Raw genomic sequence first — 72,089 nt, forward strand, 5'->3', positions numbered from 1 at the left:
AATTCAGATTCGATTCATACTGCGCATAATAAAAGCTCATGGCCAGAGGTGTAATGTGGCAAAGCACCAAGATGCACTTCTCAGCCGTTGTCGAGAAAATCGACAGTTAAAAGAAACCGTCGCGGTGAAATACTCTCAACGATTTATGACTTCCGACAGCGTCGTGGCGCAGCGGTAAGCGCTCGGGTTTGTAATCCGGAGGTCGCCGGAACAAATCTCGCATCAGCCAAAGTTTTTCTTTTTTTAGTGTTTGTTTTTTGAAATTCAAATATATATATATATATATATAAAATTCCCGGCAATCAGTTGCAACAATTATGCATATAATAAGTTGTTGAAAGTCGTTTGTCGTGGAAAAACTGGCGACTTCGAACATGATTATGTTTTCCGCAAACAAAGTTGTATTTCACAAATGTTATTAATTGTCTTCATAATGTTTACACGTGTAGTTAACGGAAGACGTAGAAACGATATTCCGAAACGAATACGTATAGTGTAAGTCAAGCGTTCGAATTAGGGTAGAGACCCCACTATATATATATATTTGAATTACAAAAAACAAATACTAAAAAAAAAAAAAAAAAAGGTCGCATGGCGCGAGATTCGATCCGGCGACCTTCAGATTACGAAGCCGAGCGCTTACCGCTGCGTCACGATGCTGTAGGAAATCAGACATCGTAGAGAGTATTTCACCGCAACGGTTTCTTTTAACTGTCGATTTTCTTGACAACGGCTGAGAAGTGCATCTTAGTGCTTTGCCACATTACACCTCTGGCCACGAGGTTTTATTATGCGCAGTATGAATCGAATCTGAATTTCACAATTGGCGGCCTCCCCTTGTAAGAGCAATCCGCACACACCCATGCCCGAGGGAGGATACTGCTTGAGCTTATGTATTTTTCCAGGTATACAGCAAACGCCGAAATGATTCATCACAAAGGCTTCCACAGAAGGGGTATTAATTGATTGGTGAACATTTTCAACAAGATTAAAGACAAGATTTCCACAATACGTGTTTATATATGACTTGTTTCGTTCATGTAGTGCAGACTGAATCACATCAGCGGTGAACATAACACTACCAAATGTCTCTTCATGGAAATGGGTTTACTGTGTACTGTCCAAACTTCACTTTGTAGGAATTTGACGACGTCGATTCTTTAATCATCCAACATATCTTGAGTTTCTCTTTCCTCCTGCAACACTGACGGAAAATGTAACGAACTGCCGTGCAGTTGATGCCATTCTCAAACTATAAGTCCACTTTCTTGTTATATTACGAGTTCTTAATTAGTATAACAGGCTCGTACTTACACACTGAAGTTATTCCAGTGAGAACAAGTTTCATATCACCAGCATTCAGCTGTATGCTGTTTTTATACAGGGCATTTCCGTAAGAGAGTGCAAAAATTTAACAGAATATAGAGGATACTCCACTGACCAATTTGAAGTAGGAATTTGGGGTCCCGTTGTGGACGAGTGGTTCAAGGCGCTTCAGCCCGGAACCGCGCTGCTGCTACGGTCACACATTCGAATCCTGCCTCGGGCATGGATGTGAGTGATGTCCTTAGGTTAGTTAGGTTTAAGTAGTTCCAAATCTGGGAGACTGGTGATATCAGATGTTAAGCCTCATAGTGCTTAGAGGCATTTGAGCCATCTGAACTTGGGGTCCAAAAAGCCAGCTTAAGGAGATAATAGGAATAAAATCACATTACTGTGTACTTTTTTATTTGCATTATTTACTGTAGTGCAAATATTATCACTGACACACTGAACATACCATTTGCACTGAATTTTACAAAATTTGCTTAAACTGGTGGCCATCAGCCTCAAAAAGAAAAAAAAAGCAAGCATGCCATCGGCAAACAAGATTCTGACGCACCTTGACAAATATCCCTGGTGCGTTTCGAGTCACATCACAGACACCTACAATTCTATCCGCTTGGGTCTCATACACAAGTGACTTTAGATATCACCATAGCAAATAATCAAGGGGATTCAGGGCAGGTGACCTCGCAGGCCATAGAATAGGAACCCCCTTTACAATCCAGCGACCAGGAAACAAAGCACTGAGATGACTGCGGGCATCCACATTGTAATGAGGCGGTACATCGTCATATTGTGTCCACATCCTTTCACCAACAGGCAAGGGTACGTTCTCCAACAACTCAGGTAGAACTCTTTGCACTAACCTCAAGTACAGTTCGCCTTTTGGACGACCAGCTGGAAGATATGGCCCAATGAGATTTTTGGCTACAATGCTGGCCCAGATATTCACAGCAAAACGTACTTGATGGCGTGAGTCTACCCACACACGGCTGTTTCTGCTGTTCAAAATACCATCACGATCAAATGAGGCCTCGTCTGTAATCAGCGCGATTTGGAGGAAGTCTGTCGATCAATCCATTGTTGCCGGCCGCGGTGGCCGAGTGGTTCTAGGCGCTACAGTCCGGAACCGCGCGACTGCTATGGTCGCAGGTTCGGATTTTGCCTCGGGCATGGATGTGTGTGATGCCCTTAGGTTAGTTAGGTCCTTAGGTTAGTTCTAAGTTCTAGGGGACTGATGACCTCAGATGTTAAGTCCCATGGTGCTCAGAGCCATTTGAACCAATCCATTGTTGGAGCAACCATTGTCACTATGCGACCCTTGGTGTAAAGTCAGTCACAAATATTGCATGCACTCGTCGTGTATGATACAGGTGTAATTATTGTTCGTGGACTGCTCGCCATACGCAGCGCTCATTTCATGGTCAATACGATGAGTACCTGAAGTGGCTTCCGCTGCAACACGTTCCTGCACCTCCTCTTCAAAATCGAGGGTGCGAATGATATTCATGTTGTCAGGTCCCTTGTTTCTTCTTTACAAAGAACCAGTTTCCCACATTCGTCGATCGGGAGAATTAAACACTTGTCGTGACGGATGATGCCCGTTTAGGAAATCGTTCGGAGCATTGCAAAGTACTTTCCCATACACAAGGTGCATGTCATTGAGTTCTGCGAAATTGTACCGGTACTGCTTCATCGTATTGTACTACACTTCTCTGAATAGCACTATTAATGATTGGGTCTGTCATTGATTCATAGGACGTTCTGTGGTGGGACAATGTAAAAACGATACAACTGGACCTCCTTATGGACAAGTAAAGAAAACAAAACTTGCATCATGACTTCCTAGTAATAAGGCACGTCCTCCTTGTTTCCTTACAGGAAATAAAGAATGTACGTGTAAATAAACAGCACAGTACTTGTAAACTTATACTCATATTAGTTGTAAATAAGCTTGAAAACAGTAAAGCTAGACAAAGTGCTAGACAAGTTTACTTCCATCTCTCGTTAAGCTGGCTTCTCTGGCCCGGTTTCCCTACCACAGATTGCTCAGTGGAGCATTCTCCATGTCCTGTTACATTTCTGTACGCTCTTACGGAAACTCCCTGTATGGCAGTACATCTTTATCTTGAATAGCTACTGGCTGAACCTACTGAATGTGCTCATAGGTGCATACACTGGAACCTGCAGAGGAGTAGTGGTTGTGGAAATGGGTTAAGAAGTTTATACTTACAAGAAGCTTCTTCAAACCAGCCATCGTAGGACTGGTGACTGTGGGAGGTGATTAAGAAGTTGATACATGCATGGAGGTTGTTCAAGCCAGCCAGCAGAAGAGCGGTGATATGTGGGAGTAATAAGTAAGTCGAAACTTTCCAGAAGTTTGTTCAAAACAAAATGCATGTCTGACTATTCTTCTCGGCTCTTGCACGAAAAAAACTGGAAGTGGAATTCTTCTTAAGGCTTAGTGTTGTGCTTTGGTGGTTCGTTTTCTCAGCTCACCTACATGTACATGATTACTCTGCAGTTCACAATTAAGTGCCTGGCAGAGGGTTTATCGAACCACCTTTAAGCTATTTCTCTACTGTTCCACTCTCGAACAGCACACGGGAAAGAAGAACACTTAAATCTCTCATTGTGAGCTCTGATTTCTATTAAATTATTATAACGATTATTTCTCCCTACGCAAGGAGGCACCAACAAAATATTTTGACGTTCTGAGGAGAAAGTTGCTGATTGAAATGCCATAAGAAGGTCCTGTCATAGACAAAAACGACTTTATTTTAATGACTGCCACACCAATTCGTGTACCATATCATATCCGTAGCAATCTCTCCTCCATTTCGTATTAATACAAAACTAGCTGTCTTTTTTTGAACTTTTTTGATGCCCTCAATCAGTCCTATCAGTCCGAGCCGATGAGGACACTACACTGCACAGCAGTACTCCAGAAGAGGGGGACAAGCGTAGCGTAAGCAGTCTCTTTAGCAGACATGTTACATTTTATAAGTTTTCTGCCAATAAATCGCAATCTTTGGTTTGCTTTCCCAACAACATTATCTATACGATCGTTTCGATTCAAGTTATACGTAATTGTAATCCCTAGGTATTTAGTTGAGTTTACAGCCCTTACATTTGTGTGATCTACCATGTAACATATTTAGCGGATTCTTTTTAGTGCTCATGTGGATGACTTCACATTTTTCATGGTTCAGAGACACTTACCATTTTTTGCACCCTGCAGATACATTGTCGCCGGCCGGAGTGGCCTAGCGGTTCTAGGCGCTACAGTCTGGAACCGCGCGACCGCTGCGGTCGCAGGTTCGAATCCTGCCTCGGGCATGGATGTGTGTGATGTCCTTAGGTTAGTTAGGTTTAAGTAATTCTAAGTTCTAGGGGGCTGATGACCTCAGACGTTAAGTCCCATAGTGCTTAGAGCCATTTTTTGAGAAGGCATGAAGTACAATTTCGGACGTAGTTTTAAGCCTGTCACAAACATCAAACATGTATTTCCGCCAACATAACGAGTATACATTGAAGTCTACACCAAATGTAGTTGTGTGATCGGGGTATCTACACTATGTGATCCAAAGTATCCGGACACCCCCAAAAAACATACATTTTTAATGTTAGGTGGATTTTGCTGCCACCTACTGCCAGGTACTCCTTAACAGCTACCTCAGTAGTCACCAGACGGACTTCGAACGTGGTCAGATGATTGGCTGTCACTTGTGTCATACGTCCGTACGCGATATTTCCACACTTCTAAACATCCTTAGGTCTACTGTTTCCGATTTGATAGTGAAATGGAAACGTGAAAGGACACGTACAGCACAAAAGCGTACAGGCCGACCTCGTCTGTTGACTGACAGAGACCGCCGATAGTTGGAGAGGGTCTAAATGTGTAATAGGCAGACATCTAACCAGACCATCACACAGGAATTCCCAACTGCATCATGATTCATTGCAAGTGCTATGACACTTAGGCGGGATTGGATTTCATGGTCGAGCGGCTGCTGATAAGCCACACATCACGTCAGTAAATCCCAAATGACGCCTCGCTTTGTGTAAGGAGTGTAAACATTGGACGATTGAACAGTGGAAAAACGTTGTGTGGAGGACGAATCATGATACACAATGTGGCGGTCAGATGGCAAGGTGTGGGTATGGCCAATGCCCGGTGAACGTCATCCGCCAGCGTGTGTAATGCCATCAGTAAACTTCGGAAACGGTGGTGTTATGGTGTGGTCGTCTTTTTCATGGAGGGAGCTTGCACCCCTTGTTGTTTTGCGTGGCACTTTCACAGCACAGGCCTACATTTATGTTTTAAGCACCTTCTTGCTTCCCACTGTTGAAGAGCAATTCGGGGATGGCGATTGCATCTTTCAACACGATCGAGAATCAATTAATAATGCATGGCCAGTGGCGGAGTGGTTACACGATAATAACATCCCTGTAATCGACTGGTCTGCACAGAGTCCTGACCTGAATCCTATAGACCACCTTTGGAATGTTTTGGAGCGCCGACTTCGTACCAGTCCTCACATAGCGACATCGATACCTCTCCTCAGTGCGGCACTCTTTGAAGAATGGGCTACTATTCTAAAAGAAACCTTCCAGCTCCTGACTGAAGGTATGGGTGCGAGAGTGGTAGCTGTCATCAAGGCTAAGGGTGGGCCAACACCATATTGAATTCCAGCATTACCGATGGAAGGCGCCACGAACTTGTAAGTTATTTTCAGCCATGTGTCCGAATACTTTTGATCACATAGTGTATTTGAAACGACACTCAAATCTTCTTTGAACAGTTCAGTAACTGTATTTTCTGAGGCATGCAGTCGGTAAAAAGAATCAATTATTGATTTATTCCGGCTGTCAATTATAAACTGTAGGTGTACTAACTCACAGAAACTATGTACTTCATTTTCGCTCCAAGGTAAAATACTTCTGACAGCAGTAAAGATTCCGTAGTCAACTGTCTTTAATCTATCCTTTCTGAGAACGGTTAGGTTCTTTGTAAAAAAAATTCAACTGAACTTATTTCTGGCTTTAGCCAGCTTTCTTTACCTATAACGATTTGAGATTCATTTCTCATGTGGCCATGTGACAAAAAATGTAGGAGTGTGGTTCTTTTCAGCTCAGGCAAGTATGCTCTGCTCATGGCAAAGCTTTTTTTTTTTTTGATCATTGGTCTTCAAACTTGTTTGATGCGGCCCATCACCAATTCCTCTCCTATGCCAACCTCTTCATCTCAGAGTACCAGCTGCAGCCTATATCCTCAATTATTTGCAGGTTGTATTTCAATCTCCGTCTTCCTCTACACTTTTCACCCTATACGGCTCGCTCTAGTACGATGGAAGTTATTCCCTGACGTCTTAACAGATGTCCTACCATCCTGTCCCTTCTTCTTGTCGTGGTTTTCTGTATATTTCTTTCCTCTCTTATCCTGCGCAGAACCTCCTCATTCCTTACCTTATCGTCCACCTAATTTTCAACATTCGACTGTAGCACCGTATCCCAGATATTTCGAATCTCATCTGCTCCTATTTTCCCAAATCCACATTGCACTGCATACAATTGTGTGCTCCAAACGTACATTCTCATAAATTTCTTCCTCAGGTTAAGGTCTATGTTTGATACTAGTAGACTCATCTTACCCATGAATGACCTATTTGCCAGTGTTAGCCTGCTTTTGATGTTCTCCTTGCTCTATCTGTCAGGGGCTATTTTAATGTCTAGGTAGCAGATTTTCGTATCTTCATCAACTTTGTAACTGCCGCTTTACCTCCGAGGATGTCTCCCGCAGTCGCAGACGAAACGTCACGAGAGAGTTTTATACTTCGACTACGGCCTATCAGCCCGGAAGTTTTAAGTGAAGACATAAATCTTAATGTTAATTTTTAGTCATGTTCTCTCTTCTGTTAATTCTCTTTAGTTTCGTATTTCTCGATTTACTCTCATTCCATATTCTGTACTCAGTACAGACGTACTGCTGCAGTGTAATTGTCTGCAAATACGCAACAAAAGTAGACATAAAACGCTGATTTCACCAATTTGTCTGACCTATTTCTGAAAACTTGAAAATTTTAAGCAGTGCATGTGGCTCTTCCAACATAGAAGTAGGTACAGAATATTGATTCAAATACCTACCATTTTCGACATCTCGAATTTTTTCACATGAAGAAACTCCTGTAATTTTTTTTAAATTTAGCACAAGAGATCTATTTCTGGCATCTTGAATTCCTTAACTAGTGCAAGCTGGCGATATCCACCAGAAATATGAGAATCTTGCCTGAATGAGGGACAGAGGAGATTGTGCAGAGGGGAGGAGTTGGGTGAGAGATGGGTGGTGAGGGAGATGGGTGGATGGGGCGGGGATGGAGCTTGAAGAGTGACTTCTAAGAGATGAATTTGCGTGATGACTTCGAGTGTAAGGGATAGGAGCAAATCCTTTGACTGCACCAGGACTGCGTGGGAGGGGTGACGAAATCCTTTGTCTGTACCAGAAGCCCTCTTCGTCCGCTACTTCGTTCCTATTGAAACAGAAACTGCAGTACGAACTTCCACTGAGGAACATATTCAAACATTTCGGCCTTCCCTTTGTCATCGTTTCAGTACCGTTATGATCGATTTGTTTGATTCGTTTCCTGGACTGACGCAAGGCCAAAGTTTATTAGGTTATATCATCACACCTACACGGGAAGTTTCACCATTGTAAATTTTGGAGTCCTTCCTCACCCAAGTCGATGATGAAGCTTTGTTTTTGTTGGAGCTTTTTCACACGGCTACCGCACCTCTATAGATCTCTTCCGATCTCATAACTTCGATTGACAAATGTTGACATCTTAGGAGATTTTTCATAAATTTTTGAATGAGTAAAACAAGCTTAGTTGGGTTTCGTATTCTAGTATTTATGGGGATGTTCACTGTTACTGGTCGGCTGTCGGTCCTGGCGACGCAAAGCTGGTGTGCTGTGCCCCCTAATAATGTAGATGGTCAAGACTTCCGTGCACACGTCTTCCGGCAACGGAAAGCGCCGCTGCCTGCTAGGCGACTATCGTTTACTTTTTTTTGTTGTGGACTTCAGTCTGGAGACTGGTATGATGCAACTTCAAGGCTAGTCCATCCTGTGAAAACTCTTCGTCTCTCTTTATGAGTTCTTTTAATATACGTTGATTCTCATGTCTCTTACAAACATTGTAAAATTGCATTTTATTGATCGGTGATTTCTCGCTATTGCCTTTTCTATATGTGCATTCCATTATTATGTTACCTTATTTCCATTGGAAAAATTAGGGCTTGCAATAACTAATGGCTATCGTATATGATATCGTCCTTTTATTTCAAGTTATCGGGCGCTGCGTTTGATGAATACTTATGATCAATTATTTATTTGTTATTTGTAGAAAAAAACTGTGTATATCAGTTCTATGAATAAGTAACTGTCTTGTAGCTTTGTCGCCAGATTTCTCATACATTAACTTGCTGCCCATCTGAGTGCACTTTTGTTTTCTTTTGTTGCGTTTACTACAACGCATGTGACTCTGAGTTGCGAGGCTCTTTGTGCTGCAATAGTTTTACAATGCTCTTGCGCTTATCCTTATTTTGCTTTAATGGCAACGGCCTTGCCGCAATGGTACCACCGGTTCCCGTCAGATCACCGAAGTTAAGCGCTGTCGCGCTGGGCTAACACTTGGATGGGTGACCTTCCGGTCTGCCGAGCGCTGTTGGCAAGCGGGGTGCACTCAGCCCTTGTGAGGCAAACAGAGGAGCTACTTGATTGAGAAGTAGCGGCTCCGGTCTCAGAAACTCACGTAAGGCCGGGAGAGCGGTGCGCTGACCACATGCCCCTCCATAACCGCATCCAGTGACGCCTGTCGGCTGAGGGTGACACTGCGGCCAGTCGGTACCTTTGGGCCTTCATGGCCTGTACGTGGGGAGATCAGTTTTTTAGTTTTATTTTGCTTTTATAGCGTTTAGTTTCGCTTAGTTTTATTATTTTTAGATGTGGATGTGGCTGTAGATTACAGCAGAAATCGATAACTTTAAAAATAAAACAAATTATTTTCGTCAGGTACAATTAAAGAAGAAGGAAGGATCAGTTTTCATTGACGGCCTTCTCAAAACTGTGTCGCACGTTCTGTTATTACATTCAACAACTGAGGTCGTGTTGTATCCAGAAGATTTAAGACGTTACCATCACGAAACATTTCTCTGAATAATCGAGTAAGCTAATTTTCACGAAAGACAGAACAATCTGCCTCGAATCCTTGATCCTAAAACTTGTTTTAATCGCTTTTATCTCCCAGTCCTCGTTAAAAACTAGCACCTGTGTTCCAGAATGAAATTTTCACTCTGCAGCGGAGTGTGCGCTGATATGAAACTTCCTGGCAGATTCAAACTGTGTGCCGGACTAAGTTCGAGTCTCAGTTCGGCACACAGTTTTAATCTGCCAGGAAGTTTCATATTAGCACCTGTGTTAATCACTTGTATCTCCCAGTCCTTACATGTACAGTAGGCTGAAATCTATTACTATGGAGTTGAGAAATGCTGAGTAACTCAGTCATGGCTTCCCATTGGCCGTGTAGCAGTCTCTTTGCCATCGTATCGTGTTTGTCTCTTTTACCGTTGGCAGACAGTGAGGAACAACGTCCAGTGTCCTCACAGTGTTTTAAATTTACTCTCTTGAAATGATTATTCAGATGGCCCTGCCCTTGCTTTTATCGTCTTGCTGCAATCACCTGTATTTTTCGGGTATGTCTTGCAGTTTTGTTTATTATGGAGTAAAATTAGTTTTAGTCGTTAGAATGTCACCACATTGTCAGCTAATAAAATCCTCAAATCACAATGAAAGACTAGTACATATCCTAAACTCATCACTGTAAACTATATAGGCCTATCGAAGACAATTTTTTGTATTGGCTGTCAGTATAAAATAGCAGACAGTGAACGTCCACCTGAAACGGCTGTATCGCGCAGTTGCTGAGTTTTATTACGGAAATTCCCACAAGTAGAGGAGCAATTAGCAGCTACCAGCGTTTTCAAAGTAATGAGCGGGGAAGCCCACCGACCGCTCTGTACTCTGTAAGAACATCTTACTCCATTCAGCCACGTGACTTGCCGCTGAGTGAAGCTGACTTCAGCCGAAATACATTTTCGAAATGTAAGAAACGAATTTTTTTTGTTGAGCTTGCTCTAGACGCTTCGAAAGTACCTTCTCATTGTCCCAGGCTTTGTGATCTTTCAGCCATTCGTCTGCCTTCTCTAACGAGGATACGCTGGTTCCCCTAGGACTCAATGGCATGACAATGACACTCAAAACCGCCCTTCGGCCACGGGAACGCACAACATAATTTTGGGTCAATTACTTTATTGTGGTTGTGAAAGTCTGTCATTGGAATACCTACCTGGCACATACTTCTTGGAATTAGGCGAGACCATCAAGAATGAAGGTTTTCTCCAAGGCTACCTCTTTCTGTGCCGGCACTGTCTATTGGAGTTACAATGTTTACGCGTCACAAAGAAGATACAGACTGCTTTAGAAGTATTGTGATTTAGTTTTTTTTTTAATGTAGAGACTCAAAAGAAAAAAACTTAATTCATATTATAGCAGTTAAAAAGACGCCAAAGAACTACGATTACATTAGTGACCGTAAGGAGGACGAAGGAAAGAAGCGCCGGCCACTGTGACCGAGCGGTTCTAGGCGCTTGAGTTCGGAACCGCGCTGCTGCTACGGTCGCAGGTTCGAATCCTGCCTCGGGTTTGGATGTGTGTGATGTCCTTAGGTTGGTTGGGTTTAATCAGTTCTAAGTCTAGGGGACTGATGACCTCAGATATTAAGTCCCGTAGTGCTTAGAGCCATTTGAACTATTTGAAGGAAGGAAAATTAACTTTTAATGTCCCGTCAGTGACGAGGTCATTAGAAGCGGGACCCAAACTCGTATAGGATAGGATGAAATGACGAGCTAAATTAGTCGTATGTTTCTTTTTTAAGAGTATCATCCGAGAATTCGCTGAAAAACGTCGATAGTTCGAGGGAAATTTGTGTCCCATTCGTCTCTTAAGGAGTGCAGTCTTGTATTAAGAGTATTAGTTATCAGAGATTTGAGCTACCAGGTCATCAATCATTCTCTTTTGTTAACTTGTTTGAAGTACGTACTGAAATGAAGGCTTCCCTAAGTAAACTACAAAGAACCGCTGCATTCATGAAACAAGTGAATAAAAGAAAGAATAAACTCAAACTTAATACGGAGAAAATTTTTTGGATAAGTAACGCAAGAAATTGTAAACAACGTTATCGCTACTGCATGTGTCTCGTTATGTACTCACAAAGACTGCTGTAATAGGTTTAAAATTTTATTATCCATACAGCAATTATTCTTCGTTGTCGCTTTCTAGAAGTCATTTTAGTACTCCATGAATATGAATAAATTTAATTGTTCTGTCAGTTTTCTTTGCTAGTTAAATTTTGACGAACTTCAATAAACTGACTTTTTGTGCTTGAGTCTTCAGGCGAATGCTCTCTGTTTGTTGTGACTGAGATTGTGCAGGGTAGGGACACTGGTCTAGTGTTCCAGAGGGCGATGGTCTGCCTATCCATACCTACGTTTCTTGTAGTCACACAACATCACTTAAAGTTAATGTAGGGATCGTTCCTCAGCGGTTTGGTGCCATAGGAACTTACCGCCTCATTAATAAGATTTTCAATTCAATTTGATTACATATTGAGCGTAGTAAGAGCCATGATAGAGGTTCGTCTCTAATTACAACCTTGTAGCAACTGGATGTCACCAGAAGGGAAAGAAAGATTTATGGAGCTATGTTTTAGTATTGTCACTATTGTAGTTAAGTTTTACAATGAAAATTATCACTGAAAAAATGAAAGCTTTTAAAGCACTGAAATGATCTTTGATTAGCCGGCCGGTGTGGCCGTGCGGTTGAAGGCGCTTCAGTCTGGAACCGCGTGACCGCTACGGTCGCAGGTTCGAATCCTGCCTCGGGCATGGATGTGTGTGATGTCCTTAGGTTAGTTAGCTTTAATTAGTTCTAAGTTCTAGGCGACTGATGACCTCAGAAGTTAAGTCGCATAGTGCTCAGAGCCATTTTGATCTTTGATTAGTGAAATGCTATCTATTCTCTCTTCCGTTACACTGAATCACGAAATTCAATTTTTGCACTGACATGTTACACTGGATGATGTGTCAGTTTTTCATCAATGGCTGTTTCCACGTTTTGTACTGCGTATGTTAAGTAATGTATTATTATTGGTCCTCGATTGCTTGTTTAACAACACTGAGTTTTTGGTGTCATTAAATTGTCAGTAAAAGCAAGAATTTACTAAACATTACAAATTCCCTAGAAAACAACAAGTAACAACTGCCAACTTAAAAAGCTAAGCGAATACGTGTAAGATACTCTTAGAAAGATGTTCAAGTAATGGTCTATTTTAGAACACACATGATTTGTGACTTGTGAAAAAGTGAAACCTTCTGCGCTCCTGCACCTTCTCATTTCCTTTTGCACAAGTGAACGTATTGAAAACTCAACCAAGTGCTATCTGGCGACTTTCATAAGGTAGTTATGTTCATTTTATGAAGCAGGAATTGGAATGATTGACGAAGGAATTAGGGTAGACTCAAGAAGTAAACGACACGGATTTTCATAAAAATTGTATTTAATAAATATAAATAGTATTCAAATAAATAAATAGGCAGGTACAAAAGAGCGTAGTACAAAATACATATATCGTGGGACTAGCATGTCTAGCCTAAGGCTCACTGGGAATGTGTACACGTCCGCTCATACGTACACAGGACGCGAATCAGTCAGGCAGTGGTTGCGCTCTCCGGGAACCGAACCCCGGTCACGCACGGAGTAATACTGACACCACCGTGGCACGCACTGGTCTGGCTCAGTCTGCTGCACACCGCGAGAAATCCCCTGAGTTCGAAGTGGAACACCTCTCCATTCCAAGCGCTCGGCGCAGCACGCCGATTGCAAAGGGAGCACACGTCTTCCTCGTACACTGTGCGCCAGACCAGTTTCACTGTACATTTCAGAGCGAAACAAAAGGCACTTTCGTTGAAGCTCGAAGCACTGAAGCCCTTCGAAGGATATTTCAGTCTTTGTTTTTTTTTATTTTTACAAAATTTTTCTTCAGTTGTGGTACTTACTATGTACACACACTATGAGAAACCTGGAGATCGTCTCCAGTGACAAAACACAGCCTTCATAACAAAAAAAAAAAGGTATCGGTGAGAGTTAGAAAACTCACGAATAAGGCACGTGAAAATGCGCCATTTAATGAAGAAACAAAAAATGCAACTTCTCATTTCATCCTCGATGAGATACTTCGTTATATGTCTGCACCGACCCGGGTGCTTATGAGAAATTAACAATACTCCAGTATCTGTACAGTCATCGACAGTGTAGACACAGCAGCTGGTGGTGAACGCACGTGGATAGCGTCGGCCGTGATGACCCGACTCCTGCGGCCCACCGCGCAGCCGCCTGTTACTCACTGGGAATCACAACCGGTAACGGGTTCCGCAGACTGGGAAGGCACTCTAGTGGAGCGGACTCGGCTGCAGGCTCGAGCTGTCTGGAGGGCGTTGGCCGCGCCCTGCGGGGGCGGCATTACGGTGGCTGGCTGTGGCTGTGGCTCTGGCTGTAACTGTGGGTGTGGGTGTAGGCGGACTGCGGCGAGACGCCCGCACTGTGCACGGGCACCGGCACCACGAACACCTCCAGCTTGTCCTTCTCGTCGGTGACGCCGTAGCACAGCGAGTCGTAGGGCGGCGGCGCGAACATGCTGTAGGGCGGGGGCGGCGGCCCTTCAGCCACGGCGGGCAGCCTCGGGGGCTCGTCCAGGCCCGCCCCCGCACCCCCGGCGGCGCCCGCGGCCTGGCTGCCCGCCGGTTTGTGGCAGCAGCACTCGCTGCAGCTCACCGCCAGGAAGAACGCCACCAGACCGCCGAACGATCCGATGTACCACACCAGCGACCACGGGTCTAGCTGCTTCGGCTTGTCGTTACCGTCTGCAAGAAGAGAGAAGTTCTATCTAAGTACACAAGTTTACTCACAGTAGGTCTACTGCCTAAGGGGAATGCTTGAAACTGAGGAATTATACAGGATGCAACGGTTATAAGTGCAGATATTTCTACTCCTGACTGGTGACGGTGTACTGGACAACATTACATCGATATTTACGTGATTTCCAGACTAAGAACAATAGCCATCATGAGTCATATGTTTGTGGGTTGGTTAGCACCTCGAAGCATATATGACAACAGGAATACATTAATGCTTATTTTCCACTGGGTAGCAGGTCAAGTGATCAGGCGTTGAGGTGTGAGCACATGGATGCGAAACGGGTGATCTACACTGACAGGCGTTGTCAACTTACAAGGGGAAAGCTTCAGACACGGCCAATCGATTCGGCTCAAATTTGACAGGTCGCTTGTATAGAACCTAAAACGAAGGAACGTAAGATATTTTGGGTCAACAACACCGCGTTTTTAGAAAATCATCCATAAAGGTAATGACGAGGAATCGAGGATAATTGTAAATAGAGCATTTTTCACCATCAGGTGTGGGACCCGAAAACTTATACTTTTCCAGAAATCGAGGTAAGAAACTTTTACTACTGTCCCTTCTGTACCCACATGGTAAACGATTTTCGCCGCCTGCACCGACAGCCCAACGGCCAAGGTAACTGCATGAGAATCGGAGAACCCGGGTTCGAATCTCGAAGAAACTGTATTTATTCACAAAACGTATTTCATTCGGCGCTGTAACGACGGAAAAACCACTACATGTATCCGCGAGGTTCGCGGCAGCCTGATGACGGAAAACAACTCTTTCCGATTGACTTATATAAGGTTCATGCTGGACACCTTCACTCTTCCAGGTTCACAACTACAATATGACGAATAGGCAACCGGGACAACATAACTCTCCCCGCGTGCATTCTGTCCCGTGCCTCGCTGTAAACAAGCGTCGCGCGGTTGGCTATCTGCGGTCCCTCGTGAGGAATTCGCAGCATTCTTACTAGGAGTTGTTTTCATGTGACAAGGCTTGAAAGTTTCATACTTTACTAACTGACGGCGTTCGGAAAATTAGTTTGCCTACCTTCTTATTATCATTTCTTATTGATTTACTTACCTTATTAAACCTCCTATCCCTATCAATTGAGATATGGAAAAATACAAGCGAAAGGAATGGCATCCGCTAGCTTTCTTTGAGATTCGAACCCGGGTTTTCCGATTCCCAGCCACTTACCTCGTCCGTTGCGCTATCGGTGCTGTCTGCGAAAAGCGTTTACCATGTAGGTACAGAAGAGGCAGTTGTAAAAGTTTCTTTCCTCGAGTTGTGGAAAAGTTTGCGTTTGCGGACCCCATACCTGATGATGAAAAATGCTCTATTTACAATTATCTATCGATCGTTCCAATTTTGAGTCGATTACTCGTCATAACCTTTAGGGGTAATTTTCTAAAAATTGCGGGGTGTTGACCCAAAATATGTTAGATTCCTTCGTTTTAGGTTGTATACAAGCGACCTGCCAAATCCGAGCCGAATCGGTTGGCCGTGCTTGAGGCCTTCCCCTTGTTAGTAGTGCAATACGACACTGCAGGGAATATCAGGCCGAAAAGTTCGTGACGTTTCTGAAGACTTAACGTGGAAGGAGAAGGTACCACGTATAAAAAAAATCTTCACTTACTCGTATTTCACCCTGTATATAAAACAACGATTAAAAATTTTCTGTTTGAGGTCATTGCTGCTACGCATATGCAATGTAGCATGACTCCGATGCAGATATGTAAGTACTGAAACGCAGGCACGGGATTAGTGTGACTTTCGTGCCTTTCTGACGTGCATGCAATAAATATGGAAACGTGAATTATGTCGACGTTATTACCAAATGCGTTCAAACAGAACCATGGAGCTGTTATTCTTTTCTAGCCTGCTGCAGTGGACATCCATCGGAGAATAAAACTGTGCATGAGCAGAAAATCTGTCGAAAATCATCGTTGTGGAAAGGTGCGCTGCTCCTTCATGAAACACACGCACCTATATTGCAGACGACGTAACGCTGAAGTTATGACAACTTGCGTGGGAGACACGCCAGCACCCACCCTACAGATCTGATTTCTGCCCAACACGCCTTTGGTCCCTTAGAAAGAGGCAATCATGTGCAGCAGGCACTTACGAACTACTTCAAACAGCAGGTCACGGTGCTTTACCATAGGGGTATCTTCAGCCTGGTGTATCGGTGGGACGATTGCCCTATTGCTTAAGGCGATTTTGTCTGATTGGCATGGCATACCGATTCTGACTGGACCCCCTTAGAACAGAAACTTTCTGATCTCCGAGATTATATATATATATATATATATATATATATATAGAGAGAGAGAGAGAGAGAGAGAGAGAAAGAAACACATTAACTTAGTTATCTTCTAATGTAGTTAGTTATTCCGTACCTGAGGACGGCGACTTCGGCGTTGTTGACGTCTTCGTTTCATCCTCTCTCTCCCCCCAGAATATCCTTTCTATTGGGGCGAACTCTTCGTCCTCTGCAACACAAGAAGAGGCACCATAAGAAGCGTATACAAAACTTTCTGCGTTTGACTTTAAAAGCTAGTGCAGGACAAAGAACAAGGAAAATTTTCAGGAGCACAGGTGTTTTCAAGAAATTAGATTGCGGAAGCTACTTTGTGCATTACATACACGATACCAGGGCTTGGCTCTTAAAAATAGTGATCGAAACCTCCGTAACGTATTATTAAGGAATACACCCAATAACAATGTCAAAAACTTATCGTAATAATATGCGAGTAACATGAGTCCTTTTATAGATTCCGTCATTTTTTATCTCTGAGTAATGGATAATGTCTCAATAAACCGTAAAAGCTGCTTTTCGGTATAAGATTTCCGGAGTTCTTTTCAGATAACTGGAATTAGTGTTGAAGATTCAATCAAGCCTTTTGTATCTTCCTACAGCCAAAACGCAGCTACACATATGTTGCTGTATTGCAGTTTAACAATGTTAAACATATTAATCTCAGCACACTGTCTCTTGGCCCAACTCCCGTTTCAGTCTAGTTCTCTCAGCAGACTAAAAGGGAAACACAGTATATGGTTCTTCCGCACAAGACAAACATCTGAAACGTATTCCTCAACGCATTTAAAATTGCGCATTCATTGGAGGTATATGTGGTGCCACTTTGCGTATTATTTTTTTATTTATGTGAAGTTTCTTCCTCACATTTCTAGAACCATGTGAGGCAAAGAACACTGAGTGCGTCAATACATACCGAAACATATTCACAGTAAGAGAGAACATGATTTTTTAAAATATGAACGTGTACCAGTCTTAAGGAGATACTTAAATTTCATCTTCTCTCAACTGTCGCCATGCATACAGTCGCGTAACAGAGTAATTAAATCTAATGAAAAAATGTAAATAGAAGGTTAACACATCCATGTAACTTAAATAACATAGATGTTTACTTCAATTTTTTAATTATAGCTGTTACTTACATTATATCATATTAAATGTTGAGTTCTAAAAAATTTAAGTGTTACTTGTCAAGTTATTTTTCTGAAGGACGAAAATGAGCAGGAGAGGAGAGAAATAGGACAAAAAAGGTGCAAGAGGAAGAAAGAAAAACTGACAGAGGAAGTGGAAGGAAGAATGAGGCAATGCAGGTCTATACGTCTAAAATGTTAATGGAACTACTAGTAACGGTACGCTTCAAACCTAAGTTGAGGAATTAGTATGTTTCTTTGGAAAGTATTGTTTTAAGGAAAAGAGTTATAGAGCCAATTGTTAGGAAGGTAAATCGTCGGTTAGTCAACAATAAAACTTGTTAATATAGGATTATATCGTCAAAAACGCACAAATAATTTTAGTTTTGTTAGGCACAAATACAAAGTTCTTTTACGCTTTACACTATTCTTGTTGATATACCTCTGTGCCTGGTCATCTCCGCACGCTCTGGTGCTAAATCTGTATCCTCCTCCCCGTCATCGAGTGTCGATGTTGAAAAAGGCAACAAATTTGCGGAAGTATCTTCACCGAATATGTATCCCATTTTTGAAATGTATCTCTTGAGATACTGTAGAATGGGATCAGCGTCCTTCTCGGCTTCAGATTCCCCTACAGAGAATGAAATACCATCAGAAACTAATTTACGTGCGATTTAGACAGACTGCTTCAAGAGGAAAAAGAACAATTAAGAAATAAGAACTTGCGGCTAAAACGGAACGTGCGTGCGCAGTTTTGAATGTTAGTAACATGCCTTAGCACAGCGAAGCAATAAGCTATGCAGCGTGTTAGTAAAAGCAGTCGTCACCCTCAAACGTTAATTTGGACGCGACAATTTTTTTTCTATGCGTGGCCCTCGTAGAAATGTTGTCAGCTTATTTTCCCTCCGTGCTATCTGTGAAGAAACCAGTCCAGCGAATTTGCGGGAAGATGCAAGCGGACCATTTTAAAGTTGACGTAATATCTGATTAGTGATATTTCTCACTACATTCAAACATAGGGCTCTGTAGACAGATCAGACTACAGCAGCTATCGGAAAGTCTTCGGAGTTTCTCGGTCATGAGCTATTAAGATTATGTTTACAGACAGTCAATCTGTTGAAAATAATGTATCAGCACCGCACTACAGTCCCTGTCAGATACGAATTAACACCTATGTTCACTTCTGCCAGCAGTTTATTCGATAAACAGAAATTATACAAGAACACGAGCAAATCACCAGAACAGAACGCACGAGTGTAGAAGGCTGATATCACAGCCTAGCGCGGCGCTAAATATTTGTAGAAAACTGGGATATCTTACATACTTGTAATATGACAGCTTAGTACTTGTTCAGCGTATGCGAGAAATGATGTTGGAATGATATCGCAGACAGTGTTCAACATTAATTGTTGTAGCATTAAAGAGCAAGGTCGCAATGGCTACGCTGCTAACGAACTTAACGACAGAAACAGAGCGAAATTTTTATACAGGCCGTAAACGGTAAACTGTTTACAACGTACCACCGTGGTATGGAGAAAGTCAAGACTAGCAAATTTATAGGCTACTGGGCCGCCTGTGATCTTCCTTCTCGGGAATATACCTCAAAATTTTGTAAGTTTATCTTGAAATACTGTAAAACTGCGGCCTCTGGCTAAAATACGCCCCAGAATGAAATGAAACAAAATATTATATTCATCTTTGATATCTGAGACTAACAGTTTAAGCGTAGAGATCGAAATGATATCAAAATCTCGCGCGACACGCATACGCTGGACCTTGGGTGGTTTTTGTAGGCCCATTTAAGGTACTTTTCATACATGTTTGACGACAAGTGGCCTGTATGAAATTGTTAACCTCGAGTTCCTGGCAGTACTTTCGTACGATGTGAACAATTATCGTTTACACCTTGCACAGAACGAACAACACTTTTCTAGCGCGCCAAGGGAAGGATACACGGCTCAACGCAGGCTGCCGGTACGACTGGTCTCGCAATATGTCCGTGACACAGACTCGTCGTAGGAATCACGGGTTTATGAAACCCGACAGTGGTTGTCGGTGGGCCCTTGTGGCCCTCTGAGAACCGGGTTACTGGCGACAGCGCGGGCCAGGAAGGTCCTGTGGCGAGGGACAGTATTCTGCGTGTGGGAAGCGGGACAGCTCCCACAATCTTCGTAGAAATAAACACTGGGACTGTCTCTTGCATTCCTTGCTTGCATTCGTGTTCGTTCTGCATCTTCGCCCAGAAAATAAGTTGTAAATGCGAATCGAGCACATTCATATAGCTAACTCACCAGTTGCAGATCAAGAAAATGGCAAGCTTCTATTTAATGATAGGGAAACGGAAAACTGTTGTCTGTCTACTGCAGAGAATGCTTCAGAAACAGATGTATACCTTAAACTGAAAGAACGGCTCAAGTGTGAGATCCGTATCACAGCTATTTAATAAGAGGGATCTTGGAGCGTATACAAAGACGAGTAGAGTCAACAGTCAGTAGTCAGTCTGACTAGTGTCACTAAACGCTAAAAATGGAACCTGCGCAGCTCTCCTGATCGCACAATTTGAAATAATATGTGTTACGTCCATGATCCACCAACGTTCTGCTGTCAGACGGCAACATGCAAGTCGAACTGTTCGTGTCAGTTACCTATTCCTTAAAAACCATCTGCTTGCACGCTGTTTTAGGCTGACACGAACGTGGAACTTAGAATACAATTTTGACAAGTAACTGCTATGAGCCGGCGTAGCTTACACTCCAACGTAGAGGTTTATTTTCGAACAATTTGGTTTACCTGCCTCCGCGTTATGAGTTGCAGTGCTACTCACTGAGCGACACGGAAGCAGATAGTAAGTTTTGCAAACCACAACTTAAGTTAGCATTATTTCAGTTCGTGCCTGAATAAATTAGGCGGTTAACAGCATCGCCTTCGGGAGGACGAAGGTTCAATCCCGCGTCCGGCCATCCTCATTTAGGTTTTCCGTGATTTCCCTAAATCACTCCAGGCAAATGCCGGGATGGTTCCTTTGAAAGGGCACGGCCAACTTCCTTCCCAATCCTTTCCTAATCCGATGAGACCGATGACCACGCTGTCTGGTCTCCTTCCCCAAACCAACCAACCAACCAACAGCATCGCCTGCGAAATGTAGAGCTAGTTCAGTTCTTCGTTGAACGCGCAATATACGGTGAACTGGCTGCATCGGGTCGTATAGAAACAGTATTGCCGAAGTTTCGGGAAAGTTGTCGAAAGTAATAAAAAATAACTAGCGTACTAGATAATTGACGGAAACTTACAGGGAAGAAGAGGTGAGAAAAGTCGTAAGTACTACCATAATAACTTCAAGATGAAGCGGTTTTGGCTCCTCGTTTTTCCTTCTTTTTATACGTCAGCCATGCAAACTGACAGGACAGTTAAACGATAATGAATAAATGTTGTTTGCTTCCTGTTGCACAATTTTAGGTGCAAAGTGAAGTCTAACTAAATATGGAAATAATAATAATGCTATTCCTTAATAATAAGAACGATGACAGAAAAAAAAAGGCATCAAATCAGTGCACAGAAAAAATAAAGGCAGACTAGGCCCCCGAAAAATTTTTGACTCGGGAAAATGTAGGAAAGTAGAGGGCGTTAATGGTAGGAAAGTAGATAGAAAGGTTTATGACATGTAAATGTGGAAAAACAGTTTCACAAGAAAATAATTCCGGCCAGACAGTCACCCAGTGGGTTATGCAGTTTTCTCAGTAAATTTAAGGCTATAAAGGGATTGGTTCGTTCCATATTCACACACTCTCTTGATAAGAAGCATCAGCTAACACTCTTCAAACCGAGGACTGTCTTGTGTTCACTCTAGTCCGGCACACAGGCTTCGCCACGAATGACCACGCCCAGTGCGCGACGCCCAACACCACGGCGACGCCTCTAAGGCAGCAAAGATTCACGTGCGCTCTCGAAAACAGCCTGGCACACGTCCGTCGCTGTCGAAACGCCCCACTTAAGCCGCATCATCTCGCGACTATTATCACCCCATTATTTGCACGCAAACAACTCTAATTTTAGTGTCATTCGAGTGTCGCATCTGAGCTCTTAAGGCGCAAACAATGGCGCATGGCTTAGGTTAATCCGCACCTCATTCTGCCGTCCCAAGAGAACAGTATTTCTTTCCAGGCAGCGGTGGCTGCAAGAACGGCACGGCATAGTTTCAGGCCACCAGTTGGTCAGCTTTTGCATAACTAAAACCCAGAAATACTAGAGACGAGCTGCCAGAGTGAAGTAAGCAGGCTGCGAGGTGGCGGGAATCCAAATGAACCAGCCGGTGCTCCAACAAGCGCCAACAGAGATGGGGATGCTGCGTCCTTTACAACCAAATTTTAACGGATTGAGTTGCGACTGGGTAACAGAAAACTAAAGGCATCAGACAACTAGAATGTCACCGAACCAAACTGTTGTCTACTAGAAACAATTCTATCAAATACGAAAGGACTGAAAGACGTCTTAAAACGAACAAGTGAACTTCAGTTTCTACGTAAGCAGTTGGGACGCATCGAAAGTGTAACTAACAACAAGAAGATCAAGACTTTTCCAGGCCGACAATTGCGGAAGCGCAACGGGCACCTGTAGGTCGAAGAACGAATTGCAAACATCAGCAAGAACATGATTAAAATGTTACAGATTTATTGACGAAATATTTGAAAGCATTTGAGATTGTCTTTGTGGGTGCAAGATTTAGACTTTTTTCTTGCTTCAGGTGCCACGGACAAAGATTTATTTAGAACTATACCACTCTCGACTCGGTTTTTATAAAATCACTGTTATTGACACGGCGATCAGTTGACTATTTAAGAGTATATGAGTGAGTATTTGGAAAAGGCTAACGACGTAATTTAGCTGTTCGTGGTGCAAATAACAGTGATTTGTTAAGAACCGAGATGGGAAATGGAATTGTCCTGTAAGAAGCTATCTAAAGCCTGTCTATTCAAATAGATCAATGCAGCGCAACAGTTGATTGCTAGGGTTAACGTATTATCGAGGTATCAGTACCTTTTCCTTGGGCATTTCAAAGGCAGTTGCTCAGGAAAAAGTCATCGAAACGTTCTCTCCCCGATCGTCGTTAGTACTGATATAGTATTCGTTTTCCTATTTGTCCTTCAGCAGACTACGTAAACTGTGTGTCCGAGCAAGTGATTACAGAGTCAGTAACTAACGTCCTTCTTCGAAAGCCTTATCGTTGAACAGGTGAAGTCTGACGTCAGTATAACAAGTGACTGATGTAACAGCCAGAAGGCAGATCTCAACAGTAGTGCAGTTTAGAAGACGAAGCACGTGGTCCGTGCGTTACAAAATCGTCCTAAGTGAGGAAGTTTTACCACGGGTATCATGCCTTGCAGGAAAAGCGCGATTTACTGACTAATCCGATATAAAATCTTCCCGCAATGTCCGCTGAGAACTTCCTAGCAATAAAAACTGCTGCTGTAGACGTGCGGAAGCGACTGTGTCACTTAGGGAGAAAGTTGTATTCCAAATAATGTCTAAGTTCATGACACTGCCAAACGAGGTTCCTTCAAAAAGAACGAGAGAGCTGCTAGGGAGGCAACAATCAAAAACTGTACGGATCCCTCCTAGCCAACACAATTTTTCACCCTGCTGGCTAGATTTAATGATCAGAGTTTATGGCTGATGTGCTTGTAGGGGAGCAGGGTGTACAACGCCTGGTGGACGTGTTGGCACGCAGTGGACGCAAGCGAGAAAGAAGGAATCAGAGGCATCTGTTTACCAGGCGCAGAGCGATGTTAATTTGGGAACCACGGAAGGGGCCGACGTGCTGTCTCAAAATATTCTTCTTGCCCAGCAGCGCAGATTTCATTCCTCTTTACTATCAGAAGTCACATTTCTGCTGCTGATTTTAAACTACGTTAAATAAACGCTAACACAAAGCTCTATCTGAGCAATGGAAGATTAAATATACAAAGTTTTTTGCAATGTGTCCATTTTACTGCATTTTACTTAAAGGTGAGATCGTCAATAACGTAACATCTTCATTAACACTGAGGACTGGATGCAGGCCCATATTTTCACATTCCTATAATGTTAAATAATCACTTTTATGTCTTTTTGCAACACCACACACTGCTTGACACACCACTAGCATACAAATTACAGGCAATTATGCGGCTCCAAGGCCGAATAGAAGAGGAAACTTGAGAAATATTTGTTTACGGTTGCAAAGGATGTTACGCCTAAAGATGCCAGACTGACTGCACTAACTAGGAGATGCAGGTTTTCAGTCTGTCGATTTCTCGTATTATGCTAGCTATGAGGCGTTTGCATAGAGTGAAATAAACCGTTCACAAAGACAAGCTGTCAAATACTATTTTACTTTATATAACATTTAGCGTTAGTTTAACGTAAAAAAATTGAACCCGCAGTGACACACGGATCATTAACACAGCCTTGTGAAGGGTACATTAGATGCATAAAAGAACCACAAGAGGAGGGGAGGGCTAGGGAGAGAGGAGAGAGGCGTTGCTCATGGGTACTCCACCGCTTATCTAAAGGCCACTGTAGTTCATAGTTACGACTGAATCACCGATAAGAGTCTGGTGAGTAAACCAAGTTAACTACAGCTCCAGAAAAAAAAAACTGTTTGTGAACTGCTCTTACGTTCGAGCAGAAATACACAGCGTATTGAAATTGCGTCAACTTTCTCTGGATTATCCAAAACCAATAGGACTATATTCAGTGTGTGTGTGATGTTCATGAGTGCAGTTTTGCAAACGTATTATTGGTATATTCTACAACGTGCTCGTATAGCGTAATGCCCTGCGTGCTCGCTTGCTAGGCAGGGAGGTAACACGGACCGGACGATTTATAGGTGTACAGATGGCGCACACGACATCCCTCGCTTCCTTAGGTTACCTTGACGGCTGGCGTCAGGGAGGGCATCCAACCACGATGTTAATAAAATGAAATCTTTCAAATCCTGAAGAAAGTGGACCCCCTATTAGACGGTTAACCAGGAAAACGCTACGAAAGACAAAGGAAGAATTGGTACACTCTAGAATCGTGTAGGAGTATCTCTTCTTTTTCCAGAAATTACCACTATCCTTTCCCTGTCTGCTTTTACACAGAAGACGTACTGTCGTCCTCTGGGCGTGTACTACCGACCAGGAAGCGGTTAGACCGCATAGCCTGATAACAGTGAGTAAGGGGAATGGGTTAAAATACGGCCGAGCAAATAAGCGTTATCTGCCCAACGGACAGGTACATCTCTGTTCAAACAAGCTCGCTCGCTTTCCTAAATACGGCCAGCTTGTGCGACAAACAGGTCTTTGCGGCTGGAGTTAAGAAAGACGGAACGGGATAAATAATTACTGCGTAGAAGGTCCTACATTCGCTGCGCGCAATACCTCTGACTCCTGGAACTTTTAGGTCATTTCAGTTGTCCGTCGTTAGACAGGAAAAGAAGCTTTGGATGGATCTCAAAACTTGCAGGGTAACATTCGCTGCCTGGTTCAGTTAGGCCGAAATTCTGACATTGGTAGGACATTTATAGGACGAAATAGTTAAAGTATAATTACAATTGTCACCACCAGATATATGCCTTGAATTAATGACGTAACCTTCTACTAAGTCGTAATGATTACAATGCATTCACATTTTATTTCAATTCTTACGTGGTTCGCTCTTCACCTGGAATATTTCTCTTGTTATATGCTGTCGCAGTCGCAGTCTCTCTCTCTCTCTCTCTCTCTCTCTCTCTCTCTCTCTCTCTCTCTCTCTCTCTCTCTCACACACACACACACACACACACACACACACACACACACACACACACACACACACACACACACACACACTTTCGCGTATACTGACAAGAATTTCTCCTGTGTTGCTCGATATGCGGAGATGACCTAACTGATTGTATCAATATTGAGCTAGCAGGAGACTGTAGTTGACACGGGGCGAAACTGTCAAGATTCAATCGGCCACAAATTGAGCCGGCCTTGCTGTAGCTATGCGTCCCCGAGGCCAGGCAGAGCTCACGTGGACGGAGCTGTTGCTAAGGCGACCAGTCTCTGCTGTCGCACAGTAAGAACTGGAATTCTTGCTCGCGCAGTATCCTCGAAGTCTCGGCAAGGTGGGTATAGCTGATGGCCGAAAAACAGATGTTTCCATAGTAAGAATTGAAGGTCATCGAAATTACTGAGGTATACAATTTTTTTAATAGTTCTACGAGCAAGAGTGCTTCCTGACGGGATAGTTATTAGTGTTAATCATATACTTACAAAACGATTAATTTCAGTACGCCTGGAGTTAGCTATCCCGACCTGTATTCTTAGAATTATCAAACAAAATGGGCATAAGTAGCATTACGTAGTTCTTAAATCATTTTTTGTCATATAAAACTATAAAACACATAAAATGCTAGGAAATATTTGCTCATCCACGAAGTACGACGTTATACTTGATTATTCCTGAGAATAAAATAACTCGTCCGTTTACGAATCTGTACAAAGCGATTGCGTATCACTGTGATTATGTAATGATAAAGAAACCGTTCGAAACAAATTTACTTACTAAATACGAACACCAAGGTTGAGAATTCACAGTTCCAAAACTTAGAAATCTGTCCACGATAAACTGAGCTGGAAACTGGCATTTGGAGATTAGTATGCCGTAAATGTTAAAGGCAACACACGACTCCTTAAAAACAGCATAACACAATAAGTGGTGCGACTCTACTGAACGTGGTAAGATGGAATGTTGCCTTATGCGTATTCGTGGCTGTGGAAAAAACTTTACGCTGCATTTTTAATTAGAAACATCCAGACAGATAATTCTTACATTTGTGTTAATTATTATATGACTCCTTTCGGAAATATTCTATGCACAATGTCGTCTACATGACGACATGTAAGCATCAATAAATAAGCGTTCCTTCATTTGGAAATTGCTTTTGTATAAAAGAATCAGCGAGTAGGTGGCTTGTTTCTCCACAAAAACAGCCATGAATCTACCACTAAAAACACAATTTTCAGTTGATGTAAAAAAGTCTGCTTCCGTAGCTGAGTGTTCATCAAGACTGACAGTCTAGTGGAAGACTCGGGTTCGACTCCCGGTACTGCCAGGTATTTTTCCTTGGTGGAACGGGGACCAGTAATGCCAGTTGTGGAACTGATTGACCGAGTGGCGGCGGCATCGGATTTCCTAACCCGAAAACAGGCGGGAGAGAGGTGAGCTGATGTCCACCCCTCCATATTGCGTCCAAATGACGCGAATGGCAAAGGATGACACGGCGATCAGTCTGTCCCGATTCTGCCGATTTTGGCCTAGAGGGCAATGTTTTAATATGAAAAGATGTTTTCGTTTTATGCATCCTTGCACTGAGGTGACAAAAGTCGTGGGACAGCGATATGTACATATGCAGATGGTGGTAGCATAGCGTACACAAGATACAAAAAGGACAGTGCATTGGCGAAGCTATCATCTGTACTCAGGTGATTCACGTGAAAGGCTGTCAGACGTAATTATGGCCGAACGACGGGAATCAACATATTTTCAACGTGGTATGGTAGCTGGAGCTGGACGCATAGGACATTGCATTTCAGAAAACGTTAGGAAATATGTGAAGAGAGTGCTGAGAATACCAAATTTCGGCATTACCTCTCACCACTAACAACGCCGACGGCCTACGCTTAACGACCGAGAACAGCGGCGTTCGCGTGGAGTTGTCAGTGTTAACAGACAAGCAAGAGTGCGTGAAGTAACTACAGAAATGAATGTGGGACGTACGGCGAACGTACCCGTTAGGAGGATGCGCCGACATTTACCGTTAATGAGCTATGGCAGCAGACGAACGACGAGGTTGTCGTTGCTAACAGCAGCACACCGCCTTCAGCGCCACTCCCGGGCTCGTGACCGTACGGGTTGAAACCTAGACGACTGGAAAACCGTGACCTGGTCAGATGAGTCCTGATTTCAGTTGGAAAGAGCTGATGATAGGTTTCGAGTGTGGCGCAGAGCCCACAAAGCCATAGGCCCAAGTTGTCAACAATTCACTGCGGAAGCTGGTGGTGGTTCCATAAAGTTGTGGTCTATGTTTACATAGGCTGGGTTTTCTGGATGCTCTGCGACTTGAAGACCGTTTACAACCGTTCATGGACGTCATCTTACCAAACAACAGTGAGAGCACTAATGCGCTGCTTCCTGGACTCGGGTAGGCGCGCCGTCTCCGAACCGAATCCGCCCGGCGGACTAACTACGAGGGTCGGTATGCCGGCCAGCCTGTACTCTGTTTTTAGGCGGTTTTCCACGTCCCACTAGGTGCATACTGGGCTGGTCCCGACGTACCGCCTCAGTTCCATGACGCTCAGACATTTGAAAACGTTCGCTCTACACTAGACGCAGACAGCTGGGGTACTCTACTTACATCCCAAAGGGTTCGGGGTGGCAGCAGGAAGGGCATCCGTCCACCCTCTGCAACTAACACTGCCAAATCCGCAATAACACTGCCTACCTCGCGTCAGCCGAACAAGGCCCACAGAAAGAAAGAATGAAACTTTTATGGATGACTATCCACCATGTCACTGGGCCACAATTGTTAGCGATTGGACAGTTCGACCGAAATATTTGGCCATCCTCATCGCCCGAGATGAATCCCATCGAACATTTACGGGACATAATCGAGAGATCAGTTCGTGCACAAAACCTGGACTGACGACAGTTACGCAATTGTGAATGGTTATAGAGGCAGCGTGGCTCAATATTTCTTCAGGGGACTTCCAACAACTTGTTGAGTCCGTGTTACGTCTAGTTGCTGAACTACGTCGTGCAAATGAAAGGTCCCACACGACATTAGGAGGTATCCCACGACTCTGTGTATAGTCCGATACCTACTTACTGTGTATACAGTTCTGACTTGTCTGCTCTCGGAATTAATACGCTTATCCCGCTCCCTGACAGATTCCATCGCTGGTGTACGATCGCTCCTCTGAAAGCCGCACTGGAGTGTGAGCTACCCCGCGCCAGCGCGGCCTAGCGCGTGAGTTAATACGGACCACGGAACCCTAACACGGCGAGCCCCGTTCGCAAGCTGCCTACAGGCCTTGAGCGCCTAACGGAAACCCGTCGGCCGTGGCGGCTTGGCGGGCACCGCGTGCTCCATAAAACACGGCGCGCCGCACCGCTCGGTGCAGCACAGATCTGGAGCACTTCCGGCTGCCGCGGGCTCTCGCAGCTGCACCGGCCTTCCTGTTCTGTCCTGCCTCACCACTCTGCTGTCCACTGTAACAGCTCGACAACTGCTCTCGGACCGTATATTGTAAACGGACATCTTGAATCAAGAAAAGCGGTGCAACACCAAATCGATTTCCGACCGCACTTAGGTATCCTTTGTCTCCTACTGCAACGCAACCATCAGTAACTTGTCAGTCAACTGTGAGAACATCAACAACAAATAGTTACGTAATCTCTCTCATGCCAAAGCCGTACCTTCCACCGGCACTGCCTTAAACGATGTGGCTATCTAGACCGCTACAAGAAGATAGCCGGCCGGTGCGGCCGTGCGGCTCTAGGCGCTTCAGTCTGGAACCCCGTGACCGCTACGGTCGCAGGTTCGAATCCTGTCTCAGGCATGGATGTGTGTTATGTCCTTAGATTAGTTAGGTTTAAGTAGTTCTAAGTTCTAGGGCACTGATGACCACAGATGTTAAGTCCCATAGTGCTCGGAGCCATCTGAAACATTTGAACAAGAAGATAGAAATTGTAGTAAAAAGCCGTTCGTTCTAATTTAGCCATTCCTCGTGACACTCTTTCTCCTGATAGTGCTATACCCTCGAGATACGTAGGAGGAATTCTGTACACTTTGAAAAGAAAAAAAAAATAGTGGTTGAGTTAAGGCTCTTAAGGCGTGCATTGTTAACTCTGTCGGCAAGAACTTCACCTGCAAAAGTTGAATGTCCGAGTTCAAGATTTGGTCAGGTAATTTTAGGATTAGTACTGCTCTTTATGATACTTATAAAGGTAACGGCAGATAACGCAAGGTACATTCCTCCCAACTACGTTTCGCCACCCTTGTTGGATCGCCAGTAGGCTTTGATTGTTCCCCACTGTTTACGTCATGACAAAATCCAGATGTAGAATTCACAAATACGTTGTTGTTGTTGTCGTCGTCTTCAGTCCTGAGACTGGTTTGATGCAGCTCTCCATGCTACTCTCTCCTCTGCAAGCTTCATCATCTCCCAGTACGTACTGCAGCCTACATCCTTCTGAATCTGCTTAGTGTATTCATCTTTTGGTCTCCCTCTACGAGTTTTACCCTCCACACTGCCCTCCAACACTAAATTGGTGATCCCTTGATGCCACAAAACATGTCCTACTAATCGATCCCTTCTTCTAGTCAAGTTGTGCCACAACTCCTATTCTCCCCAATTCTGTTCAATACCTCCTCATTAGTTATGTGATCTACCCATCTAATCTTCAGCATTCTTCTGTAGCACCACATTTCGAAATCTTCTATTCTCTTCATGTCCAAACTATTTATCGTCCATGTTTCACTTCCATACATGCCTACATTCCATACAAATACTTTCAGAAACGACTTTCTGACACAAATCTATACTCGATGTTGACAAATTTCTGTTCTTCAGAAACGCTTTCCTTGCCATTGCCAGCCTACATTTTATATCCTCTACTTCGACCATCATCAGTTATTTTACTCCCCAAATAGCAAAACTCCTTTACTAATTTAAGTGTCTCATTTCCCAATCTAATTCCCTCAGTATGGTTACAGAATATTACCTGCAAAGCGCTATATGCTTTGTGAGTATTCCAAACAGGTTTCCATGGATATTTTCGTCACGTACTATTACGACGTCCGTTTGCAGGTGCTGTAACCATGCCTGTTCAAGTCACGAATAGATATCTTTCGTCTGAGTAATCGGTATGAAGATCAGTATGAAGATTATAGTTCAGCAAACTGTCAGGGACGTGGTAGTTAAAATGCGTCTCGGACTGGGTAACGATCAGACATACAATGGACTTCAGCCTAGCCAAAAACAGTTCGACATTCGCTTTAAGTGATTTTGGAAAAACGCTGAAAGTTGAAATATTGTAGGCAGGGCATTATTATTATTATTATTATTATTATTATTATTATTATTAGAGTTCTATTTCTTCCAAATAATAGAAGTACAGTGGCTTAATTATTGCGCCATCCTCTCTAGGTAAAAATATGAGTAACAGTGAAGAACAATATGTGGTAGTATTTATGGGAAAATCTCGTATCTAACTCTTGAACCGTTTATGAAATTGTGGGACATGCATTATATGATGTTTAATTTAGTACATTATCTTCGGTGGAGATATTACAAGAAGATACCTAACTAAGCTGAAAGAATGGAAGAAATATGTTTCACTTAGTAGAAAGCTAGGGACGAACTGTACTCCTGCAACAGTATCTTTTGCGTGTTTTCCCGGCAACTTAGTAGTACGTGAATATACATGTGACCGGCGTAAGAGTCGTGGGCGTACCACAGCACGGGGTGAAAGTGAAACAGTGACGGCGGACCTTTGTGTATGTAATGCGTCCGCCTACGTATCCTGGCCGAGGCGGCCTTGGGTCGGCTGCCTGTGCACGCCCATTGCGGAGTCGAGCGGCGTGCGCCCTGCCAGAACACACCCACCCTCAGCTGGCGGGCCGCCAGTCAGTCGCTGCGCGCCGGATGACAAAAGGACCACACACGACACGCCCGCCGATGCCATCCGAGGGCGTCGCTGCTCTTCGCGGGGCGCCGGACGCATCCAGAAAGGAAGGTCTGCGCATGCGCACACTGCCGGCACTTGTCCGTGCCGTGTTCGGAGAAGGTAATCGTAGTTCGAGACCTGGAAGAGCACTCGAATCGAGTCCAAAGTGAAGCTTACAGGAACTAATTCGGTGTGGAATATTGCAGAGCACTACTCCTTAACGAAACTGATTCGTGATGCGTCCACAAAAATCGATCTTTACGAGTCTTCCCCTTCGCTGCCCGCTTGTATCTTCCAACCGAACTTGATAACCAGTTTTGGTGTCACTGCGACAGTAAAATCACGTAGTTTCACGATATCAATTAGCATATAGCGATGTCCGTGAAACACACACACACACACACACACACACACACACACCTCGAGGACTGCACTTGTAGGACACTGTTTCTTATTAGCGTACTACTGTACCAAGGAACTGTAACAAACTGATAGTCTCCTACGAGAACAGCATTCAGATCCATGTCACTTGGAACGTGATTTCAGCATGTTCATGATTCATCACCACATCTCATCACGAAAGACATGCGAATTACAGCGCAAGCTTTATATAAAACAAAAATACTGTTATAAGTAATGGAAGTGAGCGAAAACTTTGTGCCTTGTAGAATGATGAAGCTGCTGTAAATATTTCACATTTGAATATATGACACCTGTCATCTGGCTTATATGTTATTTCGAGCTGAAAATGCATGACTTAAAAAATATAATACCGTGAAAAGATCCGGCTATTAAAATTCTTAAACCCTGGTTAGAAACTGATGCTGTGTGGTGAATAGCAAGCTGGTCACAGATATTTCAAACTGAAATATCGGACCACGCCTCAACTCAAAACTTTGACTTAGCAGTGTCTTCTAGACATTCTCTCTTTCTACCTGAAATTTGCCTACTAAGCTAACGAGGATACCATTTTAATGGGATGTCCAGATACATTAATGAGTAGTCACTATGGACGGTCCTCTAGTAGGAGCCGTAAGTCAAGTTGTCAAATGGCATGTTTTGACGCAAATATCGACAAAGAAATGTTTATGGGTACTGATAAAGAATACTCAGTTGAAACTGGTAATGTCGTTAATCAATTTATATGAGTGTTCACTGATGGAAGTAATGTGCTAACGGATGTTCTGTTAATCACGTGGCACGTTTGAACAAAGGATTATTTGGATAAAAGTTATCGGTAAACTTGCCACTTCAAATTCAGACAACATCCGAAGCTCTCGATGTCCACGTCTATCATCGTGAGCAGACATATCACTTGACGACTATGACATATAGTCATAGAAAGCAACGGATTTTATTGGACTCTGAGGCAGCAAGTTTACCGAGAACTTTTTAGCCAAGGAATCCGTCGCGAAACAAGTGGCAGATCAAGGAATATTAGGGCTTAACGTCCCATCGACGAGCTCTTTGTGAACGGAACACAAGTTAGTAATGGGAAAGAGTGGAGAAGAAAATCGGATGTGTCTCCTTCCAGAGGAACTATTCCAGCATTTTGATTACGCGATTTACAGAAATCACGGGACAGTTAAATCTCTCTGGCCGGATGGAGATTTCAACATTGTTCCTCCCGAATACTATTCAGTTGTGTTACCACTGTGCCATCACGCTTGTTAGGACTGTAATAGGAGTATCTTAATTTAACGAAATAGGAAGCTACACTATTCGTATTAGAGAACATAATTACATCGGAAGACACTTCCACAGCTTCAATCGGAGTGCGGTCCCTGGGTAGACATTGTTTTTCTCTTATTTCGAAAAACGTACTCTCAGAGCTCTGCAGTGAGTAGTACTAACACCTCATCCTCTTCCTGGCCTCAATATCTCACACATTATAGAGGGATGTTGACTCGCTTTTTCACGCTAGCAAATGAGAAGATGGAATCCAAATAGCGACGGCTGTGGTCCTGGCGTCACCTGACAGGTTGTAGTGTTAACATTATAAAACAATGTGTGCAGAGTGTTTGTACTGCGTGCAGCGACTGGGGGTGTGAAATGAAAGAACACTACAGCACTAACCCATCTGCATCGTGCCAACCTTATTTTTATTTTTAGATGTTTCCCTAAAATACTTCAGGCAACTGCTGGGATCGTTCCTACCACAAGGCCACGGCCGACTACCTATCCCATCCTTATCAGACTACAGCTCTACGTAATTGATTGTCATGTTAATTAGTTTATTTTTGTTATTCATAAATTTTATTGCCAAGACATGACAAAAATCCTTGAAAGATGGCGCTTCACTTGACTACGGCCAAGTGGCAGTTGTGCCTCCGCAAATCGTCGGCCACCTAGCAGCAGGCGGGTGACAAGTGAAGCGAGAGAGCGGCAGCGGCCGGTAACCGGAGCCCGCAGGTGGCGGGGGCAGCCAGCGCGCCAGAGATCAAACTCCGCAAATAGGCGGCAGCAGCTGATCGGAGCACCGCCTGCGTCACGGACAACCTTGCCCGGCGCACGGTCGCAGCTCGCGACCGCCGGGGGGCTCGCCCACCGAGCGAATTTTCCACGGAATGCCCTTCCGATACGTTTCTCCAAAGTGGCTTGACTCATTTACGGGGTCGAGAAAACGATCAGTATACGGTCGCTTTCGATTCCGGGAAGTCGATAAGTCTCCAGCTTGCAAATGCAGTGGATTATCGTTAATATATTTTGCCGTGCAGTCGGAACACTTGCGATCTGTTTGCTACCCCAGACAGTGAGATCCGAACGAATCTGAATATAAAGCTCACTTTTTTTAAATAGTTAAAAATCAAAAACATTTCGAGTAGTCAGGGGCCCATAGCTTGTAGACATTCACGGAAAACCATAATTTTTTTTATTTATATTTAACTTTGTGGCAGCTACTGCTGAGGCTACTTCAAAACATTTTAAGGAGGCACTGATTCACAGATTTCAAGTATTTCTGAAAAACTCTTATTTGGCACATCAGCTGTACGTCATTTAGTTAAAATTAGTTAAAACAGTCAGTTCCTGTCAAATAAGAGGCTGTCCTTAGGAGCGTCTCTTCCTTTAATACTTTGACCTGTTTTAAGAGAGAGAGAGAGAGAGAGAGAGAGAGAGAGAGAGAGAGAGAGAGAGAATGCTATTTTACTAAACCATGACTGTTCAGAAATTCCGAAACATGCCTAGACAAGCGAGAGATTTCATCGCGTCAAACGAACTAGAGAAGAAATTTCGTGTTGTAACTAGAAATCTGATGCCTGTAAGTAACAATTTAAACTCGTAGGAATAATAAAAATTTCCACAGCAGCTGTCTGTGGTACATGTTTTTAGGTCAGCCAAAGATCAGCCTTTAAGACAAATTATTTGTCTCATTACCTATACGGAATCTAGCCATTCAGAAATCACTGATAGCAATAATTAGTTATTGAGGTCGTATCCAACATGTTTCGTGTTCCGTTAGTTCTGAGGTCAAAATATTTGTAATTAATTTGCATCCCAAGTCTACAGGAGGACTGAAGCTAGTGGGTGACTGACACCATTTCTCAGACACTGATTGGGTGTGATATTACTAAAAACCGCGATTAGGTGTTACCGTCCCAAGTCGCTGCAAAAGGATTCAGTTATCAAAGTTAAACAATGGCAACAAGCCACTGAAAACCACATTACGTGGAATAAATATACTGAAATCTATTTTAATTGTTATATTTTGTCAGGTATCCTTTTTCCTTTGCAGTTCATGTTCACGGTATCGTAACAAGAATGGGTATTTTGCGTGCAAGTGTGATATTAAGTAAGTAAAAAAAAACCTTCTGTAAGTACGACATATCTCACTGCTCACACTAGACGCTTTGTTTGATTCTACGTATTTTGCAACATCCCCACATTATGCATTTGTGTAAGACACTATTACTCAATTTCCCTAGGAAACTTAGTTCATTTGTTTGCGATCTTTGTATCTTACTCCGACTAACGGACAGGAAAAACAAATTTCATTGTACTTCAAGTTGTACTTTAAGTTTTAACAATGACAAAGACGTGCAGTCGTTCAGCTATTGGTTGGTTCTGGGATTGACACACTGTTGCAATAACGTATGTACAAACAACTATTGCTGAAACTCTGAACTATCAAAAAACTATTAACAGTAATTGCAATGAAATCCATTACTCACAGTTGTGCTCTTGTTGCTGCGGCAGATCGAAACAATTTTGCATAAAAAGGACACTTAACTGTTTACTAGCGTATGCAAAATTTGTGATAGACAGAAAAAGAGACCTAACTTCTCTCGCCAACACCGAGCTTGGCAGCGCCAGCCATTCGGCTATTCCGGTCACATAAGAGAGCCCTGTTCACTTTTAACGTCAGTGAGTTAGGACAGCAGACGATCCGATGTTGACGGAGCGAAGTCTAGAATAAACAGTGCGTGAATTCAATCACCTGACTCTCCATTGGGCTTCTGCGGCACGCGATATGAGGTAGCCGAACATCAGATTGAATTAACTGCTGTAATTCCAATATGGTTGCTACAGCTGACATGTTTCATGTAAAACTAGCATGACTAGAATGCATCGATTTAATTTTTGTTTCGGAAAATACTTGTCGTTGAACTAGATGCTGAAGTTTCGATGGCGTTCACTGGAATCATGCACGTGAGTGGCTAGTTTCCCGAAAGAGTAGTTTTATAGGAAACGCTAATACGGCTTAACTACTCTTGTGTTTCTAACAGACCGTCCTGTGGCAACAAAAAATATCATTGGTTTGTCATTCTTTTCTCGATTTCAATGTTTACCAGACATTTATTTCATTGACTGAATTCTCTATCGGTTCGTGGAACAATAAGGCAATAATGACAAAAAGAAGAAAGAATTCCTTAAGGTTTTGCAGTTATATTGGTTTATTCAGGTCTTACGGGATCTAATGATTGCATAACCCGGCGAAAACCAGTTTGTGAATAAATTAGCAGTCTAGTCAAGGAAGAGATTCCTCCTTTTTTGTTAGGATGGCATTTGTCTCGACACTGGAATGGTACGGATGAAATTGGAAGAGTCATACATTAGACTGACAACAAAGCACTCCATATTCTGCTACATTCATTCGTAGACATACTATAATGAAACGGGTTAATGATGAGAAATGAAAACTGTGTCGAACCTGAATTCGAACCGGCGTCTGGGTCACCGCGTAACAAAACTTCAGTTTTTCACTGTTTACTCTTCATATCTGACGCGTGTGAATCCCTTCATTATAGCATCACCTTTGCCTCTAAACACATTGTTAGATACAATGTCGAGTCTCTTAGAAGAATCACACTGACGCGAAACCTTAGAAATCCTTCAGGTCACCCACTAGTATTATCAGTTCCATCACCATTCAGAACGAAATAAAACAGAAAACTTTGGTGACCACCGCACTAATCGCGATAGAGGAGCACAAAATCTGTGGCACTTTTGCAGTTTACTCGTCACTACGTTATTTCCCGGGGAAACCTCTAAACACCTCGTCTGAAAAGCTTAGAGCATAGCGGCGAACGTGCCCTGAACACCGGCTGCGAGAGACAGCTCGGGGACGCAGCGGTAAACAAGAACTCACCGTCGGGCTGAACGGGTGTGGCGAGGGCTGCGGAGAACATTAGCGGCGTGACGACCACCAGCAGGAAGAACACCAGCTGCCACCAGTTCCAGGGGCGGCCCTCTCGCGGCGTCGACGTCATGGTTCCGTGGCGCGTCGCGGTACCGCCGTATACTTGCGAAGTGCTGTCGTATTCTGTACTCTGCAGAAGACCGCCGGCTCGCACTCGACTCTCACCGCACACACTGTCCGTCTCTGTGACTCAGCAAGCGCTGTCTGGCGCGCCGACCGCAGCGCCGGCGGATATATACAGCGCCGCGTGACGTCACGGGGCAGAGGCAGGCCGCGTCCGCGCCGCCGCGCCGCGCCGTGCCGGCAGCGTCGCTTATCTGCCGGTACCCAGAAGGAGTGCTTAGCGGTAAAGGCGGCCGCTTGCATCACATCTCGAGAACGTCTGCACAGCAGTGGACTTCGTCTCGTCTTTCAGACGTCCCCACGCGCAAAACATCTGGCTGCGTCGTATCGAGGTGTCTCGATTTTTACGCTGATTCTTACGGTCTCTTCTCCATTAGGATCCCCACCCCCAAGACACTTGACTACTCCGTAAAACTTAGCGTCCCGATCTTTATGTTGTCGTACGATGTGTCTGTGCCAATGTTGTTAGGATCCAGTGATCCTTAGGACGTGCATGAATTTTCTTTGCCGTGGCAGCTATTCGATTGGGTAAAATGTGTAGGTGGAGGACGCAATTTTCGGAAGAAATGAGCGTAGAGTTTAATTATGGTGGTAAGTCGAAGAAATCAGTAGGCTGTTTTGATTCGTATGTCGTCCAGATTCAAAAAATGGCTCTGAGCACTATGGGACTTAACTTCTGAGGTCATCAGTCCCCTAAAACTTAGAACTACGTAAACCTAACTAACCTAAGGACATCACACACGCCCATGCCCGAGGCAGGATTCGAACCTGCGATCGTAGCGGTCACGCGGTTCCAGACTGTAGCGCCTAGAACCGCTCGGCCACCCCGGCCGGCCGTCCACATTCATTCAAGCGTCTTAATATTAAGGGTGAATTCATATTTTTTAAATAAAAACGGAAATCTAACGATTAACGAGGTGTTAACTTATACTTATAGGATTAATTGTAGAACAGAGCCAAGCACAGGAAATGTTGTTTGAGGAAGCCGGAGCTATTGAAAAAGTGCGACTGAGTGTTAGTAATAGGTTAGGTGCAATTAGCTGTCAGGGTTTGATTCCACAGGTGTAACTTGGCGGGGAGAATACTTATAAATTTACAACCTGTCACAAGCCTGAGAAATCTGTTAGTTGATAAAGCAACCGATTGGAAAAGTATTGAAAAAGAATGTGGAGAATACAATCCTTTGTATGTTGGTGTATTGGTTAGTGGCAGCGAACCGAAAGCAAATGGTAATGTTCAAGCTGACGTTAAATATTTGGCATTTATGGCGAAGTATATTGTAAATTTAACATTTTGGAGGAATAAAGGCGGGAAGACGAAGAAATCAGTAGGCAGTTTTGATTCGTATCTCGTCCAGATTCATTCAAAAAGAACCCCCTGTTCAGGCCACAAGTGGCCCACCGGGACCATCCGACCGCCGTGTCATCCTCAGTTGAGAATGCGGATAGGAGGGGCATGTGGTCAGCACATCGCTCTCCCGGTCGTTATGATGGTTTTCTTTGACCGGAGCCGCTACTGTTCGGTCGAGTAGCTCCTCAATTGGCACCACGAGGCTGAGTGCACCCCGAAAAATAGCAACAGTGCATGGCGGCTGGATGGTCACCCATCCAAGTGCCGGCCACGCCCGACAGCGCTTAACTTCGATGATCTCACGGGAACCGATGTATCCACTGCGGCAAGGCCGTTGCCAGATTCATTTGCGCGTCATAATATTAAGGGTGAATTAATATTTTTAAAGAGTAAATATGAAAATCTAACGATTAAAGAGGTGGTAACGTTTATAGGATTAATTGTAGAACAGAGCCAGGCACAGGAAAAGTTTTTTGAGGAAGCCGGAGCTATTGAGAAAGTGCGACCGTGTGTTAGTAATAGGTTGGGTGCAATCAGCTGTCAGGGTTTGATTCCACAGGTGTAACTTGGCGGGGACAATACATATAAATTTACAACCTGTCATAAGCCCGAGAAATCTGCGTCAGTTGATAAAGCAACCGACAGGAAAAGTATTGAAAAAGAATATGATGAATACAATCTTTTATATGTTGGTGCGTTGGTTAGTGGTAGAGGACCGAAAGCAAAAGGTAATGTTCTAGCTGAGGTTAAATATTTGTCATTTATGGCGAAGTATATTGTAAATTTAACATTTTGGAAGAATAAAGGTAAGACAACATTTTAAATAAAGTGTATTGTTATTACAGCAAATTCCTGCGTTAGATTGCCTTTATGAAAACTGGGACCATATCCGTTAGTATCCTGACGACCTAGGGCCGAGATTTTTGGTTTCTGACAGCAATGCATGGATTTATGAACAAGCATTAACGTTTTATGGTGTAGAATCAACGATTCAGCAGCTGTTGTTGTATTGAAGGGGCCGGCCGGAGTGGCCGTGCGGTTCTAGGCGCTACAGTCTGGAGCCGAGCGACCGCTACGGTCGCAGGTTCGAATCCTGCCTCGGGCATGGATGTGTGTGATGTCCTTAGGTTTGTTAGGTTTAATTCGTTCTAAGTTCTAGGCGACTGATGACCTCAGAGGTTTAGTCGCATAGTGCTCAGAGCCATTTGAACCATTTTTTGTATTGAAGGAGTTATAGTTTTACAAGCCTAATGTTGATGATACTGTTAGACGTATCAGCGAGCAAACAGAAAATAAGTATTTATGTTGAACACTGTCCGCAGTTCGCATAAGTACTACGATTTTAGACAAATGAGGTGTAGATGTCTTTCGTGCAATTAATAAAGTTGTTCATAATCGCAGCTTCGAGAACATTTCATTTATTTTAAAACGGCTGTAGGCGCTGCAGCGCCTGTTCCTTCGAACATGCATGTATGTCCGAAGGAACAGTGCATCCTAATTCTGAACAAAACAGGCACTTCAGTATCGGATTTATTCGCCGACACCGGGCATGCGACTTTCAGTTAAACTGTCTCCCGTGTAAGGGAGCGCATACAACGAATGTAAGAGTGCAAGTTGAAGACACGTTGTTGACGACATATGAAAATTTGGGTCTGGTCGTGGAGTGTGCTCGGATAGCCTAATGGAATTGCGACCGCTCTCGATCAGCTGGAAATCTGGGTTCGAGTCCCGGACCGTCACAAACGTTCACTGTCGTAGTTCCATTACATAGCTGATGGTTGTCCATATTCACAACTGCGAATACATTTCGTGTATCTTACGATGTCTTCCCCCATGGCATCACAGTGCGAAAGACAGCATGAACAGGTCCTCAGCTCTGAGCGATGCGACGTAATGGTGAAGCACGTGCACTCGTGTTCTGAATAACCGGAATTGAAGCCGCTGTGAGTCCCCTCAGTTTCTGATTTATGTGTTCTGAGTAAATACTTCCCATCGAGAAGCTGCGTGGATTTCTCAACAAGGAGATGGTTGTTATCTTGGCCTGGTGGAGTAACTAGATTACGACAGCTGAGGGACTAGTTTTTTGATAGGAGAAAAAATGAAGAAGGGTAAAAGAAACAGGGGAAACGGAGGGAGATCTGCTGCTAGTTACAAAGCTGGGCTACAAAGAAACTGACATATCTCGACGAAAATTACATTTGTTTATTTTCATTTTAACGCCGAGTGGCGTCATAGGCACATGATATTTCTCAGGGAATGCGTTTTTTACATTACAGTGACAATCCTCTTTCGAACTGTAAACTAGGAAATGTGAAACAGCCAGTTGGGAATAACAAAAATAGATAATCTCATAGATGAGGCAAATTTTTTTCAAGCAGTTACCGTGTTACGTTTCAGAAGATATCTTGCTGTAAACATGAAAGTTTTGAAATGTACTCTGGGATATAATCTGTTAGACAGGAAGAAATGTATTATTGGTTAAGAACTTAATTTGAAAAGCCTTCTGAATAAAATAATAAATAAGAAAGCGATGTAAAGAACGAGAGATTAGGTTAACAATTCCAACAGATGACTTAACAGGGATTATCGCAGCTTTGTTTTAATTATGGTTCAAAACGAAAAATAGAGAAGAAAAAATCGAAGAAGAAACGTTGACGAAAACAGCTGTTGCTGTATCTAAATCCTCTAAAATAAGAAAAAGGAAATACTCTTAATAGACATCTTGTCGAAAACACTTATCTTAATATCTAAACCAGTATCCAGTTGCGAAACAACCGACGTTAAAGTCTAGCGTACGTCGCCGACGAGGCCGTTAGAGAAGGCGTTTGCATTAGAAGAGGATGGGAAGGGAACCCCTGATGTTTTCCAAAGAATCACCAAAAACTTTCACCTTTAGTAATTTAGAGAACCCACGAAAAACGAAAATCCAGAAGGCAGGGCGGGGCTCAAACCCTGTTCCTCCAGAACCTGATTCAAATACCTCAAACATCTCATTCGCTACAGGCGATAAAAGTTGGGAGGGCTATGAAGGGACATGGAAGAAAACACTTCGGGATTAAACAAAAAAGATTTAGGAAATCCTAGGCCGACAGACTGTATGTCCTGCTGTGAGGAGAGCACTATTTCGTGGAAACCGTTCTCTATCCAGCGAAAATGAGAAATGAGAAACTACGAGTAAGTACGGTGGAATTTCGTTCATGCATCTGTTATTGAAACGGATCTCTGGTTAACCCTGATCGTTTTCTTTTTGTTTTCAATAACCGTTTTCAGCAACAGCGGCAACAAATCAGCAAAGCATCGTACACGAATCTTGGCGTGAAGCCAGTTAATAATTTGGCATTGAGTAGCCCAGTATTTTATTGCCCCCATCTGTAGCAAGTGTAGAATTGTACAAAAAGAAAGCAGGTGGAAGTGACAATGGACAAACAGATGAGTGCACTGCTTACGATGGATAAAGAAGGGATGCCAAAAAAACATTGGCGCTGAATTCGGTGCTGGAACTTCAACGGTGACAGGTTGGAAGAATAAACGAAAATGAATTGAAGACTTTCGATTCGAAATGCTGATTTCTGATGAAATTATCACGGTTCGTTTGCAGACAATGTACTAGTGATGATGGATTAGCCGACGAAGTTGGCACTTATTCGGAAGAAACATACAGAGGCGATAAGGAAATTCCACTAAGTAATGAGTTATTTAGAACGCCAGGCGGGAAAAACTTCGTCGAACTAATGCTGACGAAGCGGCTATGTAATCGTGCTGCACGTAAACGACATACGAATCTGGCTCAAATGAAACTTTCAATTAGCGATTATTTGAATGCATGAAACTCGCTGTTTTTTCAGTATCTAGTAAAAATTAATGTGAAAATAATGTGTAATAAGTGAATTTACTAAAAAAAAAATTACCGTGTGCGTTTACAATGTTTAACCTATGCCATTCCAATTTTTTGCTGAATTTCTGGATTATTCGGATTTCCGATAACCCTGTAGTTTTTTCTAGCTTAGAATAGTTTGCTCTTAGGTAGACAAATACGACGAACTAAGACAAAGAAAGTATTCCTGCGATTCGTGCTTCTCAAGCAGCCTGAAATGAACTGCACGGTTTTTTATTGTTGCTGTTCTTTCCGTCTGAATTAATAAACCACAGAATCTACTTCCTGAAGCAGCTCTGACTTACCATGACGATTCAGACCCCAGGCGCATTCGAATAATCAAAACGAGGGACCCAAAAATACGCTATCTGTAACGACCAATAAGTTAATGGGGTTTTAAGTGCGAAGATTACTAACTTCTTTGTGTCCTATATTCTCTTTTTAAGGTCGCAACGTAAATGGAACTAAATTGTTACAACGCTAATTACGTAGCGAAGTTGCTTCCTTAATTGGATGATACTGCAGGCCGATAAAGTCAGTTGCATCGGTGATTCATGCTGATATTATCGAGAAAGTCAGATCAGCGATACAGTAGCCTGCTTGCGTAGCCAGAGGCGCAGTAATGGTTCTGCTATTCACAGCGTCTTGTCAGCTTCCATTGTCCATAACTGCGCGCGGCGTGGAGCCAGGACAGTAGAAGCACTGATTGGGTTGGCCGCAGAGAAAAGTGACACATGCGAAATATGCTTGCTTTGCAAACAGAGGTCTTTGGTTCCTTTTCAGTCTCGTTTTTTGTAATGCGTTCTGCTCGCCATGAAGTAAACTGCGCTAGGTTGGTTTAAACTTGATTTATTTGATAAGCATTAAATACGGAGTAAATGGATTTTTCCGTCGCTCTGTAGTTTATATGGAATGTTCACACACTGAGACTTTTCTAATAGTAGTGCATTGACGAGTCAGCTACAGACTTACTACCCCTTCATTGGACTAAAATGATTAGCATCCATTAAGATGAAGTAGGTAGCCTAGATGTAATATAATTTGTCATGACGGTACTAGGTAATATCATGCTGTGGGCTCTTTGTGAATGTCTATAAGTGTTATTTGTCGAACTGAGTTATAATGAAATTTTTCTTCCTGATTACTGGATAACTACTAGTACTTACTGCTTACTTGCTAACAGTTCACTTAGCACATAAAAAAAAAAAAAAAAAAAAAAAAATGGTTCGAATTGTACTAAGCACTATGGGACTTCTCTAGACTTAAACCTAATTAACCTAAGGACATCACACACATCCATGCCCGAGGCAGGATTCGAACCTGCGACCTAGCAGCAGTGCGGTTCCGGACTGCAGCGCCTAGAATCGCTCGGCCACAGCGGCTGGCCATAAATGCAAAAGATACAACCAGTCACTTTCTAAAAATGATCGTTTATTTATTTGTTTTCGAACCTTTTCAGTCTCGTCTTAATGTGGGGAACATGGAAGTTACTTGTTTACTTCCGTAGCGTGATGCTGGGTAATGGCTCTGTGACATGAAGATAGATAGAAATAAGATTTTGACCATGGCCGCGCTGAGGAACTGTGCGTGGTTGAGTTTCAATGGACTAAAAGTGACAGCCAGTCAGTTGCAAAATACTGGTTTATTAATGGCTGACCATGGTTTCGACAGTTATTCAGCAAGAATTGTACGTGGAACCACATTATCTGTATCCAGTGTGGAAGTCGCAGACTCTGTATAGTACATGTGCGTGTCCTCCCCTTAGTCACCATTTAAAACACATGACTTAAAACAGTAGCTCTCTGCTGCAGAGATCCGTCTTGAAACACTTATAAATAAAGTTTTAAGAGTAAGTTCTTCAGTAGCGAGCTATTACTTCCAAATTGAGTCATTCCACATCAATTCAACAGACTGTCTCATAGTCTCATAGTCTCAGATTTGGCTTAAATTTCGCACACAAATGCAATTGTGTGTGGAGCGCTCATGTACCAAGTATTACGTTACTCTGGGAGTTAGCTCCAGAATTATAGCTTGCCAACGAACGTGGTGCAACCCAGAAAATGCAACGCGCATTTGGCAATCAATCAACCTTCAGAGCCAACTTTAGGTCTTAATAACTTAAAACGGCTCTGAGCACTATGTGACTTAACTTCTGAGGTCATCAGTCGCCTAGAACTTAGAACTACTTAAACCTAACTAACCTAAGGACATCACACACATCCATGCCTGAGGCAAGATGTGAACCTGCGACCGTAGCAGTGGCGCGGTTCCGGACCAAAGGGCCTAGAACCGCTCGGTCACCGCGGCCTCTTAATAACTTCAAGAACTATTCCTCACAGCCAGTGAAATTTTTACCACCTAGTAACTAGTAACATCCATTTAGCGAACACACTCAATATATCAAAAAACCAACAATATGTTTCTAACGGAAAATAAAAAATGCCAAAATATGATTAAAAATGTGACGTGTTAAAAGAAATATGTTGTAGGTGCTCACCATGCCAAATATAATTCACTCAGGAAGGGGATAATACTTTTTATAGTAAGCCTGATGTGGGCTAAACACACACACAACGCATTATGTTCACATCTATCAATCATGCTGAGTTACGCGCACAGGAAAACATAAAAAATTGAAAAATTACCGGGAAAACGACGATTTTGAAGGTGTGGTAGCACTAAAGGGAAACGTGATATCGAAGTAGAATTTCATACACAGCGTGAGTAGTAGACCATAACGTAATGAGTCTCAAAATTTCAATTTGTTACTCCACAGCATTCGTGTACAATGAAAGTTGACCTAGTTCAATTTGGATACATTTGTTTTAACATGATTCAGCAATTAATATTGATGATGACGACAGCTGTGGTTACCCTTATGTGATGAGATTCAATTCATGTTTTACCTAAAGCTGCAGCGAGTGCTGGGAACCATTTGGCAACTGAAGATCGAATAATGGAAGTGTTCAGGAACAGGGTCATTGTAAGGCAGGAAGAACGAAGGAACCAAGCGAGCAGCACAGGTTATTCATGCTTTCAAGATTCTAGTCAAACTAGTCAGTGCTGTTGTAAAGCCATTATGGAGGCAGAAGAGCGTTCTGGTGGTGCTTTTGTTCAATAGGTTGCAGTATAGGCAGAGCACAAGAATGTGAATGTCATAACACATGGAACTAAATGTGGCATTCCTTTTGTACACGATCTGGCTGAATCAGACCAAGATCTTTTACTATGGAGATCTGGAAGCGAGAAGTACACTTCCAGGGAGCGTGAGTGTTGTTTTAAACTGTTTCGAATCTTTAAGAAGATAGTGAGGTGTAACCTTCGAGAAGTTGATATAAAACCAGTATCGTGGTTGGGGTCTGGTTGTTTGGGGGAAGAGACCAAACTGCGAGGTCATCGGTCTCATCGGATTAGGGAAGGACGGGGAATTTCCTTATCGCCTCTGTATGTGTCTTCCGAATAAGTGCCAACTTCCCTTTCAAAGGACCCTTCCCGGCATTTGCCTGGAGCGATTTAGGGAAATCACAGAAAACCTAAATCGGGATGGTCGGACGCGGGATTGAACCGTCGTCCTCCCGAATGCGAGTCCAGTGAGCTAACCACTGCGTCACCTCGCTCGATAAGTGGATCAATGCACAGGACTTAACATGAAACTAGGACAAAAGTTATGTTTCAGATACGTCACTCAACTAATAAGTGTAGAATATTCCGATAGTGTACACGATAGCGACAGAGAGTAGATGCCACCTTCAAGCACAGCGACTGAGCTTTTAAATACTTCAGTGACTGCTCTTTGTTCGTCTCCCGTGAAGATACAGAGAGTTGGGAAAAGAGCCAAACCCAGTTATGGTAGGAGAAAACTACAAGAAGCTGAAATGGATATGAAAAACAAAATGGGAGAGACACTAACGATGGAAAAGGATGAAGTGTCTGGTCCAAAGGAACAGAATTCATGCTGGAAATGTGTACGGTTTGAAACAAAAAAGTTGTTTCCACATGCCAGAAAAAAGTACCTATTCTTACCCTCGCACCTCCCAGTTGGTTTAATGCGCGTACTGCAAAGGAATTAAATGTTTCTGCGTGTATGGTAAAGCAAGCCAGGAAAATTAAAGTGACCGAAGGAGTGCTCCTAGAACTTTTACTGGCTCAATACAAACAACTGAGTACAGAAATTAAGGTGATAGTGTGCCAGTTTTACGAAAATGACACTGCAGCACGACAATGCTTGGGAAGAAGGACTACGTAACGGTAGAAATGGGTAATATACGTGTGCAGATGGAAAGAGACTCTTCCTATGTAACATTTCTGAAGCCATATGTAGAATTCAAAAAATATTCTAATTCCAAAGTGGATTTATCATCTTTGTTCAATCTTTGGCCAAAACGGATTGTGCCTATAAGTGCAAGGTGCACATACACTCTGTGTGTGCGCTCATTCAAATGCTAAGCTGATGTATGCTTCTATAAGGATTCTGGTCTGGATTACAAAGATGCAAGGAAACTGCTAGTGTGTGACATTCGGAGAGTCTCCGAGTATGGCAAAACTTGAGGAACACATGAATAATAAACGGTGTGGTGAGCTCCTTATGGATAACGATGAACTTATTTCTTTTAAACAATGGACACACACGAATCGCACAACTGTTGAAACAAAGCGAAGTACAATGTTGAACTGTGTCCTGGAAAAAAAAACTGACTGCAGAGAGAATTGCAGCAGCAACGAAATATTCATATCTCCAGTTTTGTAAGCATCATTTGAAACAAGATGAAATTATAGCAACACTGAACTTCTCTTAAAATTATTGCCAGCTGCTATTCAAGGATATCATTGGAATAACAGTCAAGCAATCCCCAACCATTTGCAGTTTACTATAGAGATGAATCAGACGGTGTGTCTGTCATGAACTTCTATGTTTTTATGACTGCTCAATTCGTGATACCATTGCAGGTCATGCCCACATCTGTACTGTCATGGCATATGTTAAAAACAAGCTATCTCACATACATTCTGCAAAATACTTCACTGATGGGGAAGCTGCCAGTACAAAAATTGTAGAAATCTCAAAAATTTATGCGTGCGTTATCATGATTTTCAGATCATACAGATTGGCTTTTTTTCGTAAAAAGTCATGGTAAAAATGTACGTGATGGTATTGTTACTGCAATTAAGCACATGGCATCACCAGCTAGTCTGCAGCACACTAAAAAACAGCTCTTCATTTATTTGCCTGGGTGCGTAAAAATATCTCCGGTATATAATTATTTTATGCTTCGAAAGACGAGGTTAAATTTGTCGAAGAGTTAGACTGGAAAACGTTAAAACTATTGTAATGTGCATACGAGCAGAGAGTCCGGTTGTAATCTTTGGTTCACGCACAGCATGTGTCTTCACAGTGTGTCTGAACCTGGATTCAGTTGCAAAAGTGGAAACATAGAACCAGACTGCTATGTTGTTGCTATTTATGATGACGAATGATACCGTACTTAAGATGTTTCACTGATTGCTGCGAAACAGATGGTAATGTATTGGTGAACTTCGTGGTACCAGCAAGACAAGCAAGATTGTTTCACTGGCCATGTTTTAAAGAAATGTATTGCATTCCTTCTGAACATATTCCTATGACAATTACAGTTCCTACTGCTGTATCAGGAAGACAGTACAATTTGCCACTCGATGTACAGAGCACAGTAGCTACAACATGGGAAAACTTCAGCTCTAAGGACAAGCGACTGATTTATGCCAGTGAAAGTGCATAAGATATCAAAGGCAGGTTGCGTTAATCTACGTATACGCTGTTGCTTAGTGATTAAAAATTGGGTGGGGGGTTGGGGGCGGGAGAATAAGAAGGGGCAGAAAAGTTAAAGATACGTCTTTTCGAAATTGTGTTCTGCGGCAATGGTCAGGTCACCAGATACATCTCTGTCAACCTCCGTTGATACAAATTCATTGCAACAAAACGTTGAAATTTTGAAAAATATTACATTATGGTCTACTTATGCAATGTATAAAATTTGGCTTGGATATCACTTGTCCCTTTTGTGTACCACACTTTCAAAATCGACGTTTTCCTCGTGATCTTTCAATCTTTTATATTTTCCTGTGTATGTAATTCAGTGTGTGTGGAAGATGTTGTCATCGCGTGTTGTGTGTGAATGTTTATCCCACATCAGACTTCTACAAAAAATATTGACTCCTTCCTGAGTGAATTATATTTGGCATGGCGGGCACCTACAATATGTATCTTTTAAAATGTTACTTTTTTAATCACATTTTGACATATTTTATTTTTAATGTTTTGATACATTGAGTGTGTTCCCCAAGTGGATGTTACTAGACGATAAGAATTTCAATGGAGCGTGAAGAATAGTTCGTATGTTATCAAGTACTGAGGTTGACTCTGAAGATTGATTGCCAAATACACGTTGCATTTTCCGGATCAAATCACCCTCGTTCGCAAGCTGTAATTCAGAAACTAGTGCTGAGGGTAACCTAATACTTGGTATACCAACGTTCCACACGAGGTAGCATTGTCGTGCTAAATTTCAGCCAAATCTGAGGCTATGAGCTGGGACCCCTTGTTGAATTGACATGGAATCATTCACCTGTGACTCAACGTACTACACTTTCTGAAGAGGACAGTTTTATAGCTCTAGAAACCATGGTTAAGGTTCAATAAACTCGTATTTTGTAACTGGTTGGCTATTATTTCCTGTCCATTCGAGCTCATAGATAAAAATACTTTAATGTATCGCCATGAGTAATGTTTATACGACGAAGTACGTCGAAAAATTAATTGTCATTCTTACTGTGACAGTGCGGATGGCTTTGTTGTTGATATCCACCTGGCAGCTTCTACTGTGAACGTCAAATGACCACAGATCGTTCACTGTTCACTATGAATACCGATTATCACTATAAATATGCCGGCGTCCAGTGTGTGCTGTACAGATGGCAGGTCTCACAAACATCTCCACTTCTAGATATGATATGCTTCGCTGAGATGTATTTTTAGTGCATATAATACATTCGACATCTGGGAAAATATTTTGATCGAATTTAGTGTTAACATGAATGACGAAAAATAGTTATGATAGTAACACAGGCTATATGAACATTGAAGTTACTAAACAAAACTTCAGAGTGGACCGTTGTCTTATTTCTGTTCTTGTGTTACGGCGGCGGACTGGAATTCCTGGTTTTTGGTAATCACTGATTCACTTTTTCGTAGCTAATATGATAACACATCAGTATTAAGTGATTTTTCATTTCTTAAGAAAATAAAGCTTAGTTATTTAGCTACATAGTATAGTAATTATTGTCTGGAAGGTTGGTAGTTGTTGATGTAGATACAACTACAGATAAGATACAATGTAAGGTGTAGAATTGTGGTCTTAGAGATAGGGCTGATTAGCTGTTTCGAGTTAGTAAGAATTCGAAATTCTGTAGGAAAAAAATGTGGGAATACATTAAAGTCTCTTTACTTATCTTATTGTCATAGAGTGAGTGCCCAGCATCACGTCAAGGGAATAGACGTGTAACTTGCGTGTGTTCCATCTGAAAACGAGACCGAAAAGTTTCGAAAAATAGGGAGTTAAACGAATATTACAAAAAAGGGACTGGCTGTGGTTTCCTGGATTTAATTTCAACAGACAGTCATGGGATCTACAACATCCGCAAAGGATAAGCTTATTAAGTTTACTTACAGTCATCTGAATCCACAATAACAGGACGGGAAAGACAACTGGATACTATAATGACACAGCAGGTACACAGTAGGTAGCTACAAAATAATTAGAGAAACAATTACAGAGGATGGTCATCCAATAGCACCACAAACTCAATAAACGCTTATCGCAACTTACACGATACATGGATGAAGCATACCTTGACACGGTCTAGATTTAGTTGCATTTTAGTGCTGAGGAAGAGGGTGCTCAATGCGTGGACGAACGTTTTCTGCGGTTAGAATTTCGACTACAGCACGCTGTTTCTCACGCACCGACATAGTTACGTTACACACCGCCATGCTAAACGCTACATCCCCGGATCCCTCTAGTGGCAGAGGGTTGCAACTTGCACCAATGAAATGGGAAAGTCGATCGAGTAATATGTATGTCGTGTAACACCTCAATCGGTATTGAGAATAGAATAAAAAACTTCAGAAGCTTTACTTTTCAGCACTAGCTCGTATATGTTTCTACACAGGTGCCCAATACTTAAGCCCAGAGGTTCTGGTCGAAATCCTTTAACAACAGATGACGTTTTGATTTTTCTTTTCATACAAGGATTGTCTTTATTAAAATGAGAGTTTCACCACTTTATTTTACATACATTCGTGTATGAAGAACTTTTTTTATCTCATAAAAAATTAAAAATGACGGTTACAGTCCATGTGAAAGCAAGCGCCTCGCGGTGCGTCCTGGCTTGCGCGACTCGTTGTACAGACTCGTGGCTAGTTCTGAAATCTATAAAAATAGAAAATTCTTAAATTAAAATGAATTTGGGGTGGCTATCACGATGGTGTTTTGAAAAATAGCCTAGATAACTCCGCAAAGTTTTTGCTTTTCGTCCGTATCACGGTTCTTAAAAATTCATGGTTTTCAGAATAAGTCAATGACCTTCGTTGGATATACTGTACTAGCAGATTTACCTGCTGCCATTTCAACAGATCTTCCGTACCACTTTCCAAATGCGCGCGTTGAAGATCTCGTAATTTTAAGTATTGGCACTGAGTCATCTTTTAAGAAAATCTTCGTATATTGATCGAATCGTTTCTTGAACTAATTCATGGTGTGCATACAAGTGCCTATACAGGGTGAGTCACCTAACATTACCGCTGGATGTATTTCGTAAACCACATCAAATACTGACGAATCGATTCCACAGTCCGAACGTGAGGAGAGGGGCTAGTGTAATTGGTTAATACAAACCATAAAAAAATGCACGGAAGTATGTTTTTTAACACAAACCTACGTTTTTTTAAATGGAACCCCGTTAGTTTTGTTAGCACATCTGAACATATAAACAAATACGTAATCAGTGCCGTTTGTTACATTGTAAAATGTTAATTACATCCGGGGATATTGTAACCTAAAGTTGACGCATGAGTACCACTCCTCCGCTGTTCGATCGTGTGTATCGGAGAGCACCGAATTACGTAGGGATCCAAAGGGAACGGTGATGGACCTTACGTACAGAAGAGACTGGAACAGCACATTACGTCCACATGCTAACACCTTTTTATTGGTCTTTTTCACTGACGCACATGTACATTACCATGAGGGGTGAGGTACACGTACACACGTGGTTTCCGTTTTCAATGTGGTGGCCATCATTTGCTGCACACAATTGTTCTCTCTGGCGTAATGAATGTCGTACACGCCGCAGTACATCTGGTGTAATGTCTCCGCAGGCTGCCACAATACGTTGTTTCATATCCTCTGGGGTTGTAGGCACATCACGGTACACATTCTCCTTTGACGTACCCCACAGAAAGAAGTCCAGAGGTGTAAGATCAGGAGAACGGTCTGGCCAATTTCTGCGTCCTCCACATCCTACGAAACGCCCGTCGAACATCCTGTCAACGGTCAGCCTAGTGTTAATTGCGGAATGTGCAGGTGCACCATCATGCTGATAGCACATACGTCGTCGCGTTTCCAGTGGGACATTTTCGAGCAACGTTGGCAGATCATTCTGTAGAAACGCGATGTATGTTGCAGCTGTTTGGGCCCCTGCAATGAAGTGAGGACCAATGAGGTGGTCGCCAATGATTCCGCACCATACATTTACAGTCCACGGTCGCTGTCGCTCTACCTGTCTGAGCCAGCGAGGATTGTCCACGGACCAGTAATGCATGTTCCGTAGATTCACTGCCCCGTGGTCTGTGAAACCCGCTTCATCGGTAAACAGATAGAACTGCAACGCATTCTCTGTTAATGCCCATTGACAGAATTGCACTCGATGATTAAAGTCATCACCATGTAATTGCTGATGTAGCGACACATGAAACCGGTGAAAGCGGTGACGATGCAGTATGCGCATGACACTACTTTGACTCAGTCCACCGGCTCTCGCAATGTCCCGTGTACTCATGTGTGGGTTCATGGCAACAGCAGCTAACACACCAACTGCACCCGCTTCTCCTGTGACGGGCCTGTTACGGACCCGTTTGCGTGCTACGACCATACCTGTTGCATACAGTTGGCGGTAGATGTTTTGCAATGTGCGGCACGTTGGATGCTCTCTGTCCGGGTACCGTTCTGCATACACCCTGCAGGCTTCAGCTGCATTTCGTCGACACTCGCCATAGATGAGTATCATCTCCGCCTTTTCAGAGTTCGAATACACCATGGTCACAGTTCCTACAACACTACACTATATCAGACGTCTGGTAACACGGTGTACTACAGTTGGTCTGCGTGCGGAGACGAATGCAGAATAACAATAGCAGCAAGCGCTACATGCGGACACTGCGACAGCTAGACCAAACCACAACAGTGCACTGCAGCCACACTCGTAAACACAGTCGTCATCGTAAACATGTCCCTGCAGATGCTGCTCGTCGACCGTGGCTCGTGTTTGTTACAACACGCAACTGAACGTCGGAGGTTTCAAGTGTCAACTTTAGGTTACAACATCTCCAGATGTAATTAACATTTTACAATGCAACAAACGGCACTGATTACGTATTTGTTTATATGTTCAGATGTGCTAACAAAACTAACGTAGTTCCATTTAAAAAACGTAGGTTTGTGTTAAAAAACATAATTCCGTGAATTTTTGTATGGTTTGTATTAAACAATTACACTAGCCCCTCTCCTCACGTTCGGTCTGTGGAATCGGTTTGTCAGTATTTGATGTGGTTTACGAAATATATCCAGCGGTAACGTTAGGTGACCCGCCCTGTATTTTGGTCGAAAGACGATTCCATTCGGCATGCTGTAAATTATAAAGTACTTTCACAATCAACCCTTTTGCAGGATTAACCTGTATAATCCGCCCGACGGATTAGTATCGAGGTCTGGTGCGCCGGCCAGCCTGTGGATGGTTTTTAAGGGGGGGTTTACGTCTGCCTCGGCGAATGCGGGGTGGTTCCCCTTATTCCGCCTCAGTTACACTATATGTCGGCGATTGCTGCGCAAACACTGTCTCCATGTACGCGTACGCCATAATTACTCTACCACGTAAACTTTGGGGTTACAGTCGTCTGGTACGAGACGTTCCCAAAGGGGTGAGGAAGGGGTCCACTAGGGCCGAACCGCACGATAACCCTGGGTTCGGTGTGGGGCAGCGGTGGGTTGAGTGGACTTCTATAGCCTGTTGGCCTGTGAACCACTGAGGGCTTCGGCGGGAATGAAGCGTCTCCGTCGTTTCTAGGTCCCCGGTTCAGTATACACAAACATAGGGATTCAAGTTATGCAAAAAGTGCATTTTCCATCGGTCTCAACCAGAACCGTCCTTAAGGACGATGTGATACTGTCAAGTAACATAAATTGATGATACTCGGATCATACATTTAAAGAGCTGCTCCACTTTAGTATGGAAGGTAATTAAAAGAAACACGCAATGAGACAAACAGAAATGACCATTTTATTGAAATAGAATATTGTCGCTGAAGCCATCGCGGATTATGATGCTCCCGTGGACATTAAAAACGTAGGCCGTGGTTCTTAAAAGGGTATGCGACCACCACGGACGACAATGCGTACTCAGTAACCTGCTGGCGACAAGGTCGGTAGGAAGTTCTCGTGGCACCAGCGTGGGTGGCTACTGCTGTATGGTACTTGGCGCATGTGGATGCTCGATGGCATTTAAGTTGGACGGATGGGCAGGCAAATCTATTAATCAAAACTTCCCCCTTCCCAACAGCTCCGCCACCTACGCTGTTCGATGCGTTCGCGCTCTGTCATCCATAAAAATGAAGTCAGGTCCGAATGCAAGCCTGAGAAAGTGCACATGAGAAGTATTGCAGTGCCCCAATAACACTGACCGGTGAGTGTACCGTGTTCAAAGATTTGTAGGTCAGCAACATTACAAATGGTTCAAAATGGCTCTAAGCACTATGAGAAAGTATGAGGTCACCAGCCGCCTAGACTTAGAACTACTTAAATCTAACTAACCTAAGGACATCACACATATCCATGCCCGAGGCAGGATTCGAACCTGCGACCGTAGCAGCAGCGCGGTTCCGGACTGAAGCACCTACAACCGCTCGACGACAGCGGACGGCAGCAACATTACACCTGCTCACACTATAACATCTAGACCACCGAAACGACCATGTTCGTCAATTTTCCCGCGTGTATCACATGTTCCCGTCTCTCGCCATATTAGTGTACGTCCAGAATCTCTACTCATATTGAATCTGCTCTCGTCCGAGAAAAACATGCGACTCCCTCCACTTTGTCCAGTCTCTGTGCTCTTGGCAGTATCGCAACCAGAGCAGCTGATGTGCAGGCATGACATGCTGTTGATACAGATTTTCTTTGTTCTGTCAGTAAATGGTTCTGAGCTCTATGGGACTCAACTGCTGTGGTCATTAGTCCCCTAGAACTTAGAATTACTTAAACCTAACTAACCTAAGGACATCACACACATCCATACCCGAGGCAGGATTCGAACCTGCGACCGTAGCAGTCGCACGGTTCCGGACTGCGCGCCTAGAACCGCGAGACCACCGCGGCCGGCTGTCAGTAAATAATCAGAAATCAGGCGCCAAATAATTATCAACTAAAGACACCACCAAAAATGCTGAAGAAACTATTGATACAGTAAAAATACAATTATGACTTGCATACTACTGCATTTTCTTAGGAACTGAACTACGATGATGTAACTACACTGCTGGCCATTAAAATTGCTACACCAAGAAGAAATGCAGATGATAAACGGGTATTCATTGGACAAATATATTATACTAGAACTGACATGTCATTACATTTTCACGCAATTTGGATGCATAGATCCTGAGAAATCAATATGAAGAACAACCACCTCTGGCCGTACTAACGGCCTTGATACGCCTAGGCATTGCGTCAAACAGAGCTTGGATGGCGTGTACAGGTACACCTGCCCATGCAGCTTCAACACGATACCACAGTTCATCAAGAGTAGTGACTGGCTTATTGTGACAAGGCAGTTGCTCGGCCACCATTGACCAGACGTTTTCAATTGGTGAGAGATCTGGAGAATGTGCTGGCCAGGGCAGCAGTCGAACATTTTCTGTATCCAGAAAGGCCCGTACAGGACCTGCTGAAATGTACGGTTTCGCAGGGATCAAATGAAGGGTAGAGCCACGGGTCGTAACACATCTGAAATGTAAGGTCCACTGTTCAAAGAGCCATCAATACGAACAAGAGGTGACCGAGACGTGTAACCAATGGCACCCCATACCATCACGCCGGGTGATACGCCAGTATGGCGATGACGAATACACGCTTCCAATGTGCGTTCACCGCGATGTCGCCAAACACGGATGCGATCATCATGATGCTGTAAACACAACCTGGATTCATCCGAAAAAGTGACGTTTTGCCATTCGTGCACCCAGGTTCGTTGTTGAGTACACCATCGCAGGAGCTCCTGTCTGTGATGCGGCGTCAATGGTAACCGCAGCCATGGTCTCCGAGCTGATAGTCCATGCTGCTGCAAACGTCATCGAACTGTTCGTGCACATGGTTGTTGTCTTCTAAACTTGCGCATCTGTTGACTCAGGTATCGAGACGTGGCTGCACGATCCGTTACAGCCATGCGGATAAGATGCCTCTCATCTCGACTGATAGTGATACGAGGCCGTTGGGATCCAGCCCGGCGTTCCGTATTACCCTCCTGAACGCAGAGATTCCATATTCTGCTAACAGTCGTTGGATCTTGACCAACACGAGAAGCAATGTCGCGATACGATAAACCGCAATCGCGATAGGCTACAATCCGACCTTTATCAAAGTCGGAAACGTGATGGTACGCATTTCTCCTCCTTACACGAGGCATCACAACAACGTTTCACCAGGCAACGCCGGTCAACTGCTGTTTGTGTATGACAAATCGGTTGGAAACTTTCCTCATGTCAGCACGTTGTAGGTGTCGCCACCGGCGCCAACCTTGTGTGAATGATCTGAAAAGCTTATCATTTGCATATCACAGCATCCTCTTCCTGTCGGTTAAATTTCGCGTCTGTAGCACGTCATCTTCGTGGTGTAGCAATTTTGATGGGCAGTAGTGTATTTTGTTCATTCTGTTACCCTTCGTGCTTGTCCCTTTTTTCCCTAATTGGATACCTATACTGTAATGCTTAGTGGACATGAAATAAACGAGACAGAGCAGTAACGCCGATCCCTGTCTTCAGATCTCAGGCTTAAGAATCAACAGTCAAGTTGTTTGTGAGAGGAGGTGTTACGCAGACGCGAGTCTTTGCCTCAGAAGCTTGCGTGATAAGCCGACAGGTGGCGTCTGAACAAGAGACACCGCGGACGCAGTCAGTCAATACAGCAAGTGATGGGCATTGTCGAGTGCAGGGAGAGAAGCTCCGGCGCTTTGTTACAGTAAGCCGTCTGGCGAACACTTGCTGAGCAAGAGAAAGACGTAAAAGATGTATGTGACAGCCTCTAGTGGGGATGCGCTTTAACAAGGATGTGTTTTCTCCTACTCGTTTGACTTCGTAATTACCAGCCATTGAAGCTGGGAGGCTGCGTCTGCGTTCCGGTTGACACTGTGGTTTGGCAGCGTAACGATGATGTGCCGGAAAACAATATCGTACAACAAAACTGTAATTTATTTTCGTATTTGTTGATTAATTTGTATTGGCGAATTTTGTTTTGTGTGTATGTGAAAATATGCTCAATATCATGCATGTAAAACTGTGCCTGTCAGGTATGATATAATCAAATAACTTGTCGTCCAGTTTGGTGAATTCCAGAGCTTTGTGTAGTCACATCGTGCAAATATCACCATTGCCACCCGCAATGATCGAAAATCTTTATCCGCTATACAAATAACCAGAGGCGCACTCACGCCTTTTTCCAGAATATGGCACAGTAGTATGAATGGCTAATTAGGCTAATTATTTTGGACAAAATCAACATCCTGAGCAGGATATAACTATTGACACCAACTCCGAAAGTATGATACGAGCTGAAAAGTTTGTGGGATAAAGTTGCACGAGACGACGGGGTTCATAATATGACGTTGGTTTTTTGTTGCTGGGTGGGGTCGGTTCAGAGATATGAAGTTCAACTTTGTTTTTCTTTTTCTTTTCTTTTTTTTTTAGTGGGATGCTATAGTTTGGTACTTATTTTCTGATAGCGGCTACCGAGATGAATCCAACGATGTGTAACAGTAAGGTCTTTGAAGATGGCATGAGCGCCCATTTACAGAAAGTGTTCGAAGTGATGACCATAGGTATCAATGCAGTGCTGCAATCTTCTTATCATGGATTGAGTGCTATTCCTTATCACATCGGCACTTATCGAAGCACATGCTCTGGCAATTCTCTCTCGTATATCTTCAGGTGTAGTTGGAACGTCTTTATAAACAATGTCGTTTACGAATCCCCAAAAGAAAAAATCCAGAGCCGTCAAGTCTGGCGAACGAGCCGGCCAAGATACATCTCCTCCGCGTCTAATCCAACGATTTGGGAATTTTCTCTGCAACTCATTTCTAACCATCAGCGACAAATGTTCCGACACCCATTGTGTTGATGCCACATTCTGTTCCTTGTTCGTAAAGGTATTTCTTCCAATAACAAACTTAATGTTTCTTGCAGGAATATGGTGTACTTCCCACAATTAAAAAATCCTTCGATGAAATAGCTGCCTATAATTCTGTCCTCCAGAATCCCACACCATACATATGGATTTTCAGTTGCCCAATAATGCATGTTATGCAAATTAACATTTCCATGGTACGTGAAGGTAGCCTCGTCAGTAAATAAAATCAAAGTAATAAATGTGTCATCCCTCTAAATGTGAAGTTGAGCCTATCGGCAGAATTCAATGCGACGCATCCAATCCGTACCAGCTAATTCTTGATGGAGACTGGTATGGTAAGGATGATATTTATGGCGATGCAGAACACGAACAACACTACTTTGGCTCATGCCAGATTCCCTTGCGATTTGACGCGAACTAACACAAGGATCTCGAACCAGAGTGGTAAGAGTACCAATTTCTGTTTCCTCTTTAGTAACTTTCCTTTGCCGGATATATTTCGGATGCGTTAAAGACCCAGTTGTTCACAATTTATCATACACATATTTAAATATACGGCGTGTAGGGCGAGTACGTTGAGGATACCTTTCAGCGTATAAGTCTCTAGCTTTCACTGAATCTCGTTGGCATTCTCTGTAATGAGAAGAATATCGACTCGTTCATCGAATGAATACACCATTCACATCCGCTTGATTCGACGATACTAGTCTTACCGTTCCTATTAGTGTTGTATCGCGAAACCGTCGAATGGTGTCTACATGTCAATGGCACGTTCGATGGATACGCCGTATTCGGCGAATATTTACTATTTGTACGATATACAAGAGAGAATTGTTAGAGCATGTGCTTCTATAACTACCTACGTGATAAGGAATACCTTCAATCCATGATAAGAAGATTGCAGCACTACATTGATACCAATGTTCATCACTTCCAACAACTTCTGTAAATTCACGTTCATGCCACCTTTTTGACCTTCAAAGCCCTTACTGTTACATATCATTGTATTCGTCTCGATAGCCGCTACCAGATAATAAGTACCAAACTATAGCATCCCATTTAAAAAAAAGTGATCTTTCATATCTCTGAAGCGACCCCACCTAGCAACAAAAAATCAACGCTCAGCTACTGTCATATTTTCGGAGTTATTCTTGGTGGCAATAGTTAGTGACTCACCCTGTATTACTGAAGCATCCTGCCGTGGGTATTACGTCAGTTTCAGCACATTTTTTAGACATCTGTGCGCCGTACGAACCTTCACAATAACGTCGACATACGGTGTCAGAAGTTATAACTACAAATACAAACATTTAAAAATCTAATGTTCCACAGCGTTGCGTATTGAAACGGTTTTGAAACTCTAGGAGACTGTTGGATGATAGCATAGCAAGATTCAGTGTGTATTAATTCAAATCGTAACAATCAATGTAACCCCATCAGGCCAAAAAGTTTCAACGCTGTCATAATAAAAAATATAGAAAAGCCAAGAAGGGGGTTTTCATGTTTCAGGTGTTCTGCGTAGATTCCCCCCACCCCGACTTTAGTAAAATCCTGAGGACCTTCGTGGAACCATGTGGAACAGTCTGAAAAATTCTTCTTTGGAGTGTTTTTATATTCGCGCGTCATATTGGCTCGAAAGTCCGTTATGTCGTTAAATGGTTCAAATGGCTCTGAGCACTATGGGACTCAACTTCTCAGGTCATTAGTCCCCTAGAACTTAGAACTAGTTAAACCTAACTAATCTAGGACATCACAAACATCCATGCCCGAGGCAGGATTCGAACCTACGGCCGTAGCGGTCTCGCGGTTCCAGACTGCAGCGCCTAGAACAGCACGGTATGTCGTTAAAGCTTTGGCCGTTTGGTGTGAATTTCTGGACTGTCTCACTTTGTAGTAGGTTAGTATTGATAACACTATGTCCCGCCACCCTTGATTTTTTTTTTCAGATGAGAAGTGTCCACGTTATGCATTTCAATCAAGTCGCGCCACGCGTTCACGCATCATTGATTTGTTCGGGAGTCGATGAATGCGGGATCAAATTTTAGACACACTTTTCTATTCTTCAGAATATTCTGGAGAATGTACTGGAGACCTAATTTAGAGACGTTGTGCCACTGCGATTTGTGACCCGAGAACGCTGACACACAACGGTCGCACGCCTGCTACTTAACACTGCTGGCAATAACTGACTGCTCGAATGCACATCTACAGTTCACAGATGTTAGTTTAATCTGCTACCGCAGTTACTGACGTCACCTGTACGCCAGAAATGAAATCAGTCTCAGAAAATTTTGGACGGACGATGTAAACGGACGTCGTAGAAAATACTTACTTAGTGCAGCCTTATTCAATATTAGAAAAATTGCGTAAACTGTTTCGGTGGTGAGTATCCCTGCAGCGTTCCTACGAGTTCTCCTGGTAGTACAGTGAAACAGGAGATTCTTCATAGACGATAGGAGCAAAAAGTTTAGGTTCTTCTTAGTTCCTGGAGAAACATCTGGTTACACAGCAGTCTACACTTAACAGTCTAGACATATCTATATCGACTATACTGAACTGAGTTTGCATATCTAATGAGCAGAATTAACTTTTCCTTCAACACTAAGTTTAGTCAGCTACAAAAGTATTACAGACACCGTTACATGTACGCTGTCAGGAAGTGATGTACGTTAAGTCCTAGTTAGCAGCATAAGCAACAGAAGAGGTTTTCCACTGGCACCTGTCATTCGTCATTGTTCCAGTGTGAGCCGGAAACTAAAATTGCAGAGCGTAAAGTGCACCCCATCCTGCTGCCGCTTCAGCTGGAACTCCTGTAGCTCGGCAGTCCTCAACGGCATTTTCGATTTTTATGAGCTGTTAGAACTTACGCAGGATAATAAATAGTCTCGTAGAAATAGGACTGTTGTTCGTAAATAGTAACGAAGACGACCTCTAATGGGAGGAGCGAAATCTATTGAAGGTAGTGGGGTCTATTGTGACATAAGTTAGTTGGTTGGTTGGTTGGTTTGGGGAAGGAGACCAGACAGCGAGGTCATCGGTCTCATCGGATTAGGGAGGGACGGGGAAGGAAGTCGGCCGTGCCCTCTGAAAGGAACCATCCCGGCATTTGCCTGGAGCGATTTAGGGAAATCACGGAAAACCTAAATCAGGATGGCCGGACGCGAGATTGAACCGTCGTCCTCCCGAATGCGAGTCCAGTGTCTAACCACTGCGCCACCTCGCTCGGTCATAAATTAGTCTCCGAACGTTTAAGATAGTTAATGTATGCCTTCAACAGAATGACTGGAGAGTACCAAGATAAAGCGAGAGGTATCGAAATACACCTAAGTTACTTAGCACAGACAGGATGACCGCCGTCCTTCCACTCCTTAGGCCTGCAAGAGACTGGACCGCCTTTACTAGCGTCGATCCTGACAAATAACCTCCAAGTCGAAGGTGTGTTTTCCAAGATATCATGTCCACTCACAACAGCTTCTCAAGACAGGCGATAACCGGCAGTAAAACCAGGCTCGGCGCGGTCACAGCGCTCGATTCGTTCTCCCGTGTATCATTCAGAAATCCAAACCTCTTGAGACCCCGGGCGACTCGTTTTGCATGCCGCACACTCACTGCCCAAAATCTTCCTGCTTCACGGCTTTTGTCCACTAACGATGGCACCACCGGCATACCACTAAGCTTATCCACACAAAGACTGTCAACGAGGGGCGAAATCGATAGAACAATGAGTTCGAATGTTTCACTTGGCTTGGACAGGAAATGTTCTGTATTAGGTGGTTCAGGAGCTATACTGGCAGTCGAAGTTAGACGACGTCTTCCTACATCCGAAAGATGACGACTATTCAAATTTTGCGCCAGTCATATAAGAATGGCACTAGCAACGCCAGCATGAGGATGCAAATCAGTTTTGCTTTAAATACGCGCTTTAACGATCGTGAGCGTTAGTTATCTTTGACATTGGACTTTGTGAGTTGATGTTAAAGAAGACTGACTTTAAGACGACGAAGATGCCAGTATTAACAGCTCACTGGTTTGGAATGAGGTCGTGTAATGGAGTACGAGAAGCTGGATGTTCCTTACGCGATACTGCAGAAAAGTTTGACAGAGATGCAGCCACTGTACACGATTTCTGGCAGAAAAGGTACGGTTGCAAGAAGATCAGGCTCTGGACAGCCGCGTAGCGCTACCGACAGGGAAGACCGTCGTGTTCTACCGACGACTGGGGTTCATCGTACTGGGTATGCAGCACCAATTCGATCGCTGTTGGCACCACGGTGACGCAATGATCCGTTACAAGCCAGGACAGCTCTGAGCCAGACGCCCCGTAGCGTACATTTCACTGATCCCAAAACACCGCCGTTTGAGACTTCAGTGGCGTCAAGCGCGATCTGATTGAAGGGCAAAGTGGAGGTCAGATGCACTCTTTGATGGAACCTGGTTCTGCCTCGCTGTCAGTGATGAATGTGTGTTGGTTATAAGCAGGCCAGTTGAGGGCCTACAACTAACCTGTGTGCGTGCCAGACACATTGGACCTACTCCTGGCGTTACTGCCTGGGGTGCGATTCCATATTCAGCAGGAGCACTCGCGTGGCTATCCCATGCACCCCGACTGCAAATTTGTACGTCAGTCTGGTGAATCGACCTGTTGTGCTGTCATTCACGAACAGCATTCCAGGGGGTGTTTTCCGACAGGATAATGCTGCCCACCTGCCACTGTTGTAACCCAATGTGTTCTACAGAGCGGCAACATGACGTCTTGGCCAGCTCGATCTCCAGATCTCTCTCCAATCGAGCAAGCATGGGACATCATCGTACGCCAACTCCAGCGTCATCCACAAACAGAATTAGCCTTCCCCTTATTAACCGACCAAATACAACAGGCATGGAACTCCATCCCATAAACTGACATCCGGCACCTGTACGACACAATACATGCGTATTTTCATGCTTGCATTCAACATTCTGGCGGTTACACTGGTTATTAATGTACACTATGTGATCAAAAGTATCCGGACAGCTGGCTGAAAATGACTTAAAAGTGTAATGCTGGAATTCATTATGGTGTTCGCCCACTCTTAGCCTTGATTACAGCTTCCACCTTCGCAGGCATACGTTCAATCAGGAGCTGGAAAGTTTCTTGGGGAATGGCAGCACATTCTTCACCCAGTATTGCACTGTGGAGAGGTATCTATGTCGGTCGGTGAGGCCTGGCACGAAGTCGGAGTTCCAGAACATCCGAAAGGTGTTATATAGGATTCAGGACAGGACTCTGTCCAGGCCAGTCCATTACAGGGATGTTATTGTCGAGTAACCACTCAGCCGCAGGCCGTGCATTACGAACAGGTGCTCGGTCGTGTTGAAAGATGCAATCGCCATGCCCGAATTGCTCTTCAACAGTGGGAATCAAGAAGGCGCTTAAAACATCAATGTAGGCCTGTGCTGTGATATTGCCACGCAAAACAACAAGGAGTTGCAAGCACCTTCCATGAAAAAACGCGACCACACCATAACACCACCGCCTACGAATTTTACTGTTGGCACTACACCCGCTAGCAGATGACGTTCACCGGGCATTCGCCATACCCACACTCTGCCATCGGATCGCCACATTGAGTATCGTGATTCGTCACCCCATACAAGTTTTTCCACTGTTCAATCATCCAATGTCTACGCTCCTTGCACCAAGCGAGGCGTCGTTTGGCATTAACCGGCGTGATGTGTGGATTATAAGCAGCCTCCCGACCATGAAATCCAAGTTTTCTCATCTCCCGCCTAACTGTCATAGTAGTTGCAGAGGATCCTGATGCAGTTTGGAATTCCTGTGTGATGGTCTGGATAGATGTCTTCCTATTGCACATTGCGACCCTCTTCAGCTCTCAGCAGTCTCGTGTCAGTCAACAGACGAGGTCGGCCTGTACGCTTTTGTGCTGTACGTGTCCCTTCACGTTTCCACTTCACTATCACATCGGAAACAGTGGACTTAGGGATGTTTAGGGCCGTGAAAATCTCGCTTACAAACATTTGACACAAGTGACACCCGATCACCTGATCACGTTCGTGAGTTCCGCGGAGCACCCGATTCTATTCTCTCACGATGGTTAATGACTACTGAGGTCGCTAATATAGAGTATCTGGCATTTGGTTAACATGAAACACGTATGTTTTAGGGGGTGTCCGGATACTTTTGACCACATAGCGTATGATTATTACAGATATGCAATGGCTTTCCTGTGACATTAACCTGTCATTTCGTAACGTTAATCGATTAAATATCTTACATAGGCAAATGTTTTCCTGAAATGTCATTTTTGTACATTAATCATTTCTTTATGTTGTAATTCTTTTTCCGCCAGTGTATAAGGAGTTTTCGGGCAGCCCCTTCTGTCGACCGGCAGGCTGCTTTTCATCTTTCTAATGCATTCCAGATATGCATTGTAAGATTCAAACCCAACGAACTGGCTACTAATTCGATGAGGTGGATCTCTTCACTAACGAGAGGTGTTCGAAGTGGATGTGTATTACTGTTTACGAGGTGAAATGGGAACCAACAGAATGCCTGAAAAGCAGCACATGTTGTTGCAGTATTTCTTGAAAGTTTTTCCATGCACCAAGTACATATGAAGATGCATACGCCCATCTAAAAAGTGTCCCACAGAAGAAATCTTTCACCAAAACGTTCTCTCTCCATCAAGTTCCTGTAATTGTACCAGATCCTGTATTCCGCACATACAAAGACCGATGTGAAACTTTCTGCAAACTGAATTCTACTTATTAATGAACAGAACCCTTCTTTATTCATTCATCGTCCGTTATCAATTTTGGTGAATGCCGATGCCCAAGCTGTCGAGCCTGTTAACACCAACGCCATCTTCATGGTTATCGATGTTGCTGACTGCAGTGAACGGCTCTGTTTCCTACTCCGCTGTGATGAAGACTGTCATTGCCGCACGGGTAAGTTACAAATCAACTGCACTGAGTTCCACCCAAATAGTATAAGGGATACTGCAACTCCTGTAAGACAACCGTAAGCTGAACACCGAATTGCTTTGCAGACACTGTTGAATTTCGTCGTGCAGATCAGACTCGCTCCTGCTTCTTTTGTGGAGTGATTACTTTTGGTCGTTGCGTACGAGGAACCTTTCCGGCTTTTGGCAGTCGGAAAATAACACTCTGTAACCCATTCAACATTGCTGATCCTCGGTCTGTGTCAAACCTGTCTTATGACGTCTCAAAACTGCACAACAGGGTACCAACAGCCTGCTTGTGCCATGCTGTATAATTTACCAAGATGCTACATTCTCCTCACAACAAAACTACAAGGACGACTGATATATTAGTGCTGCATGAAGTAAGCACGCTTTTCCTACATAGATGGTATATTTTTGGAGTTAGGAGAAATTTGACTCAATTCTCTCATGTTGAGAAATCAGAAGGATTTACTTGGTAAAAACTTTCTAAAACCAAGATCGCCTAAATATTTCTTTATTTACAACAACTGGTTTGACACACTTTGCTGTCACCTTCAGGTCGTGAGAATTTTTTACGTTTTTTTCAGCTTAAAGAGAGCACTTTTAATAAAAAAATAGTTGAAGGTCCGAAGATGTCAGTAAGATCTTTCGAAACCGACTGTTGATAATAAACAAAGTAGATACGTTTTATTAAAAGTTTTTGGAGACCTGAAGATGACAGCAAACTATGTCGAAACAGGCTGATGTAAATAAAGAAATATTTATGCGGCCTTCTTTTTAGGGAAAAAGTCTTAACGACAGTTACAGTGGTTGCTCACCTTATACATTCCCTGATTTCCCCTTTTCCGGAAAAAGCATTAAAGTGCCGAGGTAAGACTCTGAGATTCGAGTACTTCGGTGTACTTGTTGATGCCTCCATTTTATACCGTTCTCCAACTCCCATTGGTGACTGTTCTTGGTAACGTATGTGACAATGACTGGACGAAAACACTACAAGACAACACTGAAATTCCTTGGTACTTGCCGGCCGAGGTGGCCGAGCTGTTCTAGGCGCTACAGTCAGGAACCGTGCGACCGCTACGGTCGCAGGTTCGAATCCTGCCACGGGCGTGGATGTGTGTGATGTCCTTAGGTTAGTTAGGTTTGAGTAGTTCTAAGTTATAGGGGACTGATGACCTCAGAAGTTAAGTCCCATAGTGCTCAGAGCCATTTGAACTTTGGTACTTATTTAAAAATTATGCAAGGTCTTTCAACACAATGCAGTAATTGTGCACAGACAATACAAAGCAATATGCAATGATTCTATGATACTGTATTACACAGGCTTTATTTTTTACCTGCACATCCACTCTTAATTACTTGACTTAACTATCCCACTTCCTTTCAGTAAGTACACAAAGCATTGCTCTCTGCTGTTATCACGGGTTTTGATTTTACGTTAAGGCAGTTTACGAATCGAAGCCATCAGTCCATTTACTCAGTGATTACCTGGCACCATAACAGTGAATGAGAGGAAGAAGACCAAAATACTACAAAATACTACTCGTAAATTCCGTTTTGCAAAGTTCTTTCACTGAGGAAGATCGAAATACGATTCCTGCTGTGCTAGTTTGCTTTTTTTATGAGCTCGTTGCATCGCCCGTCCTGTGTCATTTTACTGTCAAGGCTGCAGAATACCTTCACTACGTCTATTTCATGCTCCCGTATTTGGTGTTACGTGAATTACTAATATCATTTTTGCTACTGCTCATTACCTGCGTCCTTCTCCGGTTTACTCTCAATCTATAATCTGTACTCAGTAGGCCGTTCATTCCACTCAGCAAGTCGTGTAATTCTACTTCACTTTCAGTAAAGGTAGCACTGTAATCAGCGAATGTTATCATTGATATCCTTTCACCATGGATTTTAATTCCACACCCGAACCTTGCTTTTCATCGTTATGTTTCTTCGATGTGTATGTTGAAAAAGCAGTACAAAAGACAACGTCCACTGTCTAATCGGAGCTCTTTCCTCGTGGTATTTAATTCTTACTTTAACCCTTTGGTTCCTGTACATATTGTATATTAGCCATGGAAATATACGGAAAAATCGCAGAAACACTAATAACATTGTTGACACACGAATCGACAAATTCTATAAAGATATGTTTGTTTCTCTTAAGTTTTGTTTTCATTATCGAGGAGCGTCCTAACTGCTTCTCTAGTGCCTTTACCTTTCCTAAAACTGATCGTCATATAACTGTTAGTCTGTTTTCTTTTTTATTATTCTGTTAAATTCATACCTGCACCTTACTGGGAGGTTGTATGCCGCATTATGCAGCTCTGCTGGTAGTCATCGGAGCCAACGTCTTGCTGCATCAATATACTCCCTTATCGTCCACGTACTGCTGCCCACGGAATCGCGGAGTATCATTTGGCCAAACACATGGAAGTCAGAAGCTGCGAGATCCGTGGTGTAGGGTGGGCGAATAGGAACATCCCAAGAAGTTCTGTCAGCTCCTCTCTGGTGGCCAGACTTAACGTGAGGTCTTGCGTTGTCATGAGAAACGAGAAGTTCGTTAGCATTTTTGTGGCGACGAACACGCTGAACTCATTTCTACAGTTACCTGATGGTAGCACAGTACACGTCAGAGTTGATCACTGCATGATGATGGACGTCATCAATCAGAATAACCCCTTGAGACTCCCAGAAGACCGTTGCCGTGACTTTACCAGCTGAGGGTGCGGCTTTGGACTCTTTCTTCGGAGGAAAGGTGTGTAGCGCCTCTCCATGGACTGCTGTTTTATGTTTGTTCCGAAGTGATGACCTCATGTTTCATCGCTTGTGACGCTGTTCAACAAAAAATTGTCACGATCAGCCTCGTAGCGCGCAAGCAACTCTGCACAGATGGACCATCGTTGCTTTTTATGGTCGTCTCCTAGGCGGCAATGAACCTGGAGGGCACACACTTTTGAGTACCCCAACTAGTGGACGAGTATGTCGGCACTGTCAACAGTGACGTCCAGTTGTGCAGCGAGGTGTTTGTTATCCGTCGGTCACCTCTAATGAGAGTGTCCGAACGTTCCAACATTGGAGTAGTCAAAGCCGTCTGCGGCTGTCTGGCACGCGGGAGATAGGTTTGTGCTACCGTGTTGTGATGATGACACCGACCTCGTCCAACGGCTCAGCGTGATTTTGTTCACTGGAAGGTCTCCGCTTATGAATACGTGCGATGCTCTGGTTTCCTGCCAAAGGAAACTCAATGACAGCTCTTGCTTGGAACGCACCTGCTTTACAGATACCATTATGAAGGCTTTGCATTCCGGCGCCACCTATATGAACTGCAGGGAACTAAAGGAGCTGAATCGTGAATATTCCACTATTTCCCACAGGAAATTCTGCATATTTTTAATTCTTAACTGGGCAAGAAAAAATTGTTTTGCATTACTTATTGATCGCCACAGGTAGTTTATTGCTACATTATTACTACGCTTCTTGTGGAGATGTCATTGTGTAACAAAGGAAAGAGACTGTGGCTACGGTTAACCTTGACGCTGCATCACAGACAGGAGCGCCTGCGATGGTGTACTCAATGACGAACCTGGGTGCACCAATGGCAAAACGTCATTTTTTCGGATGAATCCAGGTTGTGTTTACAGCATCATGATGGTCGCATCCGTGTTTGGCGACATCGCGGTGAACGCACATTGGAAGCATGTATTCGTCATCGCCATACTGGCGTATCACCCGGCGTGATGGTATGGGGTGCCATTGGTTACACGTCTCGGTCACCTCTTGTTCGCATTGACGCCACTTTGAACAGTGGACGTTACATTTCAGATGTGTGGCGACCCGTGGCTCTACCCTTCATTCGATCCCTGCGAAACCCTACATTTCAGCAGGATAATCCACGACCGCATGTTAGAAACAGAAAATGTTCGACTGCTGCCCTGGCCAGCACATTATCCAGATCTCACGCCAATTGAAAACGCCTGGTCAATCGTGGCCGAGCAACTGGGCCGTCACAGTACGCCAGTCACTACTCTTGATGAACTGTGGAATCGTGATGAAGCTGCATGGGCAGCTGTACCTGTACACGCCGTCCAAGCTCTGTTTGACACAATGCCCAGGCGTATCAAGGCCATTATTACGCCAGAGTGGTTGTTCTGTGTACTGATTTCTCAGGATCTATGCACCCAAATTGCATGAAAATGTAATCACGTCAGTTCTAGTATAATATATTCGTCCAATGAATACCCGTTTATCATCTGCATTTCTTCTTTGTGTAGCAATTTTAATGGCCAGTAGCGTATAATATGAAATGCGTAAGTACTACAAATATTGTTGACTGCCGGCCGGTGTGGCCGGGCGGTTCTGGTTGCTTCTGTCTGGGACTGCGCGACCGCTACGGTCGCAGGTTCGAATCCTGCCTCGGGCATGGATGTGTTGATGTCCTTAGGTTAGTTAGGTTCAAGTAGTTCTAAGTTCTAGGGGACATGACCTCAGATGTTAAGTCCCATAGTGCACAGAGCCATTTTTTTGTTGTTAACTTTATGCGAAAAATAAACCGTTTTTAAAATTTTGGGAAGTACCCAAAACATTACATTTGATTCGATATCTTTAGACTGGAGACCCTTGCTGGCTGAAACGACATGCAAAGATTTGTACAGGCTGCTCGGTAGCGTGAACCGGAAGAGATGGTTCAGTGGTCGGTGAATTGGTTGTAGAAGGAGGTCACTCATTTCGAGATGGATATGATTTAGACTTTTTGTAGTCCCTTTCCAAATGAAGTGATTATTCTTTAAATTACTCTCTGGTCTGTTCCCTCTTCTGCCAGCCTGTACAAATGTCAGAAGCGTTCCATAATGTACGGCAAGGTCCACTCCCTCTTTTTCCTTATCTACCCAAATCACAGCTCCGCCTTTGATGATGTAGTATTGTCAGGAAGCTGAAATTCATTCTGCTTCCTTCAAATCCAGCATGATCATTATATATTTTGAAGGAATAATATTTAAAAGAAAATTCAAATATTGATAATTTATCTGATTTTGGTCGCGTATGTGACGTCCATCTAAAGCCGTGTAGTTGCAGTAAAGCGCTTCTCATGGAATGATAGCCAAGTTGTTGTTCTAGGGGATGGATTATATTTTGCAACGCCTGCCACAAGGCGGCGACGCTGCGTAGCGACTTGTGTTTACACTGCGTCCGCTAAGCTTCAAGGCGTCGTCTTGTTTCCGTGTTTAAACAGCGTCGAGGCCGAACTCCTTCCATCAGGTGTGTAGCTTACCAGCTGAGGAAAGCAACGCCACGGAAAAACAATTCCACGACGTCCAGACGTACTTTGCCTTTACATGGTATAACAAGTTTTATGAGTAGACGCTGTGTCATTTTTCTTTCTTTCTTCCAGTGAATTTCGTCACGAATTGGAATGAGTTACAAATGTATATCTTGAACAGATATTAAAGTGGAGACGAAATAAAGATAGCCTAAATAAGAGTAAGCGACGAAATGAGAGGTCAATTAATATTTTACATTTCTGTTTATTTGTACGAAAGCAAGATATGGCGCTGAGTGCTGAGAAAAGCTTTTATCAGTCGATGGAAGCGTGCTGTATGTGAAATATCATGAAACAAACGAAAGCAAAATGATTATGGATAGCGCCAATGGGGAGCAACATCCGACACAGCATAAATTATGATCCGTAAGCACCAACTCGCACAACTGTACACATTGTCCCATTTCCTTGCGGATATGCGAGGGTTGTGACGTTGTGGAGAGTATGTGAGTGTAATGGATGACAGAGTAGTGTTATGTTTGTATTGTATAATGTTGAAGAGAGAAATATTGGTAGTTAAAATTCGCCAGCACTCGAACCGGTGTACCACCGAGTCGAGTGTCACCTCACAGATGTGCATGAGCAATCTCGTCTCTGGAAGCGAGTGCTGAAGCGACTGTTCGTGGGAAAGATGAACATATTTCAACAGTGTGCCTTCACTTGTGTTTTTTCTTCAGCCCGTGATGAGCATTTAATAAAAACATGACTTCCTATATATCGACAGAAAAAGGAATTGCTAAGGTTAAAGTGTTAGATAAACCTGTGTGTCAGTATGAAGGAAGTTTAGTCTGAAACACAGGTTTCATGTATCTTAGGTTTGTTTTATTTACTTAAATTTGAGTTGTAAAATGACTTATCTTTCGACTTATTAATAACTATGTAAATTACATTAATATTTATTTTAATAGAGGACAATTCAGTTTATCAGTTTTTATTCTTGATTTGTCCTTGAAACGTAATGTGTTAGTAAAGTTAAATTTTATGCATTATTTAACGTCTGGTAGCATTACCAATACGGTGTACGTCCCATGCGTCTCGTAAGTGTTAATTATACTACTGGCCGTTACAATTTCTATACCACGAAGATGACGAGCCACAGACGTGAAATTTAACCGACAGGAAGAAGATGCTGTGATATGTAAATGATTAGCTTTTCAGAGCATTCACACTAGGTTGGCGCCGCTGGCGACACTTACAACGTGCTGACATGAGGAAAGTTTCCAACCGATTTCTCATACACAAACAGCAGTTGACCGGCGTTGCCTGGTGAAACGTTGTTATGATGCCTCGTGCAAGGAGGAGAAATGCGTACCATCACGTTTCCGACTTTGATAAAGGTCGGATTGTAGCCTATCGCGATTGCGGTTTATCATATCGCGACATTGCTGCTCGCGTTGGTCGAGATCCAATGACTGTTAGCAGAATATGGAATCGCTGGGTTCAGGAGGGTAATACGGTTGGTTGGTTGGTCGGGGAAGGAGACCAGACAGCGAGGTCATCGGTCTCATCGGATTAGGGAAGGACGGGGAA

At 43.4% G+C, this 72,089-nt stretch overlaps 1 protein-coding gene across 2 annotated transcripts; it reads right to left on the reverse strand.

Moving 5' to 3' along the window:
- Positions 1–12,980: 12,980 nt before the first annotated feature.
- Positions 12,981–37,425, reverse strand: LOC124603589. 2 transcript variants are annotated; one of them, XM_047136408.1, is made up of 4 exons: positions 37,179–37,425; positions 18,297–18,485; positions 16,807–16,899; positions 12,981–14,361 (listed from the first exon to the last, which is right to left on the reverse strand). In XM_047136408.1, exons 1-4 carry the CDS (start codon positions 37,297–37,299, stop codon positions 13,961–13,963), a joined length of 804 nt encoding a protein of 267 aa, XP_046992364.1. In that variant the 5' UTR covers positions 37,300–37,425; the 3' UTR covers positions 12,981–13,960. The 2 variants fall into 2 exon arrangements, with proteins under 2 accessions (XP_046992364.1, XP_046992365.1); XM_047136409.1 differs by lacking the exon at positions 18,297–18,485.
- Between the last annotated feature and the right edge of the window lie 34,664 nt (positions 37,426–72,089).

The sequence above is a fragment of the Schistocerca americana genome, chromosome 1, assembly GCF_021461395.2.
Source record: "Schistocerca americana isolate TAMUIC-IGC-003095 chromosome 1, iqSchAmer2.1, whole genome shotgun sequence".
Classification (NCBI taxonomy): domain Eukaryota; kingdom Metazoa; phylum Arthropoda; class Insecta; order Orthoptera; family Acrididae; genus Schistocerca; species Schistocerca americana.

Coding starts and splice junctions, on each gene's coding strand:
- LOC124603589 (XM_047136408.1), bottom strand. CDS start 37,299: ATGACGTCGACGCCGCGAGAGGGCCGCCCCTGGAACTGGTGGCAGCTG. Junction 18,486..37,178: donor CACACCCGTTCAGCCCGACG/GTGAGTTCTTGT, acceptor CATTCTCTGTAG/GGGAATCTGAAGCCGAGAAG. Junction 16,900..18,296: donor GGAGATGACCAGGCACAGAG/GTATATCAACAA, acceptor CTTGTGTTGCAG/AGGACGAAGAGTTCGCCCCA.